Source organism: Natrix helvetica (assembly GCF_964273705.1).
Source record: "Natrix helvetica genome assembly, chromosome: 2".
In the NCBI taxonomy this organism is placed as follows: domain Eukaryota; kingdom Metazoa; phylum Chordata; class Lepidosauria; order Squamata; family Natricidae; genus Natrix; species Natrix helvetica.
This window is the reverse complement of record NC_138552.1, coordinates 185,712,887-185,777,841: the sequence shown is the minus strand read 5'-3', so window position 1 is coordinate 185,777,841 and position 64,955 is coordinate 185,712,887. Positions and strand designations below refer to the sequence as shown.

Below are 64,955 nucleotides of genomic sequence, written 5' to 3'. Positions count from 1 at the left end.
TACACCCTCTGCACAACAAACACTGCATTTCTGAAATTGTACTCATTTTCACACTTTGTACCGTTTTGAACAACATTATGCCAAACAAGCTCCCAGGTATGTTTAGCAAACTAACCTTCTCTATTATTGTTGTGTTCTTCTTTCTATTTGTATAGAGAACAATAGCTTTCTTTCAGTCATGACACACAGATGCAGTCTCCTTACATATTTAACAGGTCACACAATCACTCCATAAAGAAAACCACATCCATATTTGAATTGATCCAGATGCACTAGCTACCTCTGAAACCTTACAGTTTTTCTTACGTTTTACAACATTTATGTCTTCTTCTTTGGTCATTTTTCTTGGGTACTAATCTTTCTAGAGTTTGCTTCAATTCCGTTCTTCAATACATCACTAGAAAGCCCATAGAAACTCTTAAACAATTTAGCATTGCCTCATTTTTTCCCTTCCAAAACATTTATTACCCTTATTTTTGATCCCATTCACTTTGCTTGATGTTCCTTATTTAGCCCTCTTCAGCCCACCTTATTTAGAATTTCCCCAAAACATTTGATTACCATTATTATGCATTTTTCCACCTCTTTTAATTCTTCCATGCTCTTTGACCACATTTCTCTTTATTATGTACTACTAGTATGTTTCATCCTCAATGAATATATACAGATTTGTCATCCATAGCTTTTTCAAGTTATCAGTTATGAAGTCTTCTATTTCAGGTTTTCATAATTCCACCGATTTCTCTGGCATTCTATAACAGTGGTTCTCAATCTGTGGTCCATGGACCCCTGGGGGCTGTGATGTTGTCACAATGGGTCCACGAAGGCTTGAAGAAATGTTATGATTTAAATCTTGAGTTAAGTCTTGGGGGGTCCTGACCATGTTTTGTGGCCACAAAAGGTATTTAAAGGGGCTCTGTGACACGGGTGGGTTCCTGCCGGTTCGGTGCCCGAATTTTTTTTTCCAATGAAGATTGTTCTGCAAAACAGAAAATAAAGATGGCGGTGTCCAGGATAGAACTGGTATGGTCACATGTCCGGCTGAGCTACCACCTATTTGGCTGAACCAGTCTCTATACCACTGCTCTGTAATATTACTTTATTTTTTTCACCTGTTTGGAAACATCTTCCACATGTCAACTTTCCATTCATTCTGTTAGGATATTAATATACTTTCTAATGCTTGCATCCCTTCCCACAGTGTTCTACTTTTCTTCCAGACTGTTCTCCTTTTTCCAGATTGTTCAGTGGACTGCTCCACATTTAAAACTTCTTTTGAAGATACAAATTTTTGTGGAACAGCTTCAATCTTGAAAGACATAACAATCTTGGTTAACATTTACTTATTCTGACACCTCACGCTACTACACAAGAGTTACTTCATGCAGATTAAATGTAATGCTAATTGAACTCTTACTGATCCTATCCTTATTGCAATGAAATTAGCCTTGCCTCCTTATTATTTAACTTCTAGGTTAATTGTCTTGTTCAGATTCTGTCAAATAATGTATTACATCCCAAAGAGCTGGCACACAGGCCATCCCTATATTACTATATGCTGCTAAGATATGTTTCATACTTTCTGAGGTACAACTGTCTTTCGGTCATAATTAAACCTACATCTTCATTTCCCTGCATGTGTTGATCAAAGGCAGCACTCATGTAGATCAAGTATCATTGAACCCATGGAATATGTTTTTCCATAAGATCAGCCCAACTTCATTCAGTTCTATTATAGTTGAGTTCATTTTATTTAGTTTCACAGGTATATAATGCATTTATTTTTCTAATAAAACTGATCCCATTAATTAATTCCTCCTTATCAACATTTATTCCTTTACATTCCAAATCACAGTTTGGTATATGCCATAGTTTTTAACCAGATGATATTGTGAAAACTGGCTTTTATTGCCCAGCATGGCTTTGGTCAATGGGGACTTTCACAATGTTTTACTATTTACCTTACGTAGATACTAAATATTTTGTTTACTAAAATAGAAAAAGTATGGCCTAGTTTGTGCCCATGTCAGATCAAATCCAAACTTTATTGAAGTCATTGACTAGAAATCCAACATCAGATCCAATACAAGAAATACTATTAAGTAAACTAATATTAAATGGCTCAACTACTTCCATACATAAACAAGGTAATTCTGCAGATAGCCATTCTGACCTGTGATTATAAATTACTTACAGCATATCCATGTTGCAAAGTTGCAAACATTTTCTGCAGCTTGGGCAACTTTAGGATTTTATCAGCTGTAAGGTAATTTATGGTACATTAAATTTTTCAGTACATCTTGGAAGATTTTAAAAAAATTGTATAAAAAGCCCAATTTAGGGGAAAAACATATTCCATGGGTTCAATGATACTTGATCTACATGAGTGCTGCCTTTGCAATCCTGGGATGTTTTAGAAGCTGCCCTCCAAGATGCCCGAAGGGAGAGCTTTAAAGCAAGCCCTGGAAAAGGCCCATCTATAATTGGAGCATGTAACTGAGTACAAATGTTTTGCAGGTGTGAGCAAAATCTCTGTATTTCTCTTAATGGTTGGGAGATCTTTTTCCTATGGCTCAACTTGTTTTGTAACTCTATATCTCCAATCTGTTCTCTAATTATTTCTTGGCTCTGCTTGTGCCACAACATGCTGCATTTGGTGTAAGCGGGCTGTGCAAGTAAGGACTGGCACATTTCAGCCAATTTGTGATAAGCATAATTAAAGCCCAATTTTACTCCATGTGTACTCATGCTATTCTATGTAAGTCAAAATTTCTCATTGGAGACTACCCTGTACTGTATGTCAACATATTTGCCATAATCACAACACATTGTTGTCCAAATCACATATATTTGCAGCATATCAAGACACAGTGTGTGTGCATACATGCCATATGCATGCCACTAACGTGAGGAATTTTAACCTTTATATAGAAGAATGTGATTCTTTTCTTTTTAGTAAATCCACTGGTATTTTTCCCCAGAAATTTGCCTCATATTTGACAGTCAGTTATGTTGACTGATTACTATATAAAATTTGAGAAAACTCAAATATTTGGAATTATTTAAATTATATAAAACACATAAGGACTCCTAAAATAAACATACTTGTGTATATTTTCTCCCCCCCCCAATGTTTTACTTATAGTAATATGTTTATTTTCATTATTTTAAAATAGAATATTGCACTGACTGTAGTTGGTAAGGTATCCCTTGACCACGTTTATCCTTTAGCACATTTCAGAAGATTTTGTTAAACTTTTTTCTAAACAATTCAAAACTCTCCCATGACTGCACCTGGCCATTTCTTGGTAAATAGAACACACCAAGTGTCTACTAGTGCAACTCAATTTCATAACTCAAAAGTTTGAAATGACAGCATTCAGTGTCTTCAGTCTGGCATGAGTTTTCTCAGTTGGGAATTCTGGCACCAGTCTTAGTTTGTTTGTGGAGCAAAGACTGGGAATGGTCAGACTCAGGTGTTTAAGTAAGGATTAAATTCTTCGTGAATTCATAGATTCATTTATGTAGTGTTTTTTTTTGACAACAACATTGTCAAAAATTGTTCTTGCTTTCTTCTTAATTTTGTCTTCATTTTCCAGTTCTAGCCTATAGTCCTTTTTTTAACCATAGACAAGACATAGCAACCCCATAACAATCCATTACAAGGCAGGTGTTAATCCCCCAATGCTGTTAATCGCTCTGATTGGTGCTTTCTTATATTTTCCATGCAGTTTTACAGATGCAGCATAACAATTTACAGAAGGAAAAAGGAATCTGTAAAAGAGATATTAGTGGGTCTCGAAATGCTTGCAAGCATCAATTTCTTTGTAACTATAATGTGGGATTTTACCATTAGCAGGTTCTCAATGCAATTTATGTATTGTACATTGTTAGAGACAGAAAAGTTAAAGCATTACTATAACAAAAGAGCTGCTTTGGTTTTCTACAGTACACAAACAACAAATCAAAAATATATTTTATTTACTGTAATATGTTGTACAAATACAGTCATGATCCTATTTAGATACAAATGGCAAAAAAGTCAAAGGAAAATATGAAAGACAGCCTTTTCTATGAGAATGAAGTATGTCTATCATGGAACCCAGTTTAACAATTCTAAGTGTACTGGTGTGACAATCCATTTACATAAAGACTCAAGCATAAAATAAAACAGCACTAATATTTCTTTTTGGAGAAATATAAGCATTTAAGTAAGGTACTCATTGCTGATTTAGAGAAGGGAAACTTCTTTGGGAAGAGTGTAGTTAGGCTGCCATCTGCTGATCACAAACAGTTTCTGAAAATCTAAAAAAGAGAAGCAAGACTGATGCTGGACAATTAGTCAAAATACTTCTGCTTTAGTCAATGTACACTGTGGTCCCTACAAGATTTCCCTCTTTCCACTACACTCAGTGGGAATTTATATCCTAGCACTATAAGCAGTATAGTCCCTTCTCAGACCACCTGTAATATTGTTACATCGTTGTTACATCCTCAAAACCCCACAGCTTCAACCTTAAACTGTCTACTGTGGACCTCAATACAATACAATTGTAGAGTTGGAAGGGACCTTGGAGGTCTTCTAATCCAACCCCCTGCCCAGGCAGGAAACCCTATACCGTTTCAGACAAATGGCTATCCAACATCTTCTTAAAGACTTCCAGTGTTGGGGCATTCACAACTTCTGGAGGCAAGCTGTTCCACTGATTAATTGCCCTCACTGTCAGGAAATGTCCCATTCCTAAGAAATCCGTAAAGGGGGCGTGCATAAGCGCACCAGGATGCCTACTGTCCCTTTCCTACTGTCCCCATTTATACTCATTTCCTTTGTTCATGTCCATGTTTATACTTACACCTGTTATCTTGTACATGTTTGACAAACTAAATAAATAAATAAATATGTGGAAGAAAGCAAATATTAGAAAAGGAGGAGTAAGAAAGCCAGCAATGTTAAAGAGATTTCACCTAATTTGGTTCTAAATCCTTCTAACCATGCCATCACAACAGATTTCTCCTGCAATAATGCTTCCCTTGACAAACATTTTACCCTAACTATTAATGCATGACAACCCTAGATTCATGTGCCTTCCATTGTGCTGGGATTGATAACAATCTGACAATAACAATGCTCACTGGAAAAGATCCAGACAGTCTTGAACAATGGCCTGAAACACACAAGGTGAAATTGAGTAGAAAGAGACCTAAATGCCTACATCTGGGAAGACCAAAAAAAAAAGAGTTTGTGTGTGTGGGGAAAGAGACAAAGAGAATATATGGAGAATGAAACAGATCCAGGTGTTATAGTAATCACAAATTATACACAAGCTAATAGTGCAATCCAACCATTAAAAACAAATACGGTACTACTTTAGGATGCATTAACAGGAGTCTGAAGTCCAGACCACAGAAAATAACTGTTACGCTCTAGTCCACAATGATCAGATCCCACCTCAATATTTAGTTCTGGGAATAGTGTCTGAAAAGAACATCATTGAACAAGAATTAAGTTCAGAGTAGGGTTATCAAATTGGAGATGTAGCAAAAAAAATCCTATGTTCACTATGCTGCTCTGAAGAGAGGAAAAGCTAGAGATAGCAAAGACTGTGAAGATATCTCCTCCACTGTCCCCAGCATAGAGAAGTAGATATTATCCCAAGGAAAGATCTTCCTAATGGTTCTGGTCCTAGAACATGCTTAACCTAATCCAACTTCTTAGTGATATAGTACTGGTAATGAAATTATACTGGTTAGAAGATGTGCCTTAGGACCGTGATGGCGAACCTATGGCACGCATGCCATGTGGCATGCAGAGCCCTCTCTGTGGGCACACAAGCCATCGGCCAAGCTTAGCTCCACCTCACGCGTGTGTGCCTCTCACTGGCCAGCTGGTCTTCGGGTCTCTGCCATGCATGCATGGGGGTCGGGAAGCATGCAGATGTGCCTGCATGTGCGGGCGATGGGGGGGTCGTGTACGCATGTGTGATGGCCACGCACATATGCAGGGGGTTGCATGGCATGTGCAGGGGAGCATGGGCGGGTTATGCATGCATTCACAGAGGGCAGGGTGCCCGTGGTCGGTTGTATATGCACATGCATTGCATTATGGATGCGCGTACGCACATGGACTTTGGCAGGCCTCGATAAAAAGGTTGGCCATCACTGCCTTAGACAATAGAGTTCTACTCTTCCATCTACTGATCCCTGAGAGAAAACTGTCAAAGCTTTATGGGTCTTCCTCCTCTTCCAGTTTTTCAGGCAAATAGATATTACTTGGCCACCTCAGCCAATCTTTGGGACTACACTTTGTGCTGCCAGGCCTTACAATGAGTTTGATGACAAAGAGAATTGACTTTCAGTTATTTATTCTAGATATTTTTTTTTCTGAAGGATTAGGGTTAGGAGATGTAAAGGAGATTGGGTTCAGATGCTCCCATGGTCCAACAACTAGATAGATAGATAGAATTAAATTTAATTAAATTTAAGCTTATCCATGACATGCTGTTTTGGTTTAAATTTAATGTCTTTGGAAGTTAGTTGACTTGATCAATTGCCCATTTTTGGATGCTTCCAAGTTCCATAACGCACTAAGCATACCTCATTTATTAGTTAAAGTTACGATGTTTTTCCATAGCCAATACATTTCTATATTCCCTGTCAACCTCCAGGGGATTGTGTGTTAGTTACAGATAATGCAGTTTTCCTTCTCAATGACAAAGACTAAGCAAATTGTGCTCTCCTTCACTTTCATTGTTTCATATGGACATGGATTCAGTAATTGTGCTAAACAATGCTGTAGTTGTTTTGGTTGTGAGACAGCATGTTGTATAAATACTTTCAGTGGTGGCTTATTCAGTAAATCATGGTTTATCAAACCACAGTTTTAGTACAATTAATGAAGTAGTACAAACGAAAGGTGCTAAGTGTGGGAAAGCAAGATCAGGACCTTCCAATTTTTGCAAACAAATAAAATATGGTGTTCACTCTAATTTTGTACAAGTAGTAGTTATGGTATTGGTTGGAAACAAACTTGAAACTTCAAAGAATCCTGAACTGTAATCAAAACAGTTGTCAGAGCTGAAGAAGCTTCTTGGATGAGAAGTGAAACATCTTCAAAGAAAAACCAGAAAGTCCAGTTGCCTCTTGAAAAAGCACCTTTGGGTGTAGTCAAAACAAGCTTGCAAAACAGCTGGTGAGCAGAACAGAAAAAATGCCTTGCAAAATATAAGAAATGGCTTTTTCAAAACCTAGATTTTAAGAGAGCTGAGTTTCTAGATTTATGATGTTACCATGATTTGTTGCTGTTTGGCCAGTTTGTGGGGGGCTTCTGCTACAAACAAGGTTCAGCTGAATCCTGCTGTTTTCTCCTGGAGAAAAAAAAGATGACTAGAACTACAGGAAAGGGGCATGCCAACACTAGGCAACAGCTAGGCTGACGCCATCCCCTACTTGTCACCTGACACTCACAGACAGAAGAGTGAAATGAAGTGCATCAGATTTTCATTGCCTTGACATTGTTACAGGTTACTTTTTAACCAGATTGTCTAAGAACTTAAGCCTGTCCCACAGATGGGCTGGAGTCAAATAAAGCCAATTTTATGGGGATACAGTGCAAGAAAAAAAAAGCCAGGGCATGTTTTTATTGTGTTAGAGTGTAATCTAAGCCACCATCTTTTTTTCAGTTCTGTGTGTGCACATAACAATTTTAATTGCAGTGTGTGTGCGCGCACAGTGCGCACACAAGCAAACCAGTAGTAGTGCCTGTTGGAACCCACCCCTGGCTTAATACATTATACAATATAGCCAGAATGGTTGGTAAACCAGTAAACCATGTTTAGAGTAGAATAGAATTCTTTATTGGCCAAGTGTGATTGGACACACAAGGAATTTGTCTTTGGTGCATATGCTCTCTGTACATAAAAAGACATGAAAAGATACATTAGTCAAGAATCATAAGATACAACACTTAATGATAGTCATAGGGTACTGTTGAAAGAAATGTCCTCCTGGGTTCGGCTCCAAGTGGGGAAAAAGGCACTGGGGATATGGAGGCTGCTTGGAAAGATGGTTTAATGGTAGACAGGACCACATGGCTTGAGTCCTGAACAGAAAAGGTGATCACATGCTTCAATGTTGGGAAGAAGAAGAGAAGGGAAGGCTGAGATGCTGAGTACCTGGTTTTATGCCCTCTCTGGCCTTTGATCTTGATCTTGTCTTCTGATTGGTTGTCAGACTCCCATGGGGCCATGCAGGAGCAACTCTCTAGGCTGCGTTTTGAATCCAGGTTTGGTTGAGTTCTCAGATGCCATGTGGCGAGTTGGGTAAAGGGCCAATATTATCATGCCTTAATCCCATCCCCCTGGAGCTGAAGGGGAGAACTCTTTATTATGTAAAGGGACTGGCTTGGCCTTCTTAATGACCCATTGACAAAGTGGGTGGAGGCAGGAAGCTATTCTCAAATTAAAACATGTTTCTTCCTTTTCACATCCAGGGAAATATAATATTCTACCTTTTCAATATTTCCTAGGATATCTCATTTTTCTGGGAGAGGGCTGGGTAATAACTTTCCACAATACAAATAAGCAATCAGGAAACAAACAATATCAATATAAATCGTGATACAAGCAACAAAGTTAAGTCCTGCAGTCATAAGTGGGAGGAGATGGGTGATAGAAACGATGAGAAGACTTATGTATATATTTGCCACTTATGTACCCGTATATACTGTAAACCCAATCAAGTATGGTTTAACTCACAATTCAGTAGCCTGTGGGATTGATATGATATGATTGATGTGGACTAATAAAATGGAGTCAGCTAATAGGTACTACTGTGAGAAACCAGCCTTTGTAGTTTCTTAATGACGCATTTTGCAAACCTAAACAACTGTTTGAAGCAAATAGAATTCTTTATTGACCAAGTGTGATTGGACACATAAGAAATTTGTATCGGGTGCATAAGCTCTTAGTGTACATCAGGGGTGTCCAAACTTGGGAACTTTAAGACTTGTGGACTTCAACTCCCAGAATTCCCCAGCCAGCCATGCTGGCTGGGGAATTCTGGGAGTTGAAGTCCACAAGTCTTAAAGTTCTCAAGTTTGGACACCCCGGTGTACATACAAGCAACAAGTGATAAACCATGATCATAATCATACAATCATCATAAATACGATACATCACTCAGTGATAGTCGTAAGATATTAAAAGCAATCAACATAAAACATAGAACAGACGCGGAATTGATCCAATAGCAGAAAAGCTACGCCCTCGCAAGTGGTAAGAACACCTAGACATTTCCAAAGAATACCGGTGCTATAGAGTTCGACGGGGGTGGGGGGGAGGAATCTCGCAAAGAGGCAAACCACTTGTTGGCAAAGAAGCTGCAGGTGTGGAAGGAAGCTTAATTTTTTAAAACCCCACACCTTCTCCTCCCACTATTATGACGTCACCCGAAAGCAGTCCCACGGCTTCGGCGTTCTTTCGAACTCTCCCGCCGGGCCCTCCCCCAGCCAATCGGGCGAAGAGAGAGAACCCGCCGGCTCAGCCAATCCTACTCGGGACCGGCCGAGGACCCGGAAGCGCCCCTTGTCACGGCGACGTCACAATGGTTGCGATGGCGCCTGCGCAGTGACACGTCGCCTTCCTTGTGAGGAGTGTTGGCTTTGCCGGAGGCGCGCGGGGAGGGGGCGGGGCGGGGAAGCAAAGCGTGAACTGGCGCCGAGAGCGGCCGGCGGGCGGGCGGGCCAGCGAAGGGTGCTCGCTCTTCCCGCTCCTCCTCCTCCTCCTCCCTTCCCCCCGTCCTCATTCTCGCGGGATCCTTGCAAGAGGCCGCCGCTGGGGCTGCTTGAAGGAGCGAGCACGCAAGCCGAGCGGGGGAGCGGGGCGTGCGGGCAGCCATGGCCGGGCAGCAGTTCCAGTACGATGACAGCGGCAACACTTTCTTCTACTTCCTCACCAGCTTCGTAGCCCTCATAGTCATCCCCGCCACCTACTACCTGTGGCCGCGGGACCAGCACGCCGGTGAGTGTCTCTCCGCCCCTGCGTCCCCGGCGTTTCTTCCCTTCGGGGGTGGCAGCGGCGGCGGCGGCAGGCCCGGCGCCTCGGACTTCCCTCCCCTTTCTCCCTCTCCTTCCTCTGGCCGGGCCTCGAGAAAAGGACGCCGGGTGGAGGGGGTTCGCCTTACCCTCTTCCCCGCCAGTGCGCCTTCGCTTCTCACTCTCCTCCCCCCCCCCGGTGCTGGTTCTCCTGCCCCGTCCGAGCAGGTGGGAAATCTCAGGTTAGTAGAGGAGTTCTGGCTGGGCTTGGAGTAACGCCTTGCGGCAGGTTCTCTATCCTACTCTTTGTGCCGGTTGGGTTACTTCTTGGTGGAACCATGGGGTTAATTCAGTCCCTGGTTCTCAGGTATCTATTGAGGCAGGAAGTACAGCTGAGAGGAATCCCACAAGGAAAAGAATAGAATAGAATTCTTTATTGGCCAAGTGTGATTGGACACACAAGGAATTTGTCTTTGGTTCATATGCTCTCAGTGTACATAAAAAGACAAGATACTTTTGTCAAGAATCATAAGTATCTATTGAGGGAGGGAAAGATCAGGACCTACACCTGAGAGAAACCCCATAATGTAAAGAGGGTTGTACAGGTAGTCCTCAACTTGCAACCGTTCCTTCAGGAAGTTCTACTGACACATGATAGTTTATTGATTATCCTATAGGCCATATCAAAGCACAAGGTTCAAACACACATCGCCAATACAATCTTATACAATTTAAAATAAGAGTAAGGTAAAATACAATAGTTATAGGATAAGATACAATATAATTTAGTACATAAATGTATAATATATATATATACTAAAGTTATACTAAAAAAGTGACTCATGACCATTTTTTCACACTCACGGCCCTTGCAGTGTTCCCACGGTTGCCGTGATTTACATTTGGATGCTTGACAACTGACTCACATGTATGATGGGTTGTGGTGTTCTGGAGTCATGTGACTCCCCCTTTTGCGACCACCTGACAAAAGCAGTGTCAATGGGGAAGCCAGATTCATATAACAGTTGTTTTATTCGTGTAACAACTGCAGGGATTCACATAATACATGTGGCAGGGGAAGTCGTAAAATGGGGCCAAGCTCACTTAACAAATTTCTCACTTAGCAACATAAATTTTGGGCTCAGTTGTGGTTGTAAGTCGAGGGCAACCTGTACTTCATCTTGCTCTCTGCAGAAATCCCAACAGGTGATTGTTAGTCTCCAGTTGAATCCCCTTCATGGAAGCAGAGGCTATCTCTCTGCTTAACATCTCTTGCTTGTAGTTCTTTCCCACATTTAGCCAGAATCTCCTCTTCATTTCAGTCCATTGGCCCTTGCCGTGTTTTCCATCGCAACACAGAACAGGCTCATCCCATTTGCACATGACCTCCTTTTAGTTATTTGTAGATCATTATCATGATTCCCTTTAATCGCTTTTGCCAACTCAGCGTGTCTAGTTCCTTGGAGAGCTTAATTTCCAGACCCTTTAACACCTTGATAGCTTTTTTCTGAATTTTCTCCAGCTTTATCCTGTGAAGAAAGGAAAACTCTACTCCGAGTGCTGTCTGGTTAGTGTTGAATGCCATAAACCGGACATAATCTAATACACTCCTTGCTCATTTTCAGCTGGTAGCTGCCCTTGGACCATTTTCACACAGATTGCCACCATCAAGCATTCCCAGCCCTGTACCTATGCACTTGATTTTTCATACTTAAATACAAGGCCTTCCACATGTCATAATTTATCATTACTTGCTGGGTAATATCTTCAATGGGTTGGAGATATTACCTTGTTTTATGGTTTTGATTCAGAAATATAACAAATTTTCCTAGCTTGGTACTTTGCAAAGAGTAAGGCCATGCATTACTTCTTGTTACAGAAAATAAAAGTGCGTATGAATGAAAAAGAACATGGGTGTATGTACATTGAACAGGTATATGCCAACTTTTCTCAACAAAGTGCAAAAGTAATTCTGACTAGGGTTGGTGGTTTTGTATTGACAATAGAAAGCAGGCATCCGTATGAAGATTATAAACTTTGTTCAGGAAACACTAAACTTTTGGTTTGAAGGGGAATTACCAGATTTTATGTTGAAAGGAAAAAAGTTCCTATTATTGATTTTAAGTATTACAGAGTTAAGGACCAAAAATATTAATTAAATGACCACGACTTGAAAGCATAAGGTTGTAGTCATAGTAATCTAGACAATTTGTTTTTCCCCCCAATGATTTTTATACAATAGCATTTGGATATCAAGCTTTCTTCCAGTATAGCTTTTGTACATACAGGAAAGCATCTGCGATATGTATTGGAATCTCAAGAATGTGGGGCATATCTTGTCTCTGCCGTGGCACTCCAATGTTTAGCTGACCATATAATTTGTTTTTGAGTGATATTGTAAATGAGGTGCATTCTTTCGATATTATTTTTCCTTATTTTCCGTCCTAATGAAAAGAAACAGAAGCAGTTGTCAGTGTTTATAATGTGCAGATATTTATACCTCTCATTACAAGATAATTCTGTAAATTCATGGGGATAAGTGGATTTAGTAACAGATATTTTATGTTTGATATTTTGTCTTACTATAAAAGTAGAATGGATATTTGGGAATAAAGAATTTAGTATTTCTATATCACATATTGGATGATTTATAAAATTCTTTTATTTCCTAATGCATGAAAATTATTTTGTAGAATCAGCACCAAGAATATTAAAAAATGATCTTATTCCCAAATATTGTCTGTATTATAATCTCTTTTATCTTTTAACACTGCATTTGATACCATTAGTACAGTTCTCAGTACTGTTTATCAGTTTTTACAGTGTTTAAAGTGGTATATGTTGACAAGATTGCAACAATTTTTATATAAAATTATTTCTGGGTTTAACAAAAGTGAGCTGAGTTTTAAGAGCCTCATTTATTCCTACCTACCTTAAAAATGTTACTTTTGGTCTGAATAGAATTAATTGTTTTGAATACATATGCCACTTTTATTTTAATATCTTAGCCTTATTTTTGCATGCAGATTCCATTCCTTAATTTGCTGTGAAAAGTTGGTTACTATGTAATTTTTGAACAATTATATAATGAGCTGAACATAACAAATCAACTAGCAAATAAAGCATATACAGTATTTACAGAAGTTATCTAACAAACCTGGCCCAAAGCTGTTGAATCTTTTAAAGACAACTTAGGCAACCCATGACCCATTGGGTCATTCTTTCAGGGATATTTCCTCACGAGATTCTTCTGTGCCTTTAACAGCGATTTCTAAAGCCTTCATTGAAAAAGTTGTAATACATTCAGCGATGTTTCCGCCTTGAAAATAGCCCATGTCGAACTGTGTAGCACAATCAAACATCAGCACAAGAATTGACATTTTGTATAATGTGTAACTCTTTTATTATGATTTTTATGTCATAATGATTTATAAAATTTGCTAATTTTCAGTTCTGCAGGAGTCATGGGTCCTGAATTTGGAGTACATTTTATAAGTTAGCCCATTTGAGGTACCTTGGTTTAAAAATTGTTGGGTGATATACCATTTTGCGCAGCTAACGATTCTGGGAATGATAATTTTAGTAGTATATAGATAGCTAAATGAGCACCTTGAAAGGTTTATATAATAGAGTCAGTGTGGAGCCAGTTTGGTGTAGTGGTCAAAGCATTAGGTAAGAAACTGGGAAACACTGAATTCTATTCCTGTCATAGGCAGAAAGCAAGTTGGGTAACTTTGGGCCAATCATTTTCTTTCAGCGCTAGGAAGGATGCAATAGCAAACCACTTCTGGAAAATCTTGCCAAGAAAACTACGGAAACTTGTCCAGACAGTTTGAGAATTGGACACCATTGAATAAAAGAAAAAAAAAGGAGTCAATGCAAATGAGGAAGCCGTATAGTTGCATGCTTCATAAGACTCTTTGAAAATTGCACTTTTCAAACATTATTTGAGTTAGCACTGGATAAAATGAAGTTCAGCAATCTAACTTAAATTTGGTTAAGACATGCATGGTCATAATTAGATTTGTCTGCAATAGGTATAGTTGGTAAAATAGAAAACTCTGTGCAAAACTTTGCCTAGTTTACCTACTGTAAAGTTACATCTATGTACATATCCAAATAGCTCCTTTCAAGAATAATTATGCCTATCATCTTGCTGGAAGGGGACTCTATCTTTGTATTAGGATGGGTAGTGCCAGTGGCAAGAATGTCTCATATTAAAGAGATGATGCCTTGTTGTTGTAGCTAGCTATTAATGGTCAACCTTCAAATCAGAATTTGTATTTCTGTGTCTTGCATATTCTTTGAAAACAGATGCGGTCAGACATTTGAAATTGAATTTAGATGGAGATATATATTACAAATGCAGATGCTACATGTTCCAGATTTATAGTTCAGTATTTAAACACATTTTTATTAGCCTAATTCAGAAATAACCATCTTTGATCATTACCTAAAGAAGGCTATATCTCTCTAGACCTCGTGTCCGTACTTAGAATATTTGGCATAAATTAACCATAGATATTTAAAACACATTAGAAATATAGTAGATTCTTATTCTTAATCCTTACAATAAGTCATATTTCGTTGAATTTGATTTAATCTCTGCTCCTCTCCACAAGAACATTTTGTCTCAAATATAAAAGAAGAAATGTTGCACTTGTGAAATCCAGGGACGTTTATTAATACTGAATCAGAGTTTTACAGCCAAAGTAGTCCATGTTCTGCCTTCCTGTTTAAATGATTGTAATAATTAAAACGAAGTAGATCTCTGTTTTACTGGTAAAATGACCAGAGTTTTCAAAATTCTATTGTTTGCTTAGTAAGCCTTAAAAGATTGATGTACACACACTAAATTATAGTTTAATATGTGTTATATGGAATCTATTTGGTATGTGGTTCTTTAATTTTTGAAGTTCAGCCTTTGAAATAAATAGTATACAGTATTTTATTCTAAAGTAAAATTTCCTTTGAGTTTCAACTTTCTGACGATTTCATCAGAAATCAAGATTGCATTCCTATAGACTTCTTGGTAACAACAAGGAATACAAATGCCATTGTATTCCTCTATTGGGAAGGTGCGTATTTCACTTCCCAATCTAGGGAACATGTCTGGCAACAGGACTTCTAAGGCAGACTCTATTTAATTCTCAAGCCTAGATAACACTGGCTAAATAAACCCAGCTACCTGCTAAGAGACATTTTATTGTATACCTGTGAAGTCAGGTGTGGAAAAAAAAAGATACCTACCTCAGAAGAGTAATTTTATGCTGAAGACAAATTGATAGTTCCCTAACTGGATGATAAAGACAATTCAGACTACAGTGCCAACTTTTTAGCATTTGAAAAACTTAACACTATGTGTTTTAAAGAAGGATGTGTTAAATGAGTTACTCAATAATCTCATTTACACACTGGTTATATGTTCAGTTATTTCTGGCTCTTTGTAACCTGATGGACCCCAGGTAACCAGTTATCTTAATGTCTTACAATTACAAGCCACCTTCATAAGTTATGTTTCTAAATGTGTTCATTTCAGTAAAGCATGATTGAGGCTAACCAAATTTAAAATAGTATAATTTTTCAGTTATAACTAGAAACAAGTTTCTTATCTTCTTGAAGCTGTACTGGAGGATGAGAGGAAAGCAAGGTGCATGTAGTTACAACTCATTCATATAGTGTTCTGTAAATGTAGCTGATATTATAAATGTTTCAGGCAATTAAAATGCAGTGTGTGGAAACAACACTATTAAGGTTTACATTATGTTTGCAGAAAATCCTGATGGGGAAAGAGATAAGATGTGATGTTCTCTTGATCCACATTTCATTTTTCATTGCAGGGAGTAGCAACATGGCACCTGCCAAATTAGTTAATTACATATTTTAACATGTTTATAACCAAGTTTTCATTTCATTTTTCATTGTGAGTCTGACAACCACTAAGATTAAAGTGGCACCTATGTATTAGTGGAATTAATACAGTTGAGTTGGAATTAAAACACTATTCTGTGACTTTATTTTTAAACTTAAAAGTAATTCTATTACATATACAAAAGCAAACTAAGTCACACTTATTCTAGTCAGCTACCTTGGTATTTTTATAAGTGCTTTAAAAGCCTTTATCAGATTTCAAAAGATTGTGTTAATAATACTTTTAGGAAAAAATGTTAGAAACAATTGCAAGTATAAAGATTTCATTGTTAATGGAATTGTATTCAGTAAAATTATTTATAACATGGGAAAAGAAAATAGAAAACTGTTGAGGATAAAATAAGAATTCTCCTTATTCTTTTTTATTATTGCAATGCAATTTATTATAATTTCCATTGTAAGAAACAATGCACAGTTCTGTGTATGCTTATCTATGAATTAGGTTCACTAAACACTGGGATTGTTACAAATTGGGATGATGCAAGATTAAGTAGTACCACAATACCACAATAACGGTCTAAATTTCAATTGAGGACTGCTTGCTTTTCCCCTGGTATTTGTAGGTTCTTATTTCATGTTTGAATGTGAATTTGTTAAATATTCTTAAAAATATAAAAAGTAAAAAAATAAAACTGTGTTGCATATTCAGAAGTAATTCCCATTTGTTTCTTATTCCCTTTCTTTTTTAAAAAAACTGAAAAATAATTTCTCTAAAGTTTCTATAAAGAATGTATTTCACCAGTCTCATGAATGCTGAATAAAATCTAGGTATTTTTTTTACTATGAAAAGAATAGCTTGTTGGCAGTATAATTTAGTTGGCAGAGTGTTTGACTTGCATGTAGTATTTTGATGGTTTGGGTGGGATTTTTTTTTTAAAGTATAAACTATGGCTTGTAAATTTGAATGTAGAAGCCATATGTATATTGTAGTGGGTGTAAACCATAATTGTGTTGCAGAAACTATGGATCCTGGTGTTCCATCTCTCTTCCCATACCTTCATCTTAGGAGCAAAATTTCTGTTAAATGTTAAAACATGTTAAGATTTGGAGATCTGTAAATTATAGACCAAATGTTGCAGTGCCTTTCTGTGAATAGATTACATTGTAGTACATTGATTAGAGTTTCGATCTAATCAATATACTAACAAACAAAAGGGAATGGTAGTTTTTACAGATTCCTTGCATCTTTCATAATATTCTTAATGATCCTCCAACTTTTGGACCTGGAGTATAGGCTATATAGAAGTGGAATTGCTAAAAATCACTTTTCCATTCATGGAGATAGGTCTACTGAGTCTGTTATCTAAACATAAGGTTACAATCTTAATACCCACTAAATTCTAACAGACAGTGTTAATTGCCAGTGTTGCAATGCAGTCAATACAGGTAGTCCTCAAATTAACAACCACAATTGAGCCCAAAAATTATGTTGCTAAGTGAAACATTTGTTAAGTGAGTTTTGTCCCATTTTACGACTTTTCTTGCTACAGTTGTTAGTGAATCATTGCATTTGTTAAGTCAGTAACATAGTTGTTAAGTGAATCTGTCTTCTCCATTGACTTTACTTGTCAGAAGGTCGCAAAAGCTGATCACATGACCCCAGGTCACTGCAACCGTCATAAATATGAACTAGTTGCCAAGCACCTGAATTTTGATCATGTGACCCCAGGGATGCTGCAACGGTTGTAAGGGCAAAAACGCCCATAAGTCACTTTTTAAAATGCCATTGTAACTTTGAACGGTCACTAAATGAACTGTTGTAAGCTGAGGACTACCTGTATATGTTGCCCCAATGTTGCTACTACCAAGCCAACATTATCTCTGTATAGTCTCTCTTTTTGCTAACTCTTAAAATATTTGTGTTAGCAGGTACATCACCTGGCTAAACTTATCTGGGTTTGAAAGCTAAGTTGGGTGTGCCTGGTTAATACATAGATGGGATTTTTATCATGTATTATGTTGACGACTTCTGAAAAGTAAAAAAGGTGGTTTGGGAAGCTCGTTCAGGGAATAGATGGCTCATATTCTGTCCATTTGTATAGTAGAAGGTAAATGATGCTGGGGGAATCTACAGCAGGGGTGTCAAACTCTATTTCATTGAGGACCGCATTAGGGTTGTGTTTGACCTTGGGCTGAGGTGGGTGTGGCCAGAGTGTGCACAGCCAGCATGACATCACTTGTGTTGGGGACAGCCTGTGATGGCCCGAGCACTGCCAGCGAAAACAGATTCCTAAGCCCCGTTTTCGACTGGGACAGCCTCCTGCAATCCTCGGCTAGCAAAAACGAAGTTTAGGTGGGCCCACACACAGCCCCCATGAGCTCCGTTTTTCGCTGGCAGAGGCACTGCGGGGCGGTCCTTCGGTATATTCAGGGTGGCCCTGTGGGTCAGATTTAAGCACCCCACGGGGCGAATCTGGCCCCCAGGCCTTGAGTTTGACACCCCTGCTCTTCAGGTAGTATTGCAAAAATTTTCCTTTAAGATCTGAACAGCTTGAAGAAGAAAGCCTGATGTGTAAGATACTTTATTTTTTATTAAAAAGAAAAATTATCTTCCCCAGAGCAAGTTCGTTTAAAGAATTTAAGAAAAGTTTACGGAAGATGCCTGTGGTATCGATTGCGATTATTAAAGCCCCAGCAGAATATAATGCCTACAATAAAGTAAGTATAATAGGATTTCTATTTTATGGGTTTTTTTTTTTAGAATTTTAATAAAAGCAGATTATTTCAACATTATAAAATATTTAGAAAAATGATAAGATCAGCATTTTGCCAATAACTCCTAGGAGATGTTAATGCAGTTTTAATTGTAAAGAAACTGAAAATGATTCCCAAGTCATGGATTGAATTTCAGGTAATGAAAGAATCTATTGAGCATCCAAAATGCATTTGTGTGGGGATTCACAGTTCTTCCTGCTTTGGGGGAAAAAGAAAGATGATTCTGTGATGCAGTATTTTTTAAAATTATATCGTGGAAACCCTAGAATTTTTTATAGGTTGAGGATTCCTCAGTGGGAAGTGGGAAACTTCACCCAAAAACAACAAAAAGCCAACCCACCAAGTAGTTTACCTTATGGAGAATTGTTGGGTATACAGGGAGTCTTGACTTAAATTGTTAATTTAGTGACTATTCGAAATTACAACAAAATTGAAAAAAAAGGGATATGACTGGTTTTCGCACGACCCCATAGTCACTTGCTCAAAAGTTGGGCACTTGGCAACTGGCATCCCAGGGTCATGTGATCATCATTTGTAAGCGTCTGATGAACAAAATCAATGGGGGAAGCCAGATTCACTTAAAAACTGAATGATTCACTTAACAACTAGAGTGATAAAATGAGGTGCAACTGGTTCAACAACCGCCTTGCTTAGGAACAGAAATTTTGGGCTCAGTTGAGGTTGTAAGTTTAGGACTACCTGTATGGTTTTATTTTCTAAGACTCATCAATTAAGCTGAGTGCCCATTATAAATATTGGATGGGGCTGTAGAATATTGACATACTTGTATACTGTAATTCCTTTGGTTCTGAGAGATGGCTAGAGATTATTTTGGTTACTGTTTCCTATGATGTTAACTCTTCTTTAAATGTACCCGGATATTTTGATTGCATGGGATTTCCCCCCCCAAAATTTAACTATTTAAAATTGCTTTCTCTTTCACTTTCAATTTTACAGAAAAGGTGTGTTGCTTGCTGGATGGGCACTGTTTTTGTTCCTTGCTTACAAAGTATCCAAAACAGACCGAGAATATCAAGAATACAACCCTTATGAAATACTACAGTTAGACCCAGTAAGTAGCACCATTGTTCACTTTTAAACTAAATTTCACACTAAATATTCCATTGAGGGCCCTTACATTCTAAGTCTATATGACTATTCTTCACTCCACAAACCTTCGAAAGACAGATTAGGGACACATGGAAAAGGGAGGAAGGGAAATCAGTTCTGCCAGTTGGGTTTGTCTCATGACAAGAGCCAGCATTCAGCCAGTAGAGAAATGCTTTTTTAAATTTATTTGAAAAGTCATGCCAGGTAAGACTAAATGTAAACAATATATTACATTCTAAGTATTTAATTTTTGAGTTAGTCACATTTTGAACTTTTGACAAAGGCTCTTGTTTGAAACTACATTGAATATCTGTCACTATTCCATAAAATGATGTAAATATACAAACAATATACAGTATTTACTAAACAATGCCATTTGGTATTAAAACACAGAAATGTTTTCCTGGCCTAAAGAAAAAGCTTTATAAATTAAATATATTTTAAAAAGTTTTTGTTAAAAAATAATCCTATGAAGCAGTGATGCATGTCTCTGAAATTATAAATGGCATTCAGTTGTGCCTGTCCACGTGAGGACTTTTTTGCACCTCTAGTTGTAAATGAGGAAGTAAACAGTTCGTTCTTCTTCCACGTTAATAGAAATTGGAGAACACTCCAAGATAATAAAAAAAAGTAGGACAATAGGAAGAAAAAAAGGAAGTTAGCAAACAACAGCACAGCAATATAAAAGCGTTGGGGTTACTTCATCATATCCTCTTCTGTAATTGGAGGAATCTTCTAGATAAAAATCCTATCTGCAAATAGAAAGAAAAGAACAAGTTACAGTTTTACAATGGCTGTGTAATTTAATATGCTGATCACCAAAATTATTTGATAGTGGAAAGCAAACTTGTATAAATATTCTTTTTCAAAGTTGAATTGTTTATTTAAATGATCCATTTTTAACAGGCACAGGTCAATTGAATTCAGCTTTGCCTTTGTTCCCGACTTCCTATATTTATGTAGGAATAGAGGCCGTTGAACAATTTGGTAGTTATTTAAACATTTGGAGAATTTTTCATTTTTTAAAAGTTGCATTTATACACGCTTTCAAAACAATTATCAATGCTTGGGGCTTACTAGGTAGAATTTAAAATTTGCTTTATAAACTTTAAAGAAAGTTAACAACAGCAACAGATTAGAGGGATCATATCTTAGAATTTCCATTGGATTAGATCTATTTTGAGACTGTCAGAGCTTTAGATGTCAGGACTACAAGTAGTGCTTACTGAACAACCACTGGTTCACAGTGGCACTGAAGAATAGCTTACAATTGGTCTGCACTTACACACAATTGTCACAGGGGCTCCGGAGTCACCTGATTCAGATCTGGTCACTCAAGAACCAACCTGTCGCAACAGCCCATGGCCACATGATTGCCATTTGTGACTTTCCCAGCTGGCTTTCGACATGCAAAGTCAATGGGGAAGCCAGAAGGAGGTTGCAAGTCATAGTTGCATGATGATGTCTCGCTTAATGACCATTGATGATTCTCTTAACGATCATAGCTAAAAGGTTGTAAAATTGAGTGTGGTTGTATGATGGCTCACTTAATGACCATATCACTTAACAGTGATTTTTCTGGTCCCTAGTGTCATGTGGTTGTATCGCTGTTGTTTTACTGGCTTTCTAATGATTCTAATAAGTTGTAGCTATCTCAAATGATTGTCTGGGTATAATAATGAATTGGAAGTGGGCTATGAAGCTAAGTTTTACAGTAATTCAGGCAAGCCAAAGGTCTTTTGTAAGTAGTATACTATTAGTATGTTGTGTTTGACATTTGTTGTGATAATCAGAAACAAGGTGTACTGAATTCAGTGGAAGTTACTTTCAGGTAAGTGAAGGTGATTGCATCCTTTATGTATTTCAAATGATTAATTTGAACCTCTTATTTTAATAGGGTGCAACAGTGTCAGAAATTAAAAAGCAATATCGGTTGTTATCGCTGAAATACCATCCAGATAAAGGTGGTGATGAAGTTATGTTTATGAATATTGCTAAGGCTTATGCAGCGTAAGTTTCTTAAGTTCTGTTCATGGGGGAGAATGTTATTGTAAGCAACAACTAATACCGTTTTCTATATGTTTCAGCCAATTTCTCTACTTACAACAGTTGTTACAATACAGAATTGATTTTGTTTTCTTCTAAGTTGATTTGTGATTCTGTTTATAAAACAAGCAAAGATCTAAGGTCTCCTAATCATTTAGAGTAGATTTCCATTCATATAAAGGCTTCAGAGGAAGAGAAAATCAGTTGGTTATAAATTATTTTCTCCCTTTTGTCATCAGAAGTGCTCACTTAGACCTCAAAGGAGCTTTTTATCATTGGGGATAATGCTGGCTCACTCCCATTTCAAACTACGCTTTCTCCTTTCTTGTCCTATTTGGTTGTTATCAACAGAAGTTATTGTTAGTAATGGCTACACCTTGGTGACATTCTTGCATGCCTTTTCTTGTATGTATACGCTGCCATGTCTGTCTGCTGTGCTGTTTTCGTATGGATCATGCTGAGGATTTTAAGTTTTTTTGTGGCAAATTTTAAAGCTTTGCTTTAAGCAAGGATAACGTGCACCCTTGAAACAAGGTTTCTAACACAATTGTGCCTCTTATTTTGTAGTTTAACTGATGAAGAATCTCGAAAAAATTGGGAAGAATATGGCAGCCCTGATGGACCACAGGGTAATTCTATAGTTTATTGTACCAAATCATAATTTATGTAGCATACTGACTTTTGCTCTGTGATTTATTCCACCAGTAACAGTTTTCATTTTGTATAGTGTGTTTGTACACTAATGCAATTTATCTTTATAGCTATGTATTTATGAGGCTAGCTTCAACGTCACTCATGCCTCATTTCAATGTTCATTCAATAGTGATTCACATAAATGAATCCCATTATCCAGAGATCCAGCTTCTCAAACCTTTAATATATTTATTGGCTTGTTAGATTACAATCCTGCATAGAAATGTTGTCTAATTTCTCTAATTTATATTCTTGCTTGCTACATGGGAATGGCAGTTCTTACATACATGCAAAATCAGGCTGAATTCTGAACATTACCAGACCAAAATTTCATGTTATGAGAACATCTTGGAGAATTTGGAATATTTCAATTTCAGTGTAATATGTATTGTAAATTCATAGCTACTGATATTTCCAAACCAATTAATAGCTTTTTTTGGAATAATTATAGAGCTTCCATTCCCTATGGGTGAGTTGAAGGGAGGTTGTTTACATAGGCATGAAAGTTAAGGTTAATGCACTGTTGTGTTGTCCTGAGTTGGCCTCAACAGTATGATGAACTTGCCATAAAGTTACTCTTCATAGTAAGCTATCCAGTTATTTTGAGGTAAAACCAAACTGAGTATGCCATTCAGTTTGTATATCTTCATCAAGAACATAATATTTACAGTTGTCCTTATATCCTTCTCGGGATTAGGGGTATTTCTTTAAAAGTGATCTTACAAGGTTGCCTCTCAAAATGGATGGGATTGTCTTGTTAAATAGAGAACAGTTTGTCACCTAACACTTAGCTTGGATTGTACTTATCTTTCAGGTTATCTGTACTTTTACAAATAAATAAAGCTTCTTTTCATACAGTTGGGTACCTCTTGATTTTAAAAGAACCTTGTCCTATCTGTGGAGGAATGTTTATCTCCGCCTAAAATCCCACGCAGATTAAAGCAAGATTATTCTTGTAATTAGTTCAGCATCCACGTATGCACCATAGATAGAGCTTATTTTTAAAAAATAAGATTGACTTTTTTTAAAAAATAAGGGAAATGTTTGGTTGAAAAGATGTATAATTTACCCAACTTGTATGACTGAAGAAATGTATGTATGTTGACTATATTGCCATATTTTGTAACCTATTTTTCCATGTTTCTTGCAGCTACAAGCTTTGGAATTGCATTGCCAGCTTGGATTGTGGATCAGAAGAATTCTATTTTGGTAAAGCAACTCCCAGTTTGGCTTTATTAAGCTGAAAGCCTTAGTGCAGTTGATAGTCTACAGAGGGTTTTTTTAACAGCCTAAATGACAGTCAATTGATGCGCGTAAACTGTTGCCAGCTTTGGGAAAGTTTGCATTTACTCCAGTCCGAGGCTTGCTACAGCTTTTAATGGCACTTTAAAAAGTGCACTTTGCCTATGATTTAGTTATGGTGAATCTTGGAGGCTTTCTTTTATTGCTGGGAGGCAAGGTAATGTAGCAGATTCCAGTGATAATTTGATTTTTCTTACACTGTTCTGCAAGTTTCAGATTTCTGTAAACACATTGAAACGTTCTATAAACACATTGTGTTCACGTTGCCCTGCTGAAGTGAACATAAAAATAGCTGAATTGCTGGGAATTCCCTCCCCTCCCCCCCATTTAGTTTGAGGTGGTGTTGCATATTTTCCTGAGGTTACTTAAAATAATCTAATCTGGTGGTTCTCGACCTTGAATGTTTTAAGATGGGTAGATTTCAACTCCTAGAATTCTTCAGTAAACATGCTGGCGGGGTTAAGGTTGAGAAACACTGGTCTTTATCTATATTGCAAGATTTAAACAAAAATGCTTCAAGTAATATGGTACTTGTTCTGATTTTACACACATCCACACATCTACACAGCAGACATCTTCTCTAGCTAGAGACACTAAATATTTTTGAAAATCAAAATAATGCTGGAAACTAAATACAGCTGTACTGGCAATTGGCTTCTTGTTGTAATATAACATTAAAGTGATACTTGTGGAGATATGTTGTTGTAACCTTTATCATAATTAGAAAGGGTGTTCTTTGTTGTTTATCTTCAATAGTTAAACATTTGTTAAGAAAAATAGTTTCCCTTTATCAGATTGGCAATCTAGCGAGGAAAATATTGGAGTCTTTTAAAATATGACTCCATTACCTATTTCGTTTCTGAAAAATTTCTTTCAGTACTTATGTTTTTATACAAAAAGATGTCTCTGCCTATGTGAGCATTTCTGATTTTATTACAATGTTACTGATATTTCTTTTGATATTTCCTAGGTTTTGCTGGTTTATGGATTAGCATTTATGGTTATTCTCCCAGTGGTCGTAGTGAGTATTATTTTAAATTAAGGGTGAAAAGTACATTTCACAAAATATAAAGTATGTACATTCCAAATCTTGTTTTCACCATCCCAACTATCCCAACTTTATGATGATAATTTTCTAACCCGGCAATTTACATTTACATATCAGTGCCAAATTTGTGTAGCAAATTTTAAGTATGTCCATGATTATTCAGTCTCTGAGCTTTCCAATTTTTTGAAGATTGTTCATATGCTATCTAGGTTGTATTGCTGGCTAAAACAAAAGGACTAGAATTGGAATTCTGAGCCTTCAGAGATTTTGAATTTCATGAGGAAATGTTCTGTATTGCTGCACTATGTAGCTTACACCAATATACAGAAAAATGTGTTTTGGATACTTCTTTAACATACAGATGTTGAAGCATGAAAATAGGTGCTCAGTTCTCTATGAGAAGCCTTGACTGAAACTATTATCTCTTTTAATGCAAAGGGTTAGCATTTTAAGTTTGTTGCATTTTCTTCTTTGCAATCATTTTGATTTCTGTTTTTCCTGTCCCTTGGCACTATACTTACTATATGACATAAAACTTTTATGCAACACAGATTCTTTGTATCTTTCAACTTTTGATATTGCAAAGTCATCTATCATCTAAATTCTAAACTACTAGAGTTTCTGTAATTCATTGCTTTCACAGGAATTATGCTCTTAAAATCACAGAGCTTCAAGACTAGAAAATAGTGGTATATTGACTGCATCATTAATATTAGTGTTTTTGTTTTAAATGACAGGGTTCTTGGTGGTATCGATCAATTCGTTACAGCGGAGACCAGATTCTCATCCGTACAACACAAATTTATACCTATTTTGTTTATAAAACCAGAAATATGGATATGAAAAGTAAGCATTTTAAACCGGTTTAATTCTAAAATATAAATTTGTGCTTTGTAATTATTTAGAGATAGATCTGCATTCTGCAGAATATTTAAACTTTATGCAGTAGGTTTCCTGTGGCATGCTACTTGATTTCTTGAGAAGAATGTGGGATTAAGTTACTGGGTCTATGAATGAGCTGTAACATTTAAGGTGGAATTGGTTAAATTAAATTTTCTCTTAGGAAATTTTCCTCATCCTAGGAAGATTCTTGTGTACATTCTATAAGGCATATTGTGGTGTTATGGGAAAACCACTTATGAGAACCCTCTTTCTCCAGCATTTGGTACAAGTAAGATACAAAGACATAAGGAATCTTTAACACCCTCTTTCCCCCCAACTCCAAAAGATACAGAAATATTAGCTTTGTCGTGGTGGCTCTAGTGATATCATAAAATCATCAACCATGTTCTTATAGACTCCAGGCACAGCAGGAGGAGGAAGTGTTTCTCACAAACTTTAAAAAAGATGTCCACCTCTGCTTTAGCATATTGAAAATCATGCTAAATCCAAAGTTGTTCTTATTCAAGAACTGCTGCTGAAGTACAACGTCAGTTCTTTCTCACATTTCTGGGACAATGCCAGCACCCCCTGCCTCCTTACACAATTCTCTGGATAGAACTGCGCATTTAGATTTTAGCAGCTGCATGATTAGATGGAAAGAATTCTGTATAGATGCTAACATCATAGTTGGCTTTCAAATAATCTTCAGGTTTAAAAATGAAATGCAAGGTATCAGCTGAAGAAAGTTAAACAGGCTAAATTATTCACAAGTAAATGTAAAGAAGATACCTGTTATAGGTATTCTAGTGTACTCATACAACTTTATGTTAATGAAGACTAGTGGGATATTAATGTTGCCTGTGAATACAACGTATATTGATCTGAAAAGGATGGTAACAGACAAAATTCTAGCTGCTATTTCTTTTGTCATCCATGTTGTTTTGTAAATCAATGTACAGTACTTGGGTACCATGGAGAAAGTCCATTGTAAGATTTCTGAATACCCATTCATACAAATAGTTGTCTAAGGTAGTTACGTTTAGTCCTTGCTTCTTTAGTGAAAGAGTGATCCTAAGGTATTCGAATTATGCTTAGTTATTTGTTGTTGATGAGTCTCTGAAGAGAAAATGGTAAATAAAAATCTTTCTAGGACAGAGTTTGAGAAAGTCTTTGTGTATATCTTAATACTTTTTACATATTTATACTACATTGATTTTATTTTCTCTGCAGGACTTATAATGGTTTTGGCAGGAGCTTCTGAATTTGACCCTCAGTATAATAAAGATGCAACAAGCAGACCTGTAGACAATATTCAAATACCCCAGGTTTGTTATTAGTGAAGTTTTTTCTTTGTGTGTTGGTATCGAGTAGTCCTTGACTTGTGACCGATCACTTAGTGACCATTTGAAGTTATGATCGACCCCCCCCCCCCAACAAAGTTACAACTTGACTCCAACGTTCCAGTGGTTGCACACCCACACAGTCATATGATCATATTTTAGGTGCTCAGCATCCAGCTTGCTTTTATGGCTGTTAGTAGCATCCTACTTCCGGTTTTCAGCAAAAATCTCCCATAGTGAATAATGGGTTCACTGAATTATTGCAAGTTCACTTAATGGCGACAAATTCACTTAGCCATGGTGATTTGCTTAACAACTGCACAAAATAAGATAGAATCAGGTTGGTAATGTGATGATTCACTTTACGATCTTCACGACTTATTACCGTAATGGGCAGGCTCCATTACGATCACACGTCGAGGGCTACCTGTGTCCTACAGTTGCATTATCTTTTTTTTTCTTTTTCAGCTTATCAGAGAAATTGGAAGCATTAATTTGAAGAAAAATGAACCTCCACTTACTTGTCCGTATAGCTTGAAAGCCAGAGTGCTCTTACTATCTCATCTTGCCAGAATGAAAGTTCCTGAGACACTTGAACAAGGTATTTGCTTTTGGAAACTTGAGGATTTGAAATTATCTAGTCGAATTACAAGTTTCATACTTGTTATGTATGAGCTAGGATTTGTTTTGATGGGAAATAACTTGCTTGCTTTTTTAAGTTCACAAAAGGGACTCGAGTCTTAAATTGTGCCTTCATCACATACCTATTTTCAGTAATCAGCTACAGAAATTTGAGTTGTATCAAAAACTTCACATAAGTGACTGAAATCTGTATGTTTCTTAAACTGTTATACTTCGAACTAGTTATTTCTGCAAACCCTTTCCCTCCTGCTGCTTCACACCGGTATTAATTAGTGAGGTTCTCTTGTAAATTATTGGTAATGGACATACAAGAAGCTATAGTAAATGATAGCTATTCAATTGCTCTCAGCAACAGAAAATGATGCTTAATTTGACTTCTGGATTTTTCTCCATTACTTGCTTAGGGGAAGAATCATAGCAGCAAAAGAAATGTCTATCTGTGCACACCAAAGAATATAGAGTTTATGCATATCTTGATTTACATTGAGATTTGAGCATTTGTGTATGAAGATATTGGATGAAAGTTACCTGTGTCCATCAATCACTGAAAAAAGTTCTGCTGGTAGAGAAATTCCCTCTTCTGCAGTCTCTCAGGTGTTGTCCCCCCAATCACCCATCTGCTGCAGAGCAGTGGTTTTCAACCTGTGGTTTGAGGACCCGGAGGGGGGAGATGTCATCACAGAGAATCCGCAAAAACTTGAAGAAATTTTATGATTTAAATCTTGAGTTAAGTCTTGGTGTTCCATGGCCATTGTCCGTGGTAGTTAAAGGAGGTCCGTAGTAAAGAAACATTTGAGAACCACTGCTCTAGATGACTGAACAACCCCTTCAGAGCAGATTTTGAGATAGTGTGGAGATACTGTAGGTATGTGAAGGGGAAGGGAAGATGGGATGACCTTTTGCACAAACAGAAGCTTGCTTGCATGATGTCATTTGGAGTTTATCTAATGGTAGCTACATAATAGGAAAGGAAAGACTATAATCATGTATAGCATTCATTTTATGCACAGAATTATTCTGGTCTTTTCCCTTTCTTGCAGATCAACAGTTTATCTTAAAAAAGTGCCCTTCCTTGCTTCAAGAAATTGTAAATGTAATCTGCCAATTAATACTCATGGCACGTAGCCGGGAAGGTAAGTCCTGACATATATTTGAGAATACTACCCCTGGACTACTAAAATTCTCTTTCCTGTAACTTTTAACTGGGTGAACGGTGCACTGTAGGGCAACATGTTTTGAATCAAGGTACATCAAGGTACATAGTTAAGACTATCCTTGAAATTATGTCAGTCTTGGCACTCCTGCAGTCACTTGAGCCTGATGTGGGTGCTTGGCAACTGGCTGGCACATACAGTGGTTGCAGCATCATATGATCATGATGTGCAATCTTCCCTGCTGCCTTCCTTCAAGCAGAGTCAATGGGGAAACTAGCAAGGAAGGCCACAAGTTGCTTGGGTAAGCCTCCCCTAGCCATGTCGGACACCTACACAATCTCACACCCTCTCTCTGAACCTCGCCCTTGTGCTGCACCTCCAGGCCAATCACACACCTTCCTCTGGACCCTGCTGTATGTATGCCATCTCTCCTTGGCCACTTGCACACTCGTCCTGGTTACTTGCTTACTCTCACGCACTTGGGAGCAGTCTCCCCCCCCCCCCTTCTCTGCTGACTTGTTTGTGAGTTGCCTGGGATTTTTCATTATCTGCCAGCTTCTACGCTGACTTTGGTTGTTGGAAGATGGCAGGAAGTTGCAAGGAGGTGATGGCTTATTGATGTACACTCCTTGCTTAACTACAAGCAATGTGATCACATGACATTGTGCTTTATGATTGCATTGCTTAGTGGTGGAAATTTTGTACTGATTACCATTGTAATTTGAGGACTACCTGTACTGTGTATTGCTAATTCATACTGACAGCTGAGTATAAATATTTCCCTATGTTTCTCCCTCAGAAAGAGAATTTCGTGCTCCCTCATTGGCTTCTTTGGAAAACTGCATGAAACTTTCTCAGATGACTGTCCAAGGGCTTCAGCAGTTTAAGTCTCCACTCCTTCAACTCCCACATATTGAAGAAGATAATCTCAGAAGGGTGTCTAATCATAAAAAGGTAGAAGACATTGAGATAATCTATAGCATCTTAGAACTCATTTGATCTGTCCACATTTTGGAAAATGTTTCTTCTTTGAAACACTTGATTGTTTGGTGTAATGGTTGTGGAACTGGCCGGGAAACTAGGAGAGTATGAGTTCTAGTCCCACCATAGGCATGAATGCCAGTTGTGTGACCTTGGGCCAGTCACACACACTCAGCATAATGCCTTGAGTTACTTATAAAATAAAATGTCAGGATAAAAACAAACAAGCAAACAAACAAATGCATAAAATTTTTGTCAAAAGAGTTATATTTCAAAGTAAAAAAAAAAGTCTACAGTAACTTGGTCCAAATCCCCAAAAAGCAAACAGCTACAGGTAGTCCTCCATTTAAGACCACAATGAGAGACTGGAATTTTGGTTGCAAGTTGTTGCGGTTGTAAGTTGAGGCACCAGGTTTGCAGACTTAATTTTATGACTGTTCTTATGACATTCATCAATGTGGTTGTTAAATTAAGTGGTTGTTTAGTGAAACAATTGGTTGTTAAATGATTCCCGCCTATCCAATGGGCAGGTTTTGCCATTTTCTGCTGGAAAATGGTGAACAAAATGTCAAATTGTCATGCGACTGGAATGTTTCAACTGATCATAAATGCGAGAGCCATCTTGCAAAGTGCCTGAAATGCAATTCATTCATTTATTCCCTCTCTCTCTCTCTCTCACTCACTCCTTCCCCCTCCCCTCCCCCTCCCTCCCCCTATCTCCCTCCTCCTCCCTCCCTCTCTCAGAGAGAGAAAGGAAAAGAGAGAGAGAAGAGAGACAGACATTACTTTGAGGTGTTGTAAATAGCTTTTTTGTAGTTCATCCTTAAACAATCTGTCATAGGTCTAGGACTACCTGTACTTGTTAAGTGTCTCAGAGCTACTAATCACTCATTCTGATAAAACTATCACCAGCTATATTGACATTAACCTGACTTTGAATGCTAGAATGCTACTTACTGCTGCAGACTTTTATAGTGCAAATTTACTGTCAACTGATGATGCTTAGCTTTCTGTATTTTAGCAAGTGGCATTTCTGAGTATGGAAAGGTGGAATATAAAGTAGATCGAAGTTTGACAATTTGAGGCTAGTAATTGAGTTGACTACGGGAGTGTTGATAGGAAAAAAGGAAGCGATATTCATTCCCCACCTTCCTGTCTCCTCTCTCTTTTGATCTCGGCGATTATCCAGTTGATCTTTATGTTTAATTAATTAAACATTGCTCCGTTTCCAGAGAATTACATATAGCGATTCAACATATTTTGCAATATGTTTTTGTAATAATTAAAGTAAAAGCAAACTTGATGTTTGATACAGCTCATGTTCTTGATCATTCATGTCTAATACTTAGAAATGTATGTTTTGTTTTGCTTAATGAAAACAGTACAAAATTAAATCTCTCCAAGACTTGGTGAGTTTGAAAGCATCAGATCGTCACAATTTACTACACTTTCTTGAAGATGAAAAATATGAAGAAGTCATGGCTGTCCTTGGCAGTTTTCCACATATCACCATGGATATAAAACCCCAGGGTAGGTGGAATGTGCTGCCTTAGTGAGTTGATCAGGATTCCTATACTCAAATTATTGCTATATATTTAATAATAAAAATAATAATAAATAATAATAGTGAATTTACACTGTTAATCCCTTAGGAATTTTGAGATCGTCTGCATTGGCTATCTTAGATTTGAGGGTTAAATAAAGAGGGCGTAATAAGCTTCCATGTTGATAGGTTAATATGTATAAGTCTGGACAAGGGCTGTGAAAAATGTTTCAAGGTTGGAATTTCTGAAATTGCGCTATTTGCAAATATGAAACCACTCTGGCCATTGAACAGGCTACCCCAAGTACTGCTGAAGAGTTACAAGCTTGAAAAAGCTATTCTCAGTATAAAATGCTTCCTAGCCGATGGCTTTCAGGCTTGAATCATTTAGAACAGGGGTGTCAAACTTGCGTCGTCACAGCATCATCACATGACATATTGCAACTTTCCCTCCCTTAATAAAACAGGTGTGGGCGTGCCCAGCGTGTAACACATTTAGCCCACGGCCCACGAGTTTGACAGCCCTGATTTAGAAGGATATTAAGACAATAGTTTTGTATTTGAAATGAGAATGTTGCGAAATTTCATATTCAAAATGGTTCAGAATGAAATATTCTGTATACTGCAACTGTGATGGAAGACTGCAGCTGACTAAGTGTTTCTCATATAAAGCATGACAAATTTTGACACAGCCATATTCAATTAATGCTAGCTGGTGTGTAAACAACCTCTTGCCTGAGCTGCTTCCAGGAATAGACTGAATTAATACCAGCCTGATATAGATTATAAATTAGTCATGCATAATATTGCATTTGTAGTAATTCACCGCTTCACACAGATTTTAAGTAGAAACCTTAAACATTTTTCTGGGTCTTATTTTCTGTTCCTGTTCTTGTGTTTGCTTACTTGTCTGAGTTTTTGAACACTCATTGGGGGAGGAATATGTACAGGCATGCATGCATACCCCTGTTTTGATAATGCATCTTTCTCCCTTAATGGGAGGAAATAAGGATTCATTGTTTCCCAGAATTAACGCATCAAATTTTATTTTATTTTTAAAAAATGTACCCATTAAAATAGGCTTGGTTGATCTAAATGGGCAGTAGTCATTCAATTCATTTTTAAAGCGAAGTACATATGAAGCTGTAGATGTTGATCAGTATCATTTGAGGATACCGTTCCTTTTACTTGTTAAAGAGTTCCTGTGAGGAAATTTGATAATTTTTAAAAGAAAGGAACATTTTGTTTGAACATCTTTCTTTTTCTTTAATCCATTAACGCTGTTTACCTTTGCTTAATTGAAGCTCTTACTATTACTTTTTAAATATTTGTTTTTAAAGATTAAAGGTTCGGTTTTCTAAAAAGTTCAATTAAGGAATTCAATGTGATCTCTAACTTCAGGCTGCCCTTTCCATTTATGTGATTTAATGGGTTATTGTTACCTTATTTTACTATTCATTTGCAACCTAGACCATTATTCAGACCAGCCTTTCCTAATCTGTTTCCCTTCAGATATGTTGGATTTTTTAATCTGATGCCAGTTTATATGGCAAGTATAATCAATGCAGCAGTCCTGCGTATCTGGCAGTCATTAGGCAAAGCCAGGGAGATATAGAACTAAAAATATAGTTTTAGATTCCTCTGTTATTATTATTATTTTTATTATACATTGAGCTATCTAAAGCCCTCTAGTTCCAAACTAGGAGTGCACATAACAATTTGAATTCAAAATGTATCAAGTATGAAACGCCACATTTTGAATGCAAAACTGTTTCGAGTGCAAAGCAACTATTTCAAGACTGAAAACAGAGATGGTTCAAATATGATATAGTCCAGATCTGGAACATTTTTACACACCTTTATTCAAAAGTATGCATTTTAAACTTTTTTTAAAAAGAGGATTCTGTGCAGAGTCTTTGAAGCAGAAATTGAATACATACAAATTTGTCTTTGAGCAGCTATCAAAAGCCTCTCTTATATAGTCTGGCATTCTTCCTTTGTCCTTCAATCTGCAGCTGCTTGTGATGTATCTTTAAGGTCCTTTGAGTTTTATCATTAAATGAGATGGTTGGATAAAATCCAGATGAGAGCTCAAGCTGCAAAAAATTAGCTTTTTTGAGTCATGCATTTAAAAGTTGAGTAAAACCTATTCACAAGAAAGCTATATAATTGGGGAACCTTTATTTCAGTTTTGGATGATGAAGACAGTAATAACATCACTGTAGGATCGCTAGTCACAGTTTTGGTCACCTTGACAAGACAGACAATGGCAGTAAGTATTTATATTGGTACGCACTGTTCTTGGGTTTATTTATGCTATATCCAGTCATATCCCTGAATGCATTAAGAAGCAAACTGCATAAGGTTGTGGAATTCCCTAAGATCTCAGTTCATGCCAAAATCCCCACTTGTGGCTTTTTTATGTGATATATGAAGGGAGACTCAAAGCATGCCCTTTGCTTCAAAATAGACATACTTACTGATTACAGGATTTGTTCTAAATTCCAGTCTAATGACTCAGAAAACAGCTCAATCTGATTTGTGCCAAATCTAAAGCTTTGTTTCCATGGACAAGAATTGGAAATATATAAATAATTATAAGGGACAAATATATTATGTCACATAGGGACAGCTAAGACCCCAAATATAATCTGATTCTGTTAAAATGTAAAACAGAATCTAATGTTATTTGTGGCCTGGTTGTCCTTCCGGATAGAATAATCCTGGAATCAAGTTTCCAGTAAATAGTTTGGAGAGCGCTTAATAATTTAGACCTTAGCTATTCTTAAAAAGTTCCCCCTAAGTATTTCTGGGTCAAGTTTTTATGGAACCATGAACTATGGTTTGATAATCTGCCATAGTTCAACAGGGCACAAATGCAGCTCTTGTGTTATCAAAGGTGATTTGGGATGGGGAAAGACCTTCGGTATCCAAGAAAAAAATTAAAAGTACTTGCACTAAACAGGTAATTCAGTGCTAGGTAAAGAAACTTGTGATTAAAAAGAGATATACAGCCTTTCTCCTCTCCCTTACAACTCACACCTCTCAAACATTTTTGCTTAGCATTAGAACAAAGGATTTTACATTCACTTTTCACTTTGTGCAAGTGGATACTGTTAATGCCTATTTGGAAATGCAGTTAACTATGAGAAGGATATACAGTATTGTGCTTCTTGACTTTTTAAACGAAATAATCTTTCTGTCTATCTGTTTTTTAATAACTGTTATTTACAATATCTCAGGAGCCCAAAGTCTTTCCACTAATGACTAGACTGATTGAAATTGCCTTCTATTAATAACTGGATTCTTCATCTTGAGAAAAACAAACCAATGTTTCACTTTCTGTTCATTATTAATGTTTCATTGATCAGTTTTTCATGTTGATACAAAGAGACTAAGGTAATTTATTTCTCCCTTTATTCAGGAAGTGTTTGAGAAGGAACAGTCAACCTGTTCAGCTGAAGAACAGCCTGCAGAGGATGGCGTAAGTTCATAACATAGGTGTGGATGGTTGTGTTGTAATTCCTTGAAGTTTGTTTAGTAACCGTCGAGGTTTCCTCTTTGAAATGAGTCCTGTTGCTAAATTGCAAGATTGCCAAATAACTTACGATCATTTTAATCCTTGGAAGGTAAATCTATTTGGAAGGTTAATTTAATCTGATTTCTGTGCTTACAATAGGTGGTCCCCAACTTTTTTGGCACCAAGGATCAGTTTCGTGGAAAACAATTTTTCTACTAACCGGGGTGGGGGAATATTTTTGGTTTTGCTTGCTTCCCTGCCACTCACCTCCACCTATGCGGACCGGTTCCTAACGGGCAATGGATTGGTAGTGGTCTGTAGCCTGTCAGTTGGGGACCCCTGGTTTATAATGTAAATTTTGTGTAAACATTCAGCGGCTTTTGTTGAGAAGGTAGTTGTATGTTAAAAATACATGAAATGATAGCCAGGTGGGGCTTTGCTGGTGTTGTACTTGTGATAACTATGAGCCAGCTGCTGTTGAGCCAGCTGTTCCCTCTAGAGAGGCCCATATTAGTGGTACCTGGTCAGTTGCCTTTCTCCACCAATGCCTGATATTAAACGGTGTGCATTAATTTCTGTTCTGATACTTAAAGCACTCGGGTGGCTCAAGGACGGAAGTGTAACCATTGTAAATGTTACTACCTTTGCAGCAAGGAGACCTTAATAAATCGAAGAATAAAGGATGGCAACAGAAGAACAAAGGAGCAAAGAAGACTTCCAAATCAAAGAAGAAAAAACTTGTGAAAAAGAAGCCAGTTCCTGCTCCTTTGCTACAAACAAAGCAGATGAAGCAAAAACAAGCTAATGGGGTTGCTGGGAATGTATGTGTCAATCAAAATGGATTGGGATTTTTATTTTCAGGCGTGTCGAAGTACTTAAATTTCAGAGAAACTATGGACCAGTTTGTAGTTTAATGAAAAATGGAGAACAATACCAAGCAAAATTATGTGTGAATTGTAAGCTGCAAAATAATTTGATTTCCGTGATTAGAACTCATTGACTAAATTTCATATTGGTGAACTGAAGCCTGTGGAATACAGTAGCTGAGCATTATGAAATCCTGATAAGTAATGAAGGGAAGAGGTTCTTTATGATGTTTTACAAAAGGCTGTAGCATATCCTTCCCTGTTTTAAGTACAGTATCATTTGGCAGCATGCCTTTGCTTTTATTTTATTTTACTTTTTTTAAATTAGAGAATGCCTTAAATTTTGCTATAGGAGATTACCCAAAGCAAGCTAAAAAGGAGGCTAATAGAGATGACATATTCGTGAGTTGAAATAATCTAATACAAGAGAGTCAAACTCAATTTCCTTGAGGACCGCGTCGAGTGGGTGTAGCAGGGTGGGCATGGCAGCTCGACATCACTTGTGTCGGGGGCGCCTGTGCTGGTCCTGAGCTCCATTTTCGACTGTGACAGCCACCTGTAATCTTTTGCCAGCGAAAATGGAGCTTGGGAATGCCACCCGTGGTCCTTCCGAGCTCCATTTTTGGCTGTGATGGCCTCCTGCAACTGTATGCAGTCCTCCTGAGCTCCGTTTTCACTGGCAGAGGCACTGGTGGCCGGTCCTTCGCTGTTTCCAGGGCACCCCTGTTGGCCACATCTAAGCACCCTGTGGGCTAATCTGGCCCCTGTGTCTTAAATTTGACACTGATCTAATAGATCAAAGGCAAAGGATCCTTTGATTCAAGTTCAACTCTCAGTGATTACGTAGACACATCTGTATTGTTGCTTGGAAAAGAACATGGAGGTAGTTTGACACTGGCTTCTTCTGGGTTGTCATTTGTATCTGCATTCTAGGACTAATCAGGTTTGATCTTGCTTAGCTTTTATAATTGATCAGTCAACATTGGCTACAATTTGCCGCCTGTGATAAATTAGTGCTGTGAACATATCTGAATGTAAAAAACTTACCCTTTTTAAATTTAGGAAATTGTCAAGGATGATGATTACGATGTTTCTGATAAAGGAAGTGAATCTGAAGAAGATGACACCAATCGGGAATCACTAAGTGAGAAAGATGATGGCAGTGACCGAGACTCTGACAGAGAACCAGATGAAAAGCAAAGCAAGGATGATGAAGCTGTAAGATTTCTTTTTATTACCTGTTGGAGAAATACCAGGATAGTCATTTAATCTAACCCACAATCTTTCCTATGATAAGTCATTCTCATCACTCCATTCAGTGGGGATAAAGGGAGGGGATAAACTATTTTGTAGTTAATAAAATTAGGTAAAACACAGAATTGGAAAGTCTTTGTGAAGTATATGAGCTTCCTGTTTCTCTGTAGCATGTCTACTACTGCCCTAATATAGTAATTTCATTCATGAAATCCAAATTTCATTCATACAATGAAATTGTTAAAATGCATTTTAAAATTTGTAGTTCTTTTCCAAATTATTATTAAGATACAAATGCATTGCATTCCTATTTTAATTTACATACTTTTCTCAATCTGCAGAAAAGTTATTGTCTTAAGGAAGACACAAATAAACAGAATACTTTTCTTTTTCTACTAGGAGTGGCAAGAATTACAACAGAGTATACAGCGAAAAGAACGGGCACTCTTGGAAACCAAGTCAAAAATAACTCATGCTGTTTACTCTCTCTACTTTCCTGAGGTCAGCAAAAAGATAGCTAAATAAGCTTGAGATGAAGTGAATACAAATTTTCAGAACAGTTTCTATTTGAGCCGTAAACATTTAATTTCTCAGTAATACCTTCTGAAAAGCATGGTAGATTTTGAGTCATAACTAGCACAGTGCTTGGAATTGTGCAAAACCTATGGCTGTTCTTATACACAGCTATACTGTTTTATGCATTTCCATATTCACTAGAATGTGGAAGAACATTATACTGAGAGCATACCCGGTATATTTTGTTAAGATTAAAGAGGAAGCTATAATCTGTCAAATTTTCCATCATTTAATGTTGCTTTGTTATTCTTTTAGTATTCTATTTTGTGTTTTTGGCAGAATATTAAACTAGATTCTAACAATTCACCCTAGTTTGTGATCATGTAAATAATCCGCATAGTTCATCTCTTGTTGTTCCTCTGTTCTCATCTAAATACTGAAGGAGAATTTGTTATAAAATGTGAACCTAAATATATGGCTATTTTTGAAGAAATAATGATTGCATAAACTGCTATAGTCTTGCTATTTTGGATGATTTTTTTTGAATCTTGTGCAGTGCCTATTCCTTCCTGGTTTCTTTATCTATAGTTGTAAAGTCACAGTGAATAGGCTGTGTGCAGGGGTTGGTAGACCATTCACATTGTGAGTTAATAAGGCTGGATTTCTGATTTCCTGTATCTTCCTTTTAGATTCAATATTTAGATAAATTAGATGAATTTTTATTTAATCAGTCACTAAAATGATGAAGATTGTTCTAATGTTCTACTTGTCTCATGTGCATATTGATTCCCTAGCACAGGGGTGTCCAAACTTGGGAACTTTAAGACTTGTGGACTTCAACTCCCAGAATTCCCCAGCCACATGGCTGGCTGGGGAATTCTGGGAGTTGAAGTCCACAAGTCTTAAAGTTCCCAAGTTTGGACACCCCTGCCCTAGCATGACTCCATTTAGTGCCCTAAGAACATTGCCTACTTGATGGGTGCAGATCCAGTTTAACCCAACATATGCTTTGATGTTTAAAGTTCTACTTTTGTAATACAATTGGTACCTTCACCAAGAAAAGTTTTTTTTTTTGTAATGCAGTTTCTGTCGATATCGGGTCACATGTCTGATACTTGGAACCATGTTGTGCTTTTTCTCAAAATTATGACTAATCATTCCACTCAGCCTATTTCATTGACTCCTGGAAGTTGATGTTGCCTTGTTGAGTTTTGCTTCAGACAAAATAGAAACAAAACAACTAGGACCCTACGAGAAAACATTGCAGTACATTTTCATTTCTTAACATCAGCACATCTAGTTAGGATGTCAGATTCTGTGTTCTAATCCAGAATGTGGCTCAAGCCTGGCAATTGTCTTCACTTCCATTCCATTTTCCCCCCCAAGATGTATTCAGCATTCCACAATAACAGAATCTTGCACTAAGTAGAGATTTGAACTGGATAATGCCAAGGGCATATCCCAATGCTCACATCCTATGATTTCAACTGTCCCCCCCCCTCCCCGCCAAAGAGTAATGTGTGCTTAAAAATTGTCAAAAGAGAAGTCTTTGATTCTTTGGCCAAAGTTTGCCTTGTATGAGGTGGAGTAACAAGCTAACAGAACCTAATTTGACTGTTTGTCTTGGAATGAGCCAACTTACAGTTTTTATTCCAAAACTTCAGTTACAGATTTTGTTGATGAATCAGATGAGGATTGTGATCTCTGATGTCTCTTTCTTCCCTCTCCTGAATAGGAAAAACAGGAGTGGTGGTGGCTATATATAGCAGATAGGAAGGAACAAACACTAATATCAATGCCATATCACGTGTGTACATTAAAAGACCAAGAAGAGGTGAAGTATTTCATTTATTTCTTTTTAAAAAAATAATTTTTATTAGTTTTCTATTACATTTCTTAGTGCTTAATAAACATCGTGTTGTTCAGGTATTTAAATTGCTTAACAATACAAAATTCCCTTCTTACTCTCCACCCCTTTTCCCCAACCGTTGGTAAAATAAATTCCCCGTTTGATAATATTTGGTGTCTTCTTTCTGTTTGATTTTCAATGTAAGTCTATCCATTTCTGCACAATCTAATATCTTACCGTATTTTTCAGAGCATAAGACACACCTTTTTCCCTCAGAAAAGAGGCTGAAAATCTGGTTGCGTCTTATACATTGAATACAGCATTTTTTGCCTCCAGAAACCCTGCCCATGTCACCAACATGGCCGTGTATAGCCTTTAGGAGGCTTACAGAGTGCTCCTGGGGGCTGGAGAGGGCAGAAATGAGTGAAAAAGGGACCATTTTTTCCTCAATTTTGCCCCCCCAGCCCCCGGGAACACTCTATAAGCCTCCTAAAGGCTATTCATGCCCTTTAAAAAAAAGTGGGGGGGCTTTTTCGTGAAAAACAGGCCGTTTTGGGGAAGTCTGCAGAGTGTAAAAACTTTTTTAAAAAATTTGCCTCTTCAAAATCTTGGTGTGTCTCATACTCTGGTACGCCTTATACTCCGGTGCGTCTTATACTCCGAAAATATGGAGCTATGTGTTGTATGGCCTGTTGTCCCCATTTATCTCCTATTCCAGTGATGGCGAACCTATGGCACCGAACCTATGACCATCCGGACAGTCCCTGAAGCCTTCGGAGCGCTCAAAATGACCCTCCGAGCAAACCGGAAGTCACTTCCGGTTTGCTCGGAGGGTCATTTTAAGCGTTCCGAAGGCTTCAGGGAAGCCTCTGGACGGTCCCTGAAGCATCCGGAGGGCCTCCGGTGGGGCGGGGGAGGCTCTTTTCGCCTTCCCCAGGCTCCTATAAAGCCTCTGGAGCCTGGGGAGGGTGAAAAAAGCATGTAAAAATGGGGGGCTCGTGCCTGTTGTGCGCGCATGCGCACTTGGGGGGTCGCACATTGCATTATTGGTGCGGCACGCCCGCACACGACCCCCCTGCGCTCCCCCCACTACTGGCACGCGAGCCAAAAAAGGTTCGCCATCGCTGTCCCATTCCTTCTCTGGCTCTCAATTATTGTCTCAGCTTCTGTTTTTCCTAGAGTCTAGACCCTACTTGACTCATAGCTTCTCATTCAGCTTAACCTGCTTAGCCAGTACTGACAGAGAAATTAGAGAGTTATTCTAAGGAAGACTTTTTTCCTTCTGCAGGCTTTAGCTGCTACACAAGAAAAGCCTAATTTAACATTGTGTAATGTGAAAGTGTTTGATGAGGAGCACTGAGAAATGAAGTATTTTATACTAACAGATCACTTGGGAATTTGTTGTAATTGGAGAACAACTATACAGATATAGCACATTTGATATTCAGTGCTGTCAGTAATTTTTTTCAAACTTTTTTTTTTGGCCATAAAAAGATTTTTCCTCAGTTCTCACTAAGTTTCAAAAAGCGGATCGTTAAACCACAGTACATAAGCTCATTGAACATAATCAATTCAGCACTAGAAAGATTGAAGCCTAGCACTTTCTAAAGTTGTATGCTGTTCGTTTTACTGAAGTCTTTTCATTGTTCTGCTTTTATAACTTGAGCTGAGTGATTATATGTGTTTCTAGGTAGAACTAAAATTTCCTGCACCGGGTAAACCTGGAAACTACCAATATACCGTTTATTTAAGATCGGATTCCTACATGGGCTTGGACCAGATTAAACCATTAAAGGTAGGTTTCTCACACAGATGAGTTTGACAATTGGAGAGAATTCTACAAGTTTAGGGTTGCTGTATACTAACAACTGCACTGGCCTTGACCCTCTTATACCTACAAGTTATCCTGTACAGCAGGGGTGTCCAAACTTGAGAACTTTAAGACTTGTAGACTTCAATTCCCAGAATTCCCCAGCCAGCATGGCTGGCTGGGGAATTCTGGGAGTTGAAGTCCACAAGTCTTAAAGTTCTCAAGTTTGGACACCCCTGCTGTACAGGTAGTCCTCAATTTATGATTGGTTGCTTAATGACAGTATGAAGTTATGATGAACCTTCCCAAAGCTACATATGGCCCAGTTTTCAACTTCTGACACTCCCCTACCCTGTGATCACATAATTGCATTTTGGGTGCTTGGCAACCAACTGTTCTGGCTGGCTTTGGAGTCAGAACAGGCCATTTACAGTGTGGGTTTTGGCCAGAAACTGGCGTTTTACTTCCCGTTTCTGGTGCAAAAAACCCTACTTAACTGATTTTAATTTGACTGTGATTTTCACTTAGCAACTGTGACATTTGCTTAACAATGACTTAAATGGCATGGCTTATGACCATAATTCCATGTTGAACGTAGAGGGCAATAATGCTGAGTTTATTTGAATATTTTGATTGGGAAAAAAATTAAACTTAAGAGCAGAAACTGAAAAATCTTAATTTGTGAGGCAGGGATCGGCAATATAATATCAGCAATGTAAGTCATCTGCAGTGTACACCCACACAGCATTGAATTCCTGTTTGATAATAAAGGTGGCTGGAATAAGACAAAATATCTGCAATCCTCAGTTTGCAACCATTAATTTGACAACTGAAGTCACAATGTTACTGAAAAAAATATTTATGATTGGTCCTCACCCTTATGACCATTGCAGCATTCCTATGGGGGTCATGTGATCAGAAATAGAGCATATTAATACCTGCAGTATTAATAGCTGCAGTGTCCCAGGTCATGTGATCTCTGTTGGTGGCCTTCCCAAGAGATTTCCCACAAGCAGAGTCAATTGGGGAAATCAGATTCCCTTAACGACTGCATGGCTCACTTAATGGCTTCAGCGATTCCCTTAATGTCCATGGCCAAAAGGTCATAAAATGCGGTGTGACTCATTCAATAACCGCTTAACATTGCTTAACAATGGAAATTCTAGTCCCGATTGTGGTCGTAAGTAGAGGAATACTTGTAGCTAAATCTTTCAAGACTTCTCGTCTGAGAAAAGTCTTTTGTGACATTGAGCAGCTCTGCTTTAGAAATAGGTACCCACATTAAATAATGATCTCCTGAGGGACAATACATTTTTTTTGAGTATTTTGACCCATAAATATAAAAGGTATACCTGATTTTTTTTTAAAAAAAATGATTACTACAGAATCTTGGCAGAAGATGGAGAACAACTTGCTTAACTACTTATTATATATGCAAAATATTTTATGGTTTACTCCTTACCTTAGAGTGCTCTTGAATTAATCTGTAATATTATGCAGAGAAACTTTAATAACTTCCCCCAAATGATAACATTTACATTCTGTTTTTCCCCTTCCTGCTTCGCCTCCCTTCTCCAATCACTTGAACTCTCTGCAGCTGGAAGTTCATGAAGCAAAACCTGTGCCAGAAAATCATCCACAGTGGGATACAGCAATAGAGGGAGATGAAGACCAAGAAGACAGTGAAGGTTTTGAAGACAGTTTTGAGGAAGAAGAAGAGGAAGAAGATGATGACTAAATAGTATGACGAATGAACTGTGTGATACGGGATATCTCTACAACCGTGACCTGGGAAAAGATAAAAACAGTGCAGATGAACTGAAGATTTTTTTCAAGTTTCTTTTTACCAATTATGAATACTTCATGTAATTTCCCAGTGGAGGTCTGTCAGTCAGTTGGGTATATAAACTGGAAGATGCTTAAGGCTCTTCACAGCCTTTTAAGTATAGGATGCATTTATTCCAACTGAAAATAAAAGCTTTTTTATTCTAAATGTCCAGAAGTGTGGGCTACATTGTTTGATCAACTTTTTGGTCCAATATAGTAACAGATGCTATTATTAAATGGAAGCAATCATTAAACCAACATTTCGTATTAGGCAATTTGTTTTACAAAGTTCTGTTGAAATTAACATCCACTTGAGTTTCTACTTTGGGAAAATCTGCGAGATCTTTTTCAGTGATGTTAAGAACATTGAACTAAGGTTGCTTATAGCTTTCAGTCTATTTTGTTTGCTTTGGACGAAGGGTACATTCCATATTGTCACACACACAAGCTTATTTTTTGAAACTTAAAATCTGCCTTTAATGGAGGGGAGTCCTTGCCCCTAATTCTCATGCAGGTTATAAATCTATATTTCTCACTGGCTACAAATATGTCTAAGCACCTACTATCTAGAAAATCATACAGTATTTCTTTTGATAAACCTGTATGCATATTAAGAGTTTGGGGACCATATGTTATACCAAGCAGTGGCAATATCCTTTTCTAAATATAAAGATATCAAATCTACAATTCTTGGCTTTCAGTCTACTTTATTTTGTCAGAAGCCTTTTAAATCAGACACACCAAGATATGTTTTTTGTATTTATTCAGAACCATTCAAAATAAACTGGATTAAATTTGATAAAAGTATACCTTGTAATAGTTCATTTTTCCTCTCTACTGAGGATATTAATGTGGATTATATTCCCAACACAGTTGGTTTTGATTAAATATAGATCACAAGGTTTCTGTGAAGGAGAAGCAAAATCTTGCAATAAATTCTACTGTTTCTTCCCATGTAATAAATACGATTATTGATGTGGTTAGAAACTGTAGAAATACATTCAGATGTCAATCATGTAGAGAGATTTTTTATAGTTAAATGTTAAAGAACTAAAATACTGTAAAATCCTTGACCAAAAAATAATAATAATTGGTCATGCAGGAAGATTTTCATAGAAGAGAAACCACCCACAGGCCAAATGAGCTGCTCCTTTGTTTGTGACCCTGTTTATGAAATAATAGACTGTCACTTTCAATGCAAACTTACATGGATATTTCTCTTTGTAATTGCAGTAGTTGCAAATAAAATTTAAAAACATCCTTCATGTGAAAATGTTTTATTAAGAAAAGCAACTGTTGGCATGGTAAGTTTGGAGTTTAAAACAGATTGTAATAAAATAGCTGCCATCCACATTACAATTATGTAACATTCAAGTATTGTACAGAAAGATCTGTCATAAGAGAGGCAATGTTTTGCTTTTTCAGCTCACCGCAAACATAATATCAACTATAATATGAAAATAATTTCATTTTGAAAACAGTGCTGCCAACAAAATGTTTTCCAATATAGTTCGAGTAGTAAATTATTTATTGTATCTAAAGCCTAGAATAGCCCAAAAGATGAAATTTCCCTCAAGTCAAATTTGATTCCTGACATCTACAAAGGTACACTCATGATGTTTTCTGGGAAGCAGAAGGGAAATGATTTGCTATGGTTTTCTTCAAGTTTTTCTTTTTATTTCACCCCATAGCCCTGTTTATTTTTTTATTAACGGTCTCACAATTATCTATTAGCCATGTTTGACAAACACTGCATATGTTTTTAAGATAAGCCATAGGTGCTGCTGTGATTCAAGTCATTAAACAACACTGGCTTGTTGCTAAGAAATATGGAGGGGGGAGAACATCAGGAGTGTGTGTGTGTGTGTGTGTGTGTGTGTGTGTGTGTATACAGACACACAGACATACATATACTATACATATACATACACATGCACACATACACACACACATTACAGACACACAGACACAAACACACGGATATACTATTTTTGTTACTATGATGTAGTGAATCATAAACCTGGGTACCTTTTTTAACTTTAGGCAAGAGATGATCTGTATCTCACTTGAAACAGGAACAATTTGAATTTACAGCTTTTGCCACATTAATGAGTTCTGACTTACTGATCTTTATATTTTTCCTTTAAAGTATCATGATAAATAGCGAGCTGGAACTGTCTTACTGAACATTCGCCAGGCTCTTCCAAGCAGGAGTTTGAGTTAGAAGGCAAAGATTCTTTTTAATAGCATATTTTCTCAATAAAGAATGAAAAAGGATATGTTCAGGTTCTGACATTAAGAGCTAGAAAAAAACATTTTTGTAAAGTGAAACCTCAAAACACTTTAATCTCTTATTTTCCCCTCATCTGGCATAAAAAAGGGAAATTCTGGAAAATATTTGGTAGGACTATAGCAGCCCCATTAGGTGTCTTGGCTGGAGCACCTGGCAGATTAAAGAGTATATTTAAAAAGTGCATAAGGGGGATTTTGCGCAGCATGTGCTTGATATGAAATATTTCTCTTTATGTGCCTTTACTAAAGCTAAATAAAGCACTTTCTCTAAGCCAGTGGTAGTCAACCTGGTCCCTACCACCCACTAGTGGGCGTTCCAGCTTTCATGTTAGGCGGTAGGGGTTTGCTGTAACTCTGCTTTATAAATTTTATAAAGTAAAGTTACTTCTCTACTTTATAAATCACCATTACTGTGGAACCGGTGGGCGGTTAGAAAATTTTACTACTAACAGAGATACAAAAGTGGGCGGGAGGTATAAAAAGGCTTACTACCCCTGCTCTAAGCGTTAGGAAATTTTTTTTAAAATTGTAACGTTTACTGTGTCGCCTATAGTAGGTTCTCTACAATGCTGTACATTGTCCCTCTAAAAGCTATGTAGACTACACGTGTAGTAAATGAGAACCAGAAGAGTCAAGGGCCATAATAAATCCAGGAAACAACATTCAGAATAGTTGTAAAACATGCTGTAACTGTACTCACTCATCTTGCTTGGTGCCCTGCCTTATGAGTATCTAGTTGACAACCATGGAACGCATGCTGTATCTTGGAAACTCAATGGACTTTTTCCAAAATCAGATCTAACAAGGTTGTTCTTAGTACTTTTTCATGTCAAGGTTTTGTTTCAGCTATTTTATTTCAAGATCATTTCCCATATTATACCACGATAAAGCAAGTTTTGCCACAGAATGTAACTTCTAGGAAGCAGAAGATTGTTTTAACTCTCTGCTAGCCTGCATGTGTTCCGGTACATTTGGAGGGGCTTTGTATCAAGCAATAATGGCTAGATTTTTTAAAAAAAATATGTTTACCCAATTTGGAAAGATGTTAAGAGAGATACGTATCATGCATGAAAGGCAGGAAATAGGAAAGGAAAAAGAAATAAATATAAAGGGCTTAATTGGACATATATATATATATATATTTCAGGTCCTTTCTGGATGATCTCCACCTCTTGACATCTTTTCCACTGGCAATGTAGTGGTTGTAATTTTTTCTCCTGAAATCCCTGCTGCAACTTCCTCTCCAGTATACATTATAAGACGCTTGATGCCCTGCTCATATGGATTCCTTCACTTGATCCATCCTAAAATTAAGGATTGGGATAGGGGTGGCCAATCTTGTTAACGTGCTACTTTTCGACTTGCTGACCTTTTTTTAAAAAAAAAAGTTTTTATTGTAATGTCACCTTCCTTTCCAGAAGGGGGAGACAACTGGATAATATATATACCGTAATCACAACAAAAATGTAATTTGCTAAAAGAAGAAACCCGAAAGACATTCAGGTCTATGACTATGCATCATTGTGTTGCTTCAGATAAATTTAGCAGATTCTACCAAAGCCAGTTTTATAATCAGGGAAGAAATCTTGTTTCTTTAAAAATCTTTACATCCTGTCTTGTCACAACAATAAAGCAATGAAAAAAGCAGTTTAAAATACATAATTTTAAACTTCACCCATATAGTTAAAAATAAACCCTCTTGTGTCTAGTACTAACCTTTAAAAAAAAATCAAAACTCCTACTGACAATGATCTGTCTCTTATATACACTATTCAAAACATATAACTGGAATTATTTCAGACAACATGTTTAAAAATGGAAAAGTAAATGTATGCATCATATGTGCATATCCATTATGTTATTCTATTTCAAGTCAGAAGCTTTATGTAAAAAAAAAAAAAGATTAGATAGTAAGCAACAAAAAATGAAGGAAATAGGAGAGAAAAGAGAAATAAATATAAATATATTTATGTTAAAAATCTCTTCCTATCTTTCTGCTATACAAACAGCCATTATATCCACCAGAGCCATACACTGATTCGAACATCATTTTTTTGTTCTTTAATTTCACCATTTTATAGATCTTGTCTTCTAACCACAATCTGTTCATCATCTTTTTTCCCTTCAACCTGTTCATTCTCAGTTTCTATATTTGTTTTATAATTCAGTCATGATTTATTCTATGTATAAGAGATAACTTCTTTAGTACATTCAATCTAATCAGAAGTGGTATTCAGCAGGTTCTGACCAGTTCTGGAGAACCGGTAGCGGAAATTTTGAGTAGTTCGGAGAACCGGTAAATACCACCTCTGACTGGCCCGCCCCCATCTATTCTCTCTCCCCCGAGTCCCAGCTGATTGGGAGGGAATGGGGATTTTGCTGTAACCTTCCCCTGGAGTGGGGAAGGAATAGAGATTTGGCAGTATCCTTCCCCTGCCACGCCCACTAAGCCACAGAACTGGTAGTAAATTTTTTTGAATCCCACCACTGAATTCAATCCATGCGCATTCATCCCCAATTTCTTCTTGAATTCTTCTGTTCATATCATACCATGCACACATTTAAGTGAACTATTTTCAGGGTGTGGAACTTAATTTTATATTTTCCTGACATAACTCCCAAATAAGGGTGAAGAAGCATGCTTTTTACAAAACATTTTTCCTTCTTTGGCAAACAAACAAACAAACAAACAACTAAAGCAAAAATAACCTACTATCCACTATCTTTCTAATAGCATTTCCATTAAAAAAAAAAAAAAAAGCTGTACCCGGCCACGCGTTGCTGTGGCCCAGTCTGGTTAAATGGAAAAGAAAGAAAAGAGAAAGCGCAAGTTTCTAATATGTTTAATTTCACAATGCTTGGGGGTATACAATATTTTTTGCTGTTCCATCGTCTGTGCAGATATAGAGATTGTCTGGTTTGCCAACTCTAGAACGTGCAACATACAATTGTCCATGTGAGAAACAATTTTCAATTGCTGGAAAGACGTTGGACCGGGCACATTTACCAACAGCATGCGAAGAAAGAAACATTCCCAGGGTGGTTCCCTCCGGGCAGAGTCATGCCGTTGCCAGCAGCAGCAAGGTTCGTGAGTGTCTTGCCCACCTGGCGGGCCCTGCCACTCGCTGCACTGGCCATGGCTTCCCCGACAGAGGCGGCCCCTGCATGGAAGTGAGCCACGGTGGCCCCTGCAAGAGCCGCCACAAAAGATGCTCCTGCAGGCCCTGGCTTGGCGCCCTCCAAGCTCCCTGTGACGGGCAGCCTCCAGAACTACAGGCTGGATGGGGCCCCTCCAGACATGGGCGGGGGACCCCAGCATGGGAGGGAGGCTGGGGGTGTCCCCCATGGGTGTAGTGGGGTGGCGGATGGGCGCTGCCATTGGTCAGACCTCGGGGCTGCTGGGCCAGGCGAGGCTGGTTGGGGGAGATGGCACCGGGGCTGTTGGCCTCATGGAAGTTGTTGAGCATCTCCTTGGAGGAGCTGTGCTTGGGCTCCCCCAAGTCAGTGGCCCAGGAGAGCGAGACGTCCAGGAGCTCAGAGGAGGAGAGATCCTCGGTGTGCGACTCGTCCAGGTCATCATAGCTCTCTGCTGCTGCAGCCGCCGTCTCACGGGGCACTCAGCGGCGTCCCCAGCCCCGCTGCACCTCAGGCTGACACCGCCGCCGCCCCGTTGGAGCCGCCTTGGCGAGGCCGTAGCTGGCTCGCTGTGAGGGGTGGTGGTGGAGAGCACACGTGGCCTGCCGGGCTGAGGAGATGCTCAGCCTCTGCCCCCTTTGGAGCTCCGCTGGCCAGTGAGGGGTGGTGGTGGAGAGCGCACGCGGCCGGCCGGGCTGAGGAGACGCTCTGCCTCTGACTCCTCTGGAGCTCCGCTGGGCTGGGTGGGGGGAGGCTGGCTTAAGGGCGGGGGGAGGCAGCCGAGGGATGGCGCAGGCACCTCCCCGCTGCAGACAGCAAAGGCCTGGTGGGAGGGGAGGGGAGAGAGGGGAGGGGGAGGCCGAAGGGCTTCGGCTTCCCTTGGTGGAAATGGCCGAAGCTCATCAGAGGAGGGGTGGAAAGGGGAAAGGGTGCGGCCGCAGCCCAGCCACACATATAAAGGGACCGTTGGGACAAAGCTGGAGAGAGGCCGAACTGTTCCGAATATACTATACTCACAAAATGAACACTATGGTAAATGACACAGCTCAATTCCAAGGTAATGCCACACTAAATAATTAAATCAAAATGAAAATAAATCGAAATCTATGAAAATTCAATATAACAATGCAATTGGAAACATTGAAATGGAATTGTGAAATATTTAGTATAGCATGTGTTGCTTTTACATCCAGCAGATGGTGCTGGTTTTCAAAAAAGCATGTTTTTACAGAAAAACATGTTTTTACCTGTCACAGGTGTGACATCTATATAATATATGTATATAAAAACATGCGCCTATTCGAATGCAACGTTGTGTCAAAATTTCAAAGCAATTGGTGAAGAACCTTCGGAGATTTGAGATTTTGAACAAACAAACATTACATTTTTATTTATATAGATTATCCATCAGTGTTCTCAGGTTTAATGATCATTTAGTACAAATTGTTATTTATTTATTCTGCTTCCCTATATCTTGCAATTCTTCACTCCATTTCTTGTCAAACACAACTACTTTGATCTTTGATATATTAAGTATCTTTCTGATGTCATATTAATTTTCTAATATTTTCTGCAAAGAATTCATCTTATGAGCCAACAACCTTCCATCTACCTACAGTTGTTTTTCAAGATGGCAGTCTGTATGCTAGCCAATTTGAGCTCTGGATGAGAGAGCAAATCAGAGGTGGTATTCTGCAGGTTCTGACCAGTTCTGGAGAACCGGTAGTGGAAATTTTGAGTAGTTTGGAGAACCAGTAAATGCCATCTCTGATTGGCCCCGCCCCATCTATTCTCTGTCTTCCGAGTCCCAGCTGATCGGGAGCAAATGGGGATTTTGCAGTAACCTTCCCCTGAAGTGGGGAGGGAATGGAGATTTTATAGTATCATTGCCCTGCCACACCCACCAAGCCATGCCCACAGAACTGGTAGTAAAAAAATTTGAATCTCGCCACTGGAGCAAATGTTATTTCAGTGTTAAAATGTTTGGTGTTCTTTTATTTATTTGATGGATTATTTTGTGTGGATTATTTTATGTTTAGTTTCTTTTGAGACAAGTTAGATAAGAAGGGCAAGTTTGAAATGTGGTAAAAGAAAATCATGGACTGATTCATGAGATCATGAATTTTGAACCAGTGACTATTTCATTTGGAAGACCTGGGCTTCTGTTGTCTGCAAAGAAATTGATGCTGGAGGCTAATGTACCAGACCTGCAAGAGGAGAGTGAAGAATCAGTTGGGGGGAAAGATTCAAGAATCCAACTGTGACAGCAATTAGAAGACATTCTTAGCATGAAGGGAGATTGAAGGGCCAAAAAGTGATCAGATTGATGAAGCTGCTTGCATCAACCTAAGCTACAGCTACAGCCCATTCTACAACATTGGTGGTTGTGCAAAAGTGTTTTGGAGAGATTGACTCTGGGACCTTACAGAAAAGCCATGGTCAAATATGGTGGGACAGAAGGCTAGGAACTGGAAGTAGAATCTGTTTGGGATTGTTTGGCTAGGGGGATCTTAGCTCAGATGTTGCTTGGGGAAGGACAACTTGGCTGATGTTCTTTGTTCTCTGGTATATTTCCTGACATTCCATTAATCAGTGGAATGACTTGCTTCCAGAAGTTGTGGGTGCTCAAACACTGGAAGCTTTTAAGAAGAGATTGGACAACTCCTTGACTGAAATGGTATAGGGTTTTCTGCCTGAGCAGGAGGTTGGATTAGAAGACCTCCAAGGTCCCTTCCAATTATGTTAATCTTCAAGGTCGTCTATGTTGATTTGCTTTGGAATATCATCCCAAACTGCATTTATTATAAAATGCGCTGACTGTTCTTGCTGACTTGCATTCCTTATGGTGATCATAATACAGCTTGTTGTTGGCCTTTAACAATAGATTTCAGGATGCAATTGTAAGTGCTAATTTTGATTAATAGAGTGTACAAGGCTTAGTTCCAAGGTGTCCACAGGATTTGCTTGCTTCAGTCTGCATCCTACCAAAGGAGATCCTCTTGAGAAAAGTTGTTACCGGTGTCCAATTTTGTAGGGTGAAGGGTGCGGGAACCAGAAAACATATTTTCTTCATCCAAGCACTGTTTCCCTGGAATAGATTTCTTGTAGAAGCTAAATTCTAGATAACGATTATATTAAATATTAGATATTAATAAAGTTTATGTAGCTAAATAATGGCCTTCCAAAATGTAGTGCAAAAAATCCAAAATATTTTTCCAGGGGACCCTCAGGGAATTATAACTCATCATTGTATACTTGTAATTTACATTTCATTACATTTTCCTATAAAATTTTAATTATCTTGTTATTTGGGACTATGAGTTAATTTTATTGTGGATACTTTATTATGTTATGTTATATATTTGCTGGAAGGATTTTGCTGCATACATAGTTAGTAAATAATCAATTAATCAATCATCCATCAATCCCACGCATATCTAGCATCACCATCAGCATTTTCTATATATGTATTCATAAATTCTTTACTCTCCAGTTCAATGATAAACCATTTGCTAGCATTCCATTTGTCATATGCATTTTATTCCAGCATATGCTGCTCTTATCAAATTTAGCAACCATCAACTCCATAGTCTCATAAAAAGTTCTGTAGTCCAGTATCTTCACTTTAATGTACACTTTCTCTAAATCATCAGATGTGCAATAAAGTCCCTCACATTCATGTTTCTCAAGACCTTGCTGAAGAATCAAAAAATTGATTTGCCTTCATACAGTTCTGATTTTTTTTCATTGTTGCCTGTCATATTTTTCCAATAAAAATTCTGCCAAACATCTTCTGAGGAAATCTTTAACAAATTAATCTTTTGGTGGTTTTGCATTAACCCTTTTTACATCTCTCCTTGTATTAGGAGACTATATACATTCCAGTAGTGAGAATCAATTTTTTTTTACTACCGGTTCTGTGGGCATGGCTTGGTGGGCGTGGCAGGAGAAGGAACACTGTAAAATCTACATTCCCACCCTACTCCAGGGGACGGTTACTGCAAAATCCCTATTTCCTCCCGATCAGCTGGGACTTGGGAGGCAGAGAATAGATGGGGGCGGGGCCAGTCAGAGGTGGTATTTACCGGTCTGCCGAACTACTCAAAATTTCCACTACTGATTCTCCAGAACTGGTCAGAATCTGCTGAATACCACCTCTGATACATTCTTCTAATCAGTAGGTACAGATTCAGTCTCCACTCACACATTAAAGATGCTGCATCCTTACTATTTTTCAACACTTCTACAGTATAGCATTTAGTTGTTTATTTGTTTATTATTTATTTATTTATTTATTACTATAGGACTTTTTTGTATAGAGCCAAATTTGTATCATTCATGTCAGCTCCATTATTTGATATATCACTATTATTTTCATACTGTACAGAATATTAAAACACTATTCCTAGCAGTTCATTTTTTTCCACTCCAGTCATTAAGCACTTTTATTTTCAACGCTTTTCAATCTGCTGGAGACATTTGTTTAGTCCTCTTCAAGTAATTTTTCTATGAAAACTCTTCTGTATTTTCTGTGCCTCCTACTGTATTATCTTAATCACTCTCTTACTACATTCTTGATAACTATATTTTCTCTATATACACCTTACGCAATATCTTTCCTTCATCTCATTGTTTTATTGCAATTTCTTTTCTTGTATACAATTTTTTTCTGATCCCCCAACCTTTTTAATTTCATAACTCCATCAAGCATCTTTTTTAATAAATCCCATTTATGTAACACTACGCACTTTGTAACAAAACGCCTTTTCCTGTTTTTCAAAGCATCTTCTGTACTCTTTTTCTTACATCCTCTTTTCATTTATTATGTTGGGAGATTAATCTATTTTGTAATCAGTTGTGCCTTTTGATTAATTTCTTTTCCAATGAAGGCAAAGGCAGACTTATGATTAAATGATGTATTCATCTAAGCAGATTTTCAAAGATTACCATTCTCATTCATTCTTACGTCTTGGCCCAATTGCTTTGTCTGTACAAGTAGTCTTTGACTTACGACCACAATTGGGATGGGAAAATTTGTCATGAAGCAGTGCAGTCATTAAGTGGGGTATCACATGATTGCACCCACTTTTATAACCTTTTTTGTTGTGGTTGTTAAGTGAGACATCATGTGATTGCAATTTGTGATTTTCTCCATTGACTTTGCTTCCCAGAAGCTGGCTGGAAAGGTTGCAAATGGAAATTGAAACTCTTGAGTTACAAACTGATTGTTAAAATATAAATATTTGACAATTTCTATAGTCCTTCCAACTTCAGAGTATCAGGGTAACTGAGATATTAAAAGCCTACCTTCCATGTTTAATTTTTGGCAATGCTATTTGCTTTTCCTATGTGCAACATAGGAAGTGATTTGTCCCTTCATATGTCTTGCCTGAGTTTTACTCAATAATCAAAAAATGTTGAAATTGCATTCATATTAAACTGTTTTTGAAGTTAACAAATAATTTCCTTTTTGAAGTTGTTCCCATTTATCCAAGAAGCATCAAAATGCCAAATATTCTTTCTTTGGAAGGGCTCCCTAGTTGTAGGAGACTACAACTCCACACAACCAGTTATTTTAATGGTTCTTATATGACAATTTCTTTCATTTCAAAACAAATATGGGGAAAAGCTTGAAATAAAGCTTGATGAACAGCTTGATATACAGAAAATGAAAGATGCAATTTATTTTAGTTGGATGCAATAGATGCTACATATCAATCAAGCCAACATTTTTCATTGTTACTAAAAAATGAAGGCTGTATCTTTTTAAGTAAAAATCTTTGTTGAAGATTGCATTCATTTCATTAACATCTCTACTAATTATCAGCAAAACTTGTCTGGAGAAAAAATGGCTTAAAATAATAAAACATTGTACACTAGGAATAATTAAATTAATGCTATGAACTTTTTTAAAAAAAGACTGGAAAAAAATGTTATCCTGTGTTAATACACACAATAACCTCTTGCCATATACAGGTTTATCATATGCAGACGAGACTAGTGTATTAGCAGGATTTTTCTCTATATGAATTTGCTTTATGCAACCCCCCAGTCTGAGTAACATTGATTTAGCATTGTGGCACAATTGTTTTTCTCACAAGATCTGGAGAGTCATGTGGTCTGAATCTGGAGTTAAGATAGAGTTACGAGAGTTGTTAGGAGGTGAGTGAAGAGGGGTGTGTTGTTAAGACTTGGAAAACCCTGAGGTCTGATCTTCACTACACATCAGAAGTAATTGTTTCCTCTCTCTGGTGCAGTAGAGTAGTGTGGTACACCTGCTGCATTTAATTCAGTGCCCAATCATTTAATTATTATGCCCAAATATCCTCAGTCCAACTGGCTAGGCTGTGTTTTGGCTTCAAGGGCCATTTTGTGTTGCGTTGGTGGGAGTGAAAAACTTGACCTCTATTTTGCTCTTATAAGCACAGTTTGATGAAATGCTGGTCTTTTGGGGGTGTTTTTCTTCTTCTTTTCACTGGGAGAATTTGACAAGAGTTTTGTCAAATTACCACTTCTGGTTCAAGTGACTGGAGAAATGGGAACCCCCCCCCCACTGTTTCTTTTGCTAGTCCTCAAATGGCATGGCCACCCAAAGAAAAGACATTGGTTCCTGTGTCTTGGCACAGGTTGGAGGAGAACAGAAGCAGAGGACGCCACCAATTGCAATCCAGACAGAACTTACTTATCACCATAGCAAAAAATGAGTTAGTTCACTAAGGGATTTCTTAAGTTGTCTTAGTTTTGAACTGGTTTATGTGTAGGAGACAAGCAGCTGAAAACTACAGTGCAAAAAAAAGAAGCCTTAATCACTACACTATACATCTTCAATCAAATGGTTGTGGGAAGACATATGATACAGAGACAGAATATTGCTTGCTGGAAACAAAGCTTTTCTATTATCTGTCATAGATTACTGTTGGTTTTAAGGTTAGCAAAAGAGAAACAAAAAGTAATTTATTTCCTCATCTGAAGAGGCTATGACTCCTGTCCTTCTCTCCTAATCCTCCAACTGCAGAGGCACCCAGACAAGTTATTCCTGCAAAGTATTCCCGGTTTATTTTAAAAAAGAACAAAACATTGGATCAGATCTAATCTAATCCATCATGCAGTATTTTTTGCCACAGTTAGCAATCGGATGTCTTTGGTACAGTCACAAGCATGACAAAAGGTCAAAAAATACCTCTGTGGATGAAAGCAACCAGTACAGAACTATTGTTGTAGGGGGAGATCACTTCCGGTCACTGAAGGCGACGGACGTTGTTGTCCGCTGTTAGTCTCTCTGGTGGGCTCCTTTTAGGAGCACAGGGGGCCTCGGAGGGGCCATCTGCCGCAGGGTGGCTTGCTGGCCCCCCCAGATTCAGCGGCAGCTGGTGGGGGTGTTTCCAGCCTCACCTCAGGAGCTGGGGAGCGGAGGGGGGGACATGGAGCAGCATCTGGCTGTCTGCCCTTTCGCTGAATGGGTTCCGGGAGGAAGAAGTTAATTAAGGAGGAGCGGCTGGAATGCTGGTGGGGGGAGATCTGTCCTAATCTCCTTAATCATCATTAATGGATAAGCAGTAGACTATTGTAAGTTCGTGTTCAATCTATTTGAAGCTGGAAGATTAGAGGGTTTTTTTTCCCTTTCTCTCTACCCTCTAAATAAAGCGGCATTTGAATTATCTCTCTCTACATTGGAATGGAGAGAGAATAAAGGCTGACTTGTCACCTGTATTAACTATGTGAGAAAGATTCATATCACAACTGCAAGAGGTGATTGCTGAGCTGTCTTCTTAAAGGGAAAAAAAACTTTATGGAAACCTTTGTTCTTCTCCCTGTGAAAGGAGGAGCCAAGATGGCTCCCCTCCATCTTCATCTTTGTACTTACATATGAAGTCTGCCTTTTGAAACTACCGTTGAAAAAATTGCTGGCATTGTATTATTACCCCCCCCCCCGAAGGACCCCTGGACCTCTCCTGTTACATGGTCTTCCTCGATATTGACTATTTGATTTCCCCCTTTCTGGTGTGCCTCCGTGCCTTGGAACTGTGATGCAGAACTAACTTTTCACTTTCGGATTTGCCTGCCTCCTTGGATCGGCACAGCTGCGCACTCCACTGACGCCATTTCTTTTGTAAAAGATTTATACCATCTCTGAACTCAGATAAGTGGGGCCCAAAAAACCACCAATGGGCAAGTCATTCTCGGCTCCCACATCTGCCACCTCCAGCCCAAGTATGCATCAGCTGAAAATTACTTCATTGTTACAACAAGAAGGGGCTGGAGAGAGCTCAAAAGACTTATCCGTTACCCAAATGTTTCAGGAAATTATGAGGGGTCAAAATGAGTTGAAAAAGGAGGTTTCAGATCTCAAAGAAGAACTCAAAGGTGTGCAACAACATATATCAGAAAACAAACAAAAAATTAAGCTGTTGGAGGAGGGGGCGGCTGAGCTGGGGGAGGAGGTTAAGGCAGTCCGGAAGGGGAATTTAGAATTGGAAAATTTTATGGCAAAAATAGAACTCGAAAGAATGTCCTTTTTTCTCAGATTCCAGAACCTACCAGAGACAGAAAATGAAGACCTTAAGGAAATTATGAGTACAATTTTAGCAGAATATATTAAGAGAGACAAAGAATAGTTGTGGTGGGATATGGTTCTGGTTTACAGGATTAATTCAGCATATGCTAGAACACATAATATTCCTAGGGAGGTACATGTTAAATTTCTTAGGAGGACCATGAGGGATGAGGTGCTAGGGGCTCAAAGGGGGGACCACTAAAATATAAAGACAAAGAAATTACCATTCTTAAGCAAATTCCAAAAAAAGTAAGAGAGAAAAGGAGGAAGTACTCCTTCTTATCAAAGAAATTATATAATAAAGGAGTTTGGTTTAGATGGTTATTGCCAGAGGGAATGCTGATCTTTTGGGAGGGAAACAGAGTTAGAATTAATACAGTGGGGGAGGCAGAAGCCTTCATTAAAAAACACAGTTCTCTCCTTGAGGACGAAAATATGGGAAGTAGTGAAAAAGGTAGTAATGTACAAGATATGAAGGAGGGAGGGGATGTGGCTCCATCTGGGGACAGGGAGGAGGGAGCAATATCGAAAAGGCTTAGGTCACAAAAATAAATGCATTTGAAATATTATTATAATTGTTGATATACTAGAAAGTGACAAAAAAGAGATGATTGAACACATGGTTGATAGAATGTAGAACAAGATTCTGTTTTTGTTTATCTTTTATACGTTGTCTTTAACATTGTAAAAATTGTGAGATTTGGAAGGATTTCTATCACTAGCACGGGAGCTGCCAAAATTTTCTATGTACCCTTTTATCTTTCCCCATAAATGTCTAAAAACCAATAAAATTCTTCAAAAAAAAAAGAACTATTGTTGTAGGCAACTGAGAACTATCATGATTAGTTGACTGTAGCATCTTCATGTTCCATGTGACACCAAGTAGATGTATGAGACCATTTCTGGATGCTATAGTTGCTATAATACAATTATGATTTCTCCTCAGAGTCAACAATATAGCACCCATCTGATCCCTCAAGAGGCCTTCCTTTCCCTAATACAATATTTTATTTATGAAATAATTTATATATTTCAAAACCTTGTGAGACTTTTGGTCTTCTCAGTTGTGATATTTTGAACACTTTGCAAGACATTTTATAAAAGTATTGGGAAGTTTTGAGTGAGATTACTGCAAAGTCATATAATTTTTTTTTTGAGGGATTGCTGCTAATCAATCTTAGCGGTTAGAATGTGAAGATTACAGATTTGATGAAATTTATTCTCTCTCTCTCTCTCTCTCTCTCTCTCTCTCTCTCTCTCTCACACACACACACACACACACACACAGAAACATTAAGCCAACAGGCAACTCAGACTGAAAGGTCCAAGGCATCAGCTAATTTTAAGAGACAAGACTAATATAAAGTCATTCCCTTTCCTGACTTTCTAAAAAAAAATCATCACCTCATAATCTCCCCTCCAGCATATTTTTTGTTTAACATAAATGAATTTGGTGCTGTACTAACCTGGTCCCTGCAATTCTCTGTTTAAGTGACAGGATTTAATTTAATTATTCCTCTTTTCACTGCTTGCAACAATATGATTCAGTATGAAGTGTAACTTTATATAATTAGCACCAGTTGGCTCAGAGTTTACATTAAGACTTTCTTTGTCAAAGTCTGTGCCCTGGTTTGGCAATAATTTCGAGCTAGATAAATAAATATACAGCTATTTGAAAGACTAAAATCCTTTCAAATACCCCCTTTTTTACATTTTGGCATTCTATTCAGAGAATTTATGTTTTGTGATGGGTACATATTGAAAGCTCATCTTGAAAGCATCTCTACAGCTTTTGTTTGAATGGAGCCTATTTGCTCTGCTGTTACGACAGATTTGGATGAATTTGTCACTCTGAATGAAATCAGACGGAAGTGTGACTAAATCTGAATTTGAGCCTCATAAATTTGCTTTAGATATTCAAAATTTGAATCACGGAGATGAATAAGATGTTTGCAAAAATATATACATCTCCAAGCAATCATTGCAGATATATGTACATGTACTACAGGGTGGAGAGGAAAAAGAGAGAGAGAGAAAAGAGGGCATTAAATCTTACGACTGACAGCTATATTGCAATAATACTATTAGTGCTCTCCAACCACAATGTTTATTCAATCAGAGCTTTGAGTAAACATTTGAAAAATACTGCAATAAATTATATTATTGGAAAATGGTACATAGATCAGAGGAGCATGACAACCCCCAACATATTTGCAGAACACTCTTCATTCATAGTGACACATTTATTTTAAAGCTTTACTTTTGTTTTCTTTCTCCCTTTTGTCCTATCAAATAATACTATTAAAATCTACTCCTTCATAATTTAATTAATTGCCCTGATTTGTATTCATGTGAAACCACTGATTTATTAGCTTTCAGGTTTCTATAATTACTCCATGTAAATCAAGTTTCAAAAGATTAGGATGCAATGGCTGAAAATGTACATAATTTGAGACATGGCAGAGGCTGATCACACTAGAGAGGATATTTAGTTAATGACTCAAATTCTATAAGATACAATGACAGCATACAATATCTCTGGGCAGAAAATAACATCTGAATATGTGGGTCCTGTATGTGTTTTTTTAAACTGGAACTGGTATAAACAGAAGGCCTTAAGTTACTGTAAATGGGTTTGTGCAATTGCTTATTTGAATGGATGCAGGGCTTTTTGAAAATGCAACTGATTCAGAACAGATGCCATAAATTGGGAATTTGAGAAGCAAGGCATTTGTTTTGGTAACAGTCAGATTTCCACATATCTGAAACATATTCTTCCAATCTGGTTGCTTTTGCATTTTTGATCAATTTGAAGACACATGAAAATTTTCTCAATAAATGAAAGAGTAAAAAAAAAACCATACCTATTCTGTCTGCGTCATCCTTCTGTGGGATTCCATAAATAATTAATACTGAATGCTTATCAGTGAGGTCTTCTTTTTCACTGGAAAGAGTGTCCCCCTGCACAAAACTGCTCTCAGAATTCTTCCACTTGCCAAAAAACCAAAATAAAACAAGACAAACAATGCGGGAGAGATGCCACTAATTGCTCCTCCCTCTTGTAATTCCTTGTGTCAGCCTAAACCTGGTTCCAGAGTTCTCTCTACCTTCTGAAGCAAATTTGGGAGCAACATAAGGATTATTCCATTTCACTAACAAAAGTTCTCCCCTGGATTAGCAACCTGATATGAACAGAGATCTTTCCTTTGCAAAAGACACATATTCTAGATCCAGCTAAAGTATCTAACATACTTAATGCAAGCTAGAAATCCAGATTCACTTAAAATGCCATTCTCTCTCCCTTCTTTCTTACAGTTTCTCAAACAATTATTATCTACCATAAAAATTAGCCAAGAAAAAGGCTTGAAGACTAGAATACTATTAATTTTTTAAAATTGAGTTACTGTTTTTTGTTGTTCATTTCTGAATAATTAAAAAAATATATGTTCTTTTTCAGTAATGAATAAAATGTTTGAGATGATGTATTTATATACTGAAACACTGTATGCAAAAACACTTTACTTTCCCAAACATGGTAGTTGAACCCCCCCCCTCCCATACACACACATTTCAATGAATTTTCAACACATGTTTTACACAAGTTCTGCTCAGGACATTCAAGTTGTCCCTGATCTGACTTAAATTATTGATTGGAACTGGTGTTTCAATTGGAAACCATCACAGTAATTCAATTTAGAAAATCAATCTGAACAGTCAAATCAGGTCAGTTAAAGATTCCAAAAATATTGCTTTTGCACATTGGCAAAAGCCATTCAATCAATGGAGCTTGTAGATTTGTGTGAATCGCCTTCTGGCAGAATCTTTTAATCAAATCTTTGTTCGGCCTTAATTCTTATGCTTGGGACAAATAGTATTCCCAAGAGCAAGCTGTATTTCTACTTCACTGCTATTTATATAAGAGACAAGGACTCAGATGCTTCTTTGATTATAGGTTCTCGCCTTCACTTTTATTGAGGCTGAAAGATCTATTTTTGTCCTCTTACTAGTGTTATAGTAAGTCTCAAACAAATGACTGCAGGGCAGTGGATAACAGTCCATTTATTCTTAAAGAGATTAGATTAGAAACAAGGGATGAATTGTCCTGTTTTCTTGTAACAGAATAACATTAAAGATGTGAGATTTGCAGGGAGAACTCAACGAATCATCCCCACATCCCCCAATATTACAAATAAGTTACACTTTGAACTGTAATGCTCCCAATGTGATGATTTTGAGAATAACAGTTATATATATACATGTTATGATGACTATTCTGCTAAGCAATCAAAAGGCACTAGAGTTAGGAATTGTCATTTCTGCTGCTTTAATTATTGAAGTGTTCGAAAGAATTAATTCCCAGGGAGCCCAAGAGAGTTTCACAAAACAGATGTGTTAAACCAGGTGAGATAGGCAATGGCTCTTCAACTCTCAAGGAGATAGGGGTTTTGTCTTTCCTAGTATATGAAATCTGGCCCTGGCAGGCTGAGTGGAAGAGACTGATCAATAGTCCCAGAGTCAAGAAGGCAGGCCCAGAAAGTGTTGTGAAGTGCTAACAGCAAAACAAAACACTTAGCCTTGCTCACTGACTGAAGCAGGAGAGGTCTCCAGCCATAATGTTTCTCTGTACCACTGGAGTGAGATAAGGGGGTGGGGGGACCCTGTAAGATAGTACCAAGAGAGAGTGATAATTGATCAGCTAATTAATGGTGTTTATACACAAGGTAATTGTACAGTGATAACTAAGGATGACAAAGAACAGTTGTTAAACACAGATTCCATTGTACAATGCATGGCAGCAATGCACAAAGTCCTATGACATTCATCATTTTTGAATTCAAACACTTACATATGATAGCACATTTGGTGAGAACATTTTCCTTTTCTTCTAAAAAAAAACATGTACCAAAGACAAACTTATTTTTAAATATCCATGCATTAGAATAGAATAGAATAACAGAGTTGGAAGGGACCTTGGAGGTCTTCTAGTCCAACCCTCTGCTTAGGCAGGAAACCCTACACTACTTCAGACAAATGGATATCCAACATCATCCTAAAAACATCCAGTGTTGGAGCATTCACAACTTCTGAAGTCAAGTTGTTCCACTGATTAATTGTTCTAGCTGTCAGGAAATTTCTCCTAGTTCTAAGTTACTTCTCTCCTTGATTAGTTTCCACCCATTGTTTCTTGTTCTGCTTTCAGGTGCTTTGGAGAATAGCTTGAGTCCTCCTTTGTGGCAACTCCTGAGATATTGGAACATTGCTATGTCACCCCCAGTCCTTCTTTTCATTATACTAGACATACCCAGTTCCCGCAACCATTCTTCATATGTGTTAGCCTCCAGTCCATCATCTTTGTTGCTCTTCTCTGCACTCTTTCTGGAATCTCAACATTACAAAAAGCTATATGCAAAAATTCATATATGTATGTATGTATGTATGTATGTATGTATGTGTGTATATATATATATATATATATATATATATATATATATATATATATATATATATATATATATATATATATATATATATATATATATATATATATATATATATATATATCTTTAAAAAAAAATTCATATCAAGAGTTGTGGAGGATGGTCAACATCAAGTGGCAAAACTCAAATATCAACTTGCATTTATTACTGAAACATTCATATAGCAACACTTCTGATTTACTTTTGGAACTTGATTTAAAAAATCCCAATACATCTGAGAGAACACAGGATTGAAGGATTATATGTCACACTACCATTGACCAATTTAGACTGATCTGTACATCCTTGATGGGAGCACAATTGTTTTGAGAATAATGTTACCACTGATGAAAATATAGCTACCACTTTTTTGTTTATTATGAAATAGATCCCTTTCTGTTTTGCTTCTGATCTAGCAATATCAATCCCCTGACCTGATTCATTTGTAAGGATTTTTTTAATTAAGCCACTGCTTTACATGATTGTTATTTTTTAATGATCAGTCTAAATTCAGTAGAACTGACTTTATCTGTATCTATATACTTTTTAAAATCGAATTTCTCTTTTTAAAAATATATAAATTATATAAAAGCATAACAACATTTAAATTAAAATGTTTGTAAAATATTTCAGGCCAATCTTGCAAAACTGAAAAAATAAAATAAAAGGATTTCGGGATGCCAATTAAGAAGGGAAAAACTCATTAAGCTTATGTTAGAACCATAGGATTCCATAGCTATTCCCTTGGGAATATGTTGTTTGTTTGCTAGCAGAGGTTATTCTGCAAACACATGTTGCGAAACTGTGATCGACCCAAAAAAATAACATAAGAATATTGATACTCCTGGTTTATATTCTTGATTATTAACACAAGATGATGAGATTTCTATGAATACTTTTCTTGAAGGATCACATAATGCCTGAAATATCCAGTCTCTATATTTTTTGGGGGGGTCTCTCTCAGCCTCTGCGTGTGTGTGTGTGTGTGTTTGTGTATGTGCATGTCTGTTTGTGTGTGTGTATGTCTGTCTCATTCTGAATGAAAACCTGAAATGAATTAGTTCCATTTGTTACATTCATTTTCCATTACCTAATATATACAAAGAACGTCCCAATGGCCATATGTTCATGTGGAACTCATCTGTTTTCATTTTTTGAATAGATCAGGTGGGTAGGGAGATAGAAGTTTATTTTGTTTGTTGGGCACAATTAATTGAGTTTACCACGAGGACAAAAAATGCACAAACTTTTAAAGAAAAGTTAGATGTGCCCTTCTGTGGTTTTTAAAATTGCTCAAAAAGACATCCATGTTCCATTCCTGTGAAACTGATGGGTCAGATCCTTTGGAATAGAAAGCCTCATTATTTCATGAGTATTGAATGAAAAACAGAAACACTTTATGGATTAGAACAGCAGCTGGGTTTCCAGTCAAAATCAGTGGAAACAACAATAAAACCACACACGAATAATAAAGATAAATTAAATGTTAATAAACCAATAGCTGAATATCATTATAATGTATGAACTCCAAAATAAAATTGGTAAGACCCACATCCATATGTGTGTGAGCATTATAGTATCAAAGCAAACAAAAAGTTTTAGAACAGAGATGCAAGCATAGCATCTCTCTGCAATTTCTTAAACCCAATGCTCCTCTCCAGCCCCGACCAAGCAATAGGTTTGAAGATCAGCTGTGAGATTCCAGGAAATTCCCCACTGTGCATTCCTTCTTTCCTTCCTCCCTCCCTCTCTCCCTCCCTCCCTACTTTCCTTCCTTCTTCCCTCCGTCCCTCCTTCCCTTCCTCCCTCCCTCCCTTCTTCCTTCCTTCCTCCCTCCCTCCCTCCCTCTGTTCCAATCCAGAGACTCTCAGTGGCTCACAATATATCAAATATAAGCAGATTTAAAACACTAGTAAACCTAAAATGAAAGACATAATAATCTTAAATGCTTTTATATTGCTAAACTAATGGGATTTTAAAATGATAATCAGATTTTTTGATTATTGTTTCTGTGATGAAACTATATAAAGAACATTATCATGTTAGAAACTGAAACTGTATCAGTTGCTACCATCATTAATATAGGTGTAAACATTGAATAGCATTTGGTTACAAAGCTCCATGGTAATCTGGGGCCAATTACTTAGTCTTATCTCAAATGCTTCCTTACTAGCAGGTATATCTACGAAAAGCCATGTTACCATAAAGCTACAAACCTTTAAGGTACCCTGTTTCCCCGAAAATAAGACTTCCCTGGATAATAAGCCCAATTGGCTTGGGTGACTACGATTGCCATTTCCTGCACCTCAAGAATAATAAGACCTCTCCAAAACTAAGGCCAAGTGCTTTTTTCGGGGTTCAAAAGAAAATAAGACACCCTGTCTTATTTTCTAGGAAACACGGTATTACAAGATTCTTCCTCTTTCCTCCTCCTCTTC

The 64,955-nt window shown here is 37.6% G+C and overlaps 1 protein-coding gene across 1 annotated transcript; it reads left to right on the top strand.

Annotated features, from left to right (window-relative positions):
• The first annotated feature begins 9,754 nt into the window (after nucleotides 1-9,754).
• Nucleotides 9,755-44,143, top strand: SEC63 (SEC63 homolog, protein translocation regulator). The gene is made up of 21 exons (XM_081941653.1): nucleotides 9,755-10,016; nucleotides 18,520-18,619; nucleotides 19,634-19,748; nucleotides 21,684-21,796; nucleotides 22,400-22,461; nucleotides 23,676-23,734; nucleotides 24,798-24,848; nucleotides 25,613-25,721; nucleotides 26,988-27,082; nucleotides 27,566-27,698; nucleotides 28,780-28,872; nucleotides 29,693-29,847; nucleotides 31,257-31,404; nucleotides 33,607-33,689; nucleotides 34,842-34,901; nucleotides 35,588-35,758; nucleotides 36,866-37,021; nucleotides 37,457-37,558; nucleotides 39,309-39,407; nucleotides 41,113-41,217; nucleotides 42,830-44,143. Exons 1-21 carry the CDS (start codon nucleotides 9,893-9,895, stop codon nucleotides 42,968-42,970), a joined length of 2,274 nt encoding a protein of 757 aa, XP_081797779.1. The 5' UTR covers nucleotides 9,755-9,892; the 3' UTR covers nucleotides 42,971-44,143.
• The last annotated feature ends 20,812 nt before the right edge of the window (nucleotides 44,144-64,955 follow it).

Bases quoted from the DNA above. Each gene is read 5' to 3' on its own strand.
- SEC63 (XM_081941653.1), top strand. From the start codon at position 9,893: ATGGCCGGGCAGCAGTTCCAGTACGATGACAGCGGCAACACTTTCTTC. The intron at 22,462-23,675 runs GTAATTCTATAG...TGTTTCTTGCAG, and splicing joins CAGCCCTGATGGACCACAGG to CTACAAGCTTTGGAATTGCA. The intron at 33,690-34,841 runs GTAAGTATTTAT...CCCTTTATTCAG, and splicing joins TGACAAGACAGACAATGGCA to GAAGTGTTTGAGAAGGAACA.